Source organism: Pseudorasbora parva, chromosome 20, assembly GCF_024679245.1.
Source record: "Pseudorasbora parva isolate DD20220531a chromosome 20, ASM2467924v1, whole genome shotgun sequence".
Taxonomy (NCBI): domain Eukaryota; kingdom Metazoa; phylum Chordata; class Actinopteri; order Cypriniformes; family Gobionidae; genus Pseudorasbora; species Pseudorasbora parva.
In genome coordinates, this window is record NC_090191.1 from 28,089,194 (window position 1) to 28,150,141 (window position 60,948).

The window sequence follows — 60,948 nt, forward strand, 5'->3', positions numbered from 1 at the left end:
AAACCATTATGGGTTCCCTAAAGAACCTTTTAGCAAATTCGGCTTTAAAAGAACTTATGGCTCGGTTCAATCTAGTGTTGAGGAACGGTTTAGTACAGTACGATTCAGGACCATAAACCTTGATCCGGCTTGCATTACGCTTATGATAGCTGTCTGGTGTAGTGATAGTGTAACGCTGGTGCAGCGTTAAATCTCGCTTGAAGAAGAAAGCGACAGTAAACAACAATGGACGACATATCCCAGATCTTGTTCTTGCTATGTGGCTGAAGTCACAAGACGACGACACGCTTTGTTTGAGCCAAGGCTGAAGGCTGCAAGGAAAAACACAGCTGAAAAAGCAAGTGACGATTCTCTGTCAACCAATCAACGTTCTGCAGTGAGTCTAGCTCCACCCTTTAGTACCAGACTACTGTGCTAGGTATCCCAAAAAAGTGGTACAGTACAGTTCGGAAATAGGATACCATTCATAAATTCTGCAATGGAAACATCAAAAATTGCATACCGTACTGAACTGCACTGAACCATACTGCTCGGTGGCGAAGAAACTTTTTCCACTACAGTGAACCTTTTGTGGAATGGAAAGCTTTCATTGATGCTAAAGGTTATTGATGAAACTATACACTGTAGAATGTTAAACTGTTGAAGTTACCTAACAATCTATTTATGGTAAAAAACTGTTAAGCATCACATTATATGAAATGTTACTGTAAAATACTGTCAAATGTATGGTTTTTGGCAAGTAAAAACTATGAAATACCATATAATGCACAGTAAAAACAGTAAAAGGACATTCACAGTCCCTGCATTACACTATTTACAAATAATTTTGTTTCTTCTCATTTTAACTATTAGTAATGTATATTAGTGTGTTACCTAATAATGTTTATTGCATTATTTTAGTGTCATGTATTACCCTGATGGTGTTTTTTCTTTGTGTGTATGACCTTGTACACCATCTATGAGCATTGGCCATGTTTTAGGCCACTGAGTTTAACTCATTCATCATGTGGCTTTCTATTGGGCCACATGTATTATTGTTAGTGGTGCATTTTAAGGTAAGGCGGCAGATTTTGGTAGTTAAAGTGGATAAACTAACATTATATCACCTAATGAAATATATGGTTATAAGTTGTAAGATACACAGGCATCCTGTAAAACTGTTAACATTATCATAGTATTTTTTACGGTGAATTTCTGGCAAACACAACTGCCAGTTTTTTACTGTAAATTTGAAGTTTTTTTTTTTAAAGTGCAGATTCCAAAACAGAACTAGATTAAAGATACTTGGACAAATTTTTCAACTGTTTCTGTCCATACAATGAAAGTCAAGTCAATGGGATCCTAAACTATACACCGCTTATTGTTTTCCTCATTTGTAAGCCGCTTAAGGATAAGGATGTCTGCTAAATTAATAAATATAAATTGATTTTCATTGTACGGAAAAAAAAACCCAGACAGTTTCCAAAATATCTTCTTGTCTGTTCCATTGAAAAATAAATAAATACAACAAAACAGTCAAACAAGATTGGAATGACTTGATGGTGAGAAAATTATGACAATTTTTTATTTTTGGGTGAACTATAATTTTAAGTAAAAAAGCATCTGTGGTAAACAGAACAATTTCCTACATCTGTTTTCACAGCTTCATACTATTTTCCAAAATGAGATTTTGACTATATGTATAAAACAAATGAGGCTGGACGCATCTGAGCTATTCCACCATATTTATCAATTATATTTTAAAGAAATGGACGTAACTTGATAGCTCCCTGGTTCAAGTCACAAACACTCACCACCTGCTGAGGCTGGGGAGAGGGGCGGCTGGAACCTCGGTGCAAATCAATCAGCAGGCAAGTTCAGACGAGGACACTGGCAAACGCTCCTCAGGAGCTTGCGTGTCGAGAGGCCTGGCGTGAACTGTGGAACCAAAGCTCCCTGCCAGCTCTCTCCATAACTAAAGCTGATTTAGACTGAGGGCCTAGAACGGGATTAGGTTTCATCCTCTGTCATGCATTTTCATAGTGATGTTTTGAGTCCTGTGGCCCTCTTTGATTCGGCCAAAAAAAGCCTGTTTTTTTTTGTCTGAATCTATGTAACGTAAGATGAAGAGCACAGCAGGATGAAATGCAGTCCTCTCGATTTCAGTCTTTCCCTCCAAACACTAAGAAAAACAAACCTAATGTTCACTAAGCTGACCTTGGTGTTATTTAGTACGTTAAATGCTCTCCTTCGCGTTTTCAATTTGTTATTCCTTTGCAAGCCACTCTGGATTATATAAATGAACAGTCGAGAGAGGCATGGAGATATAGATAATATCCGGATTCCAAGTATGAAACTTTGTCCCAAAGAGCCTTTAACATTTTTAACGGTGAGTGCAAAATATTATGAAGCATGTTAAATAAAAGAAATGCAGTAAAAAGGAAACTTTGTGCTAGTAAACATCTAATGCCAACTTGCAATGTTCTGACAGAATAGGCAACCTAAATATACATCCCTAGTCTAGTTTAATTTAAAGGGGTATTTAAAACATGGGTCAATGACAAACAAGGGAGTCCAAGATTAAGAATGCATTTAAAATTTTAGTTTAAAATACATGTTTTTCATAGTTCATATGCAATTTGTATTTATGTTGGTTTTCATGTGGTTCTGAAAAAAAAATCTAATGACTCTAAACATGTCATGTGATGCAACAGAAAAAAAGAGATGATATTACAATGATATTACATATTAAAGTTTATAAATATCTTCATGCTAATTTTTTTAAAATTATTATTATGAATATTACATTTTTGGGGAGGGTTCTACCATTTGACATTTTATAACCAGAACTAAACTTGTTTTGGTTAAACTAAAGCCTGCCCTTCACACATGAAGAAATCTCAGAACACCAATAAATTACAATTATTTGAAATGTCATATGTTTGACTTAACAGTCAAAGTGTCCTTCAAAGTTCCACAAAAACACCTTATCAGTAAAAGCCTTCCACTCTCACTCTCGGGAGCGGATCCATAGTAAACAAAGAAAAATGGACCATTGCCAGAGTCGGTCATTATGATCATGTCTTACTGACCTAGACTTTACAAGGCTTGGGCCTATGGGCTGGATTTCCAATTAAAAACTGGAATTCTCATTGTAGAAATATGTGATTTTGATGGATGTACTTGGTCTGTTTTCCTTGAGGGAATGAAAAAGAAAGGACAATAACACTGACTGACTATGAGGTGTCGATTTGCAGTTCATCTTGGTGTCACGTCACTTCCCATTTAACAACAGCTTATCATGACTGATCCAGTTAGCAGACAACATCTGTGGTCTTAATTCCAAATATCAGCAAACCATAACGGCAACTTTTTTCAATCATACAATACAGTCGGCATCAGTTACAAAAGCAGATAAAGAAATCAAAGATGATCTGAGATTACAAAAATGTTTAAATTCAAAACTATGAAGAAAAACAGCTGCCTCCAAAAGGCAATATTGAAAGTCTGGGATTCAACATTTTATTTAAACCTGGAAATAAATAGAATGTTTCTCCATTTTGAAATTACATTAAATACCACATTAAAACCACATTAAAAGTGTCATATGGACAACAAAATATAAGTCGCATGGGTATATTTGTGGCAATAGCCAACGATACATTGTGTGGCTCAAATTATCGATTTTTCTTTTATGCCAAAAATCATTAGGATATTAAGTAAAGATTGTGTCCGATTATTTTATTATTTTTCATTATTTTACCGTAAATGTATATTAAAAAAAACATATTATTAGTAATATGCACTGCTAAGGACTTAATTTGGACAACTTTAAAGGCGATTTTATCAATATTTAGTATTTTTCACCCTCAGATTCTAGATTTTAAAATAGTTGTATCTTGGCATTTCAAATTGTGCTGGAGAACATGATCATTATCATCAGGACTTTTCAAAAACTTGTGGAGTTCATGCAGCTTGAGTCATTAATGTAAAAGTAGGACAAAAAAAATACTAAGCGATTGAATTCATAAGGACCGAATGCAAAACTATAGCCTGAGTGTGACATCCAACTAAACCATTTACCATCTTTAATGTTCAACGTCTTTGTTTCACAACCTAGTATTTCGTCTAATCAAAGTAAAGAGGTAGGCAGGGGTTAAATGAAAAAGCAGCTTGTTCAAGCTCCCCCCATTATCAACCCTCCATCCACCTCGGTTGCACTTGAATCTTTTTGCCACGCGCTCGCGGTTCTTCCCTGCCAACTTTTTTTTAGTGCGTTCCTCCTCCTCCTCTCTTTCTCCTCGCCTCAAACCTGTCAAATCCTATAAGCGAAAACATATTGAACACACACTATTTTCTTTCTTACTTTTCCCTCCCCGTTTTTCATGGGACTGATGGATTTTCAATCTCCGAAACATTTGTCTGCATGACATCACCCCTGGGTTTTAACTGCATTATTTCACCAGATACTGTACTGAGGAGAGAAACACTTTCATTACTTCCATAATTCACTTTGGAAAATGTACCTCAGACGTCTCCCTTCTCTTTAGTTTAGCTGGTTATTACTACAGGAGCAAAACCCCCATCCTTACTTGTCACAATGGCATGCATTTAATTAACTGCCTCATAACAAACTGTGATTACAAACTGTGGAGGATGAGATTCTTGGATGCTGACCTTGATAGAACTGCAGTGCATGCTCATCAAATTGTACAGTACAGTTCTATCAGTACATTTCCTTCTTGAATGGTTAAACACATGAAACACCAAGTAAAATGCATTACCTACAGTATTTGAGATATTATTTGAGCCATTAACACTGCACATAGATTACTGTTCAAAACTAAGGGGTCAGTCAGATTTTCTTTTTAATTCCAATAAATTTTAAATAAATGCTTAAAATATTGTTTTCATCAAAGAATCCTGAAAAGTCTAATCATGGTATCCACAAACATATTAACTGATAATGCTCAGAAACGTTTATCAGCATGTTAGATTTCTGTAGGATCATGTGACACTAAAGAATGGCTGCTGAAAATTAAGTTGCGTCATCACAAGAACAAATTACATTTTAAAACAAAGTAAAAATGGTAATAATATTATAGTAAATTGTAATAATATTTCCCAATATAACTTTTTTACTGTAGTTTTAATAAAAATAAATGCATTCTTGGTGAGCATAATAGACGATTAAAAACATTAAAACTGTGTGTGTGTGTGTGTGTGTGTGTGGGTGGGTGGTGGTGGTGGTGGGGGGTAATCCCTACATTATGGGGACAAAATGTACCCACAAAGATAGCAATAACAATGACATTTTTTGGTCCCCATGAGGAAAACATCTTATAAATCACACATGAGGAGTTTTTTTGAGAAAGTAAAAATGCAAAATGTTTCCTGTATAGAAAATACGGTTTGTACAGTATAAAATCCATTACGCCTATGGAAAGTCCCCATAACATATGGAAACACTACATCTGTGTGTGTGTGTGTGTGTGTGTGTGTGTGTGTGTGTGTGTGTGTGTGTGTGTGTGTGTGTGTGTGTGTGAGAGAGAGAGAGATCAGCCACAACATTAAAGCCACTGACAGGTGAAGTGAATATTATTTAGAAGTGAATATTATATATAATAATATTATGTAGTTACAATGGCAGTTCATGCAGAGTTTATAGAGCTCGAAATTGCTGCAAAACTTAATACTGCTCATGATAGAAGGGTGTCAGAACACTCAGCGCAGCAGGTGGGATAAATTAGGTAGAAAGTTAATTTTATGTGTGAGAAGCAGGAAAAATGGGCAAGCGAAAAGTTCTGAGTGACTTTGACAAGGACCAAATAGTGATGGATAGATGACTCGGTCAGAGCATCTCCAAATGCTCTGATATGTATTGGGAACATATTAGTTGTTCCCATTATGCTGTGGTTAGTACATATACAAAAGTGGTGCAAGAAAGAACGGTGGTGAACCGTCACTGGGGTAACCAAAGTGCACTGATGCATGTGCAGATAGAAGGCTACTCATCTGGTCAGATCACACAGAAGAGCTATTGTATCTCAAATTGCTGAAAAACTTCATAGAAGTCAGATACTCATGATAGAAAGGTGTCAGAGCACACAGTGCATCCCAGTTTGCTGCGTATGGGGCTACGTAGTCACAGATAGGTCAAAGTCCCCATGATGACCCCTGTCCAGTGGAGAAAGCACCTACTATAGGCACATGAGCAAAATAAATTAACCATGGAGCAATGAAAAAAGGCTGCCTGGTCTGATGAATAACATTCCTTTTTGAACATATACATCAGTCAGAAGTTTTAACAGTGAAATGTTTTAGTTTTTGATGAATCGCATATTCTGTTAGGTTAGGTGGATGGCAGGGTGTGTTTGAGCCTCTTACGTGGGGAATAAATGGCAGCATTATGGAAGGAAGGCATGCCGGCAGAGGCAGAGTGATGCTCTTGGAAATGTTCTGCTGTGAAACCATTCTTATGGATGTTACTTTGACATGTACCACTGGCACCAACCTAAAGATTGTTGCAGACCATGTACTGTACAATCCTTCATAGTAATGGCCTCTTTCAGTAGAATAATGCACCCTTTTACTCTGTAAAAATGGTTCAGGAAGGGTTTGAGAAACAGCTAATAGTTCAAGGTGTTGCCTTGGCCTCCTATTTCCCTGATTTCAATCTTATTGAGAACATCCAAGGGATGTGCTGGACCAACAAATCCGATCCATGGAGTAAACCTGCAGGACTCATAAGATCTGCTGCTAATGTCTCAGTGCCAGATACAACAGTACACATTCAGAGGTCTTGTGGAGTCCATGCCTCGATGCAACAGTGCAACTTTAGCAGAACGAGGGGAAACAACACAATATTAGGCAGGTGCTTTTAATGTTGTGGATGATAAGAATATATTATTTAGAAATATCTTATAGCTATAATATTTTAAATGTATAATTTTAAACTATTTTCCACTGCCACAACTATTTTTAAAGTTAAAACAACCTGTTGATATTTGTTTTAAAACTAGGGCTTCAAATGATTTTCATTTTTATTAGAATTATTAGATGACAATCCAGAGGTAGCTTTAGAAGATGCACGGCGTTGTGTTGTGTCTCACCAGTTGACATCCATAAATAAATATACAGTGGGTACGGAAAGTATTCAGACCCCCTTAAATTTTGCAAGCTTTGTTATATTGCAGCCATTTGCATTTAAAAGTCATTTAGGTCTCATTAATGTACACACCACCATATATTGACAGAAAAAAAACTGATTTATTGACATTTTTGCTGATTTATAAAAAAAGAAAATCTGAAATATCACATGGTCACCAGTATATCACAAGTATTCAGACCCTTTGCTGAGTATTTAGTTGAAGCACCCTTTTGATCTGATACAGCCATGAGTCTTTTTGGGAAAGATGCAACAAGTTCTTCACACCTGGATTTGGGGATCCTCTGCCATTCCTCCTTGCAGATCTTCTTCAGTTCTTTCGTGTTGGATGGTAAACGTTGGTGGACAGCCATTTTCAGGTCTCTCCAGAGATGCTCAATTGTGTTTAAGTCAGGACTCTGGCTGGGCCATTCAAAAACAGTCACAGAGTTGTTGTTAAGCCACCCCTGTTATTTTAGCTGTGTGCTTTGGGTCATTGTCTTGTTGGAAGGTGAAACTTCGGCCCAGTCTGAGGTCTTGAGCACTCTGGAGAAGGTTTTCGTCCAATATATCCCTGTACTTGGCCGCATTCATCTTTCCCTCGATTACAACCAGTCGTCCTGTCCCTGCTGCTGAAAAACACCTCCACAGCAAGATGCTGCCACCACCATGCTTCACTATTGGGGCTGTATTGGACAGGTGATATTTTTCTCCACACATACCGCTTAGAATTAACGCCAAAAAGTTCTAAATTGGTCTCATCAGACCAGAGAATCCTATTTCTCACCATCTTGGAGTCCTTCAGGTGTTTTTTTTTAGCAAACTTTCATGTGTCTTGCACTGAGGAGAGGCTTCTGTCGGGCCACTCTGCTATAAAGCCCCGACTGGTGGAAGGCTGCAGTGATGGTTGACTTTCTAAAACTTTCTCCCATATCCCGACTGCATCTCTGGAGCTCAGCCACAGTGATCTTTGGGTTCTTCTTTCTCTCTCTCACCAAGGCTCTTCTCCCCCGATAGCTCAGTTTGCCTGGACGGCCAGCTCTAAGCAGGGTTCTGGTCATCCCAAACATCTTCCATTTAAGAATTATGGAGGCCATTGTGCTCTTAGGAACCTTAAGTGCAGCAGAATTTATTTTTGTAACCTTGCCCAGATCTGTGCCTTGCAGCAAATCTCTCTTTAAGCTCTTCGGGCAATTCCTTTGACCTCATGATTCTCATTTGCTCTGACATGCACTATGAGCTGTAAGGTCTTATATAGACAGGTGTGGCTTTCCTAATCAAGTCTAATCAGTATAATCAAACACAGCTGGACTAAAATGAAGGTGTAGAAACATCTCAAGGATGATCAGAAGAAATGGACAGCACCTGAGTTAAATATGTCACACATATGTCACACCACAGGGTCTGAATACTTAAGCTTGGAACATACTCTGCAAGAACAAAGAAATATGTTCGTTTTCTCGAGGTGGCAAGAACAAGAACAAAGTTCGTTTTGGCCAGTACATTCCGTACTTCACGAGAAAAGCAGGTGCCGATCATCTGTGTTTCTCCGCATTAACCACGCCTAATTTAAATGTCTGACCAATCACACGATAGTTCTGCTCAGGCGATGTTTTGAGAACAAGCTGCGAGAACTCCCGAACCAGGGCTGCGAGAACAAAATGACATCATTGCGGAGTATGTTGAAGCTTTTAGGACCATGTGATATTTCAGGTTTTCTTTTGTTAATAAATCTGCAAAAATGTCAACAATTCTGTGTTTTTCTGTCAATATGGGGTGCTGTGTGTACATTAATGAGAAAAAAATTAACAAATGATTTTAGCAAATGGCTGCAATATAACAGTTAAAAATTTAAGGAGGTCTGAATACTTTCTGTACCCACTGTAAATAAAACCCCAATATGCATGAGGGTAAAGCATGCTTACAAAGAGATTCATCAAGGCAAAGACTTTGCCTACCAGACTCTTCCAGCTTGCATGGGAGTGTAAGTGACTTGACCATCTTTCATCAGCCCCAGAATTCACTGACGACGGCAATCAGAGATGTTGTTGTGGCCTCATTTGCAGTTCTGGAAACCAAATGTAAAAGAAATGAGCTGTTGTACCTTTATACATCACAGAACTATGTTTGGCACAAGCAGATTATTCCTGCAAAAGGGATTAGTTTAACTTTAAATGATGCAAGGGTTAGATTTTAAGGTTTGTTATGTGCGCCAAAGGTCCCTCGGCTATAGAAAACACTGTAAACAGTTCTTGTGAATAATTACTGTTTTATCAGTTTTGAAAAACACATCTGATTGGCTCGTGTATGCGGGATACCAGCAGACACAACACACAGCAGATTCAAGGTAAGCACGTCTTACCCCGGCATGTGTGGCGGGTTATTAGAGGGAAGACACAAAGCATGCTGAGAGACGTGGCAGGCCAGATAAAGCCAAGCGACGCCCGCTGATGACAGACAGCCTCATGCTCTTTACAGTACCAGACTGTGTCCCAGGACGTCTACAGCAGCATGGGCAGATAAGGCCACTAGTGAAGTAAAAAGCAAATATAAACACAAAAGTTAAAAAGCCTGGATAAGGTTTGCTAATCTTACATTTAAAAGGTAACGAGGGACTACTGGAGCTGATGAAGTGCTGCTTTAAATGGAACTTGGTCATAGTTACATTACTGGCATGATTGAATGATGATGAAGACTGGTGTCTTTTTTGGCTTAGAGGGTAAAAGTCATGCCAGTAACCACCACACACAGCTAGGACAAACAAATGTTGGAAAACTATGCATTGACAACAGTTAACATCAACTTGAAATGGCTTATCATTCATCATCAGGTGCCATGTAGTCTAGTGGTATGTCACAAATATTTACAACCCCCTCTGATAATTTGTTCACCTTTTTGTTGAATCTAGCGCGCTATTGAAATAAGTCAATGGGACCAATCTCCTAGGTGCCAGACATCACCGCAGTCAACCTGTCTGATGGTAAAAGCACTGCGGGTCACAAACCATTTTGGTCATTTTTTTTTATAACTGAGAAGATGAGAGAAGCATATGGCCATTATAAGAGACTGCAATTGTCACTCATGAAGCTTTATAATGTTTCAGGCATTGTAAAGCAATCAGAGAGGCTGGGAGTGATTTAGCAGGTCTGTCTTATTCTCTTATTCACTTGTCTATAAATAAACCTAGAAGACTCCCATGAAGTACAATAAATGAGTGTTGTGAAACAGATGAGCCTAAAGCTTTGCAACTACAAATTAAAGCTAGTGTGTAAACCATACAACAAAAATGTTTCAAAAATATTTCCTATCATTGTTGGATAAGTAGGAAGCCCTATACTAAATTTACACCACTGCTTAAACCTGAAGTTGACATGAAGAAGGTACGCTCAGAATATTTGGCAGTACTTTAATTAATTAATAATTAATAAAAATTAATATTAAATAATAATTAATAATACTTAAAGTATTTATTTTATAATGTTTTTCTTGCAATGCATAATGCGGTCGTATGAATAATTGTAGCCACAGTTATAATACATTATAATACTTGTTACACCTTTAGAAAGTAGTATGCATTAAAACACATGACTAACAACTGATTCCAGGAGTCAGCAAATATCAACTTTGGTTAAAATTATTTCTGAGACCATATAATACATTATGCATTTAAAAAAATAAAATAATATAGATGATAAATAATGAAAGACTATGCCTACCAGAGTCTATTCTAGCTTGCATCTTTCAACTTTCTACCCCATTTTCAACTTGACCATCTTTCATCAGCCCCAGAATTCACTGATGACAGCAATTAGAGATGTTGTTGTGGCCTCATTTGCAGTTCTGTAAACCAAATGTAAAAGCAATTAGCTGTTATACCTTTATACATCACAGAAATACATTTGGCACGAGCAAATTATTCCTGCAAAAGGGACTTGTTTCAATTTAAAGGAAGCGGTTAGATTTTAAGGTTATGTTGCCAAAGGTAATTAATTTATATGCCTATATAAATGTATAAGTACACATTTATTCATTATACATAAAGGCTTTAAGTAAAGTATTTTTACTCTCATTAAAACGTTTGTTCAAAGAAATTATAACGATATCATATAACAGCAGGAGTTTCAATCGCCGACAGGTGGGTGACATCAAGCGACTTCAACGCTTCAGCACAGCATTCCGGGAAGGCAGCGCTGCATTTGACCCGATTTGAACGCAGAAATGATGGGAAGCTTCACAACATTGCTTCAGTCACATCGCAAAGTGGATTTCCACGGTCACTACTGTCACAGGACTTCACCAGCGATAAATGTTCGGTCCTGCTTTGGAAGCAGCTGGTGAGTAAAACTGCTTCAAATGTCTATGCTGTTGGCTCGTCATGTGAGTAAACATCAGTAAACGACACGATCGCGTGCTTCGTCATTCAAATGCGCTAATGGTTAACGTTACACCATTGTTGTTCTATGTATAACGTTACACTAATCTGATGTGCAAAACCGTTTTGCTTGCTACTGCTAAGGTTTAGTCGCATACAATAGTCCATAAACCGAATCATGTCCTCATAAACGAGTAAAGACACACAAATGTTGACAGGCCACTAAATACAGTACATACCACAGAGACAGACATCCTGCTGTTGCTGTTTCTCCTGTTCAATTTATTTCAGCCTCCGAATTAGATTCTGGATCATATATCTATTAGCTGACATCGATAGCCATGGGTTTCTCCACGCTTGAGGACGTCACCGCTTTGTCCGCATTCGTCATTCTTTAGCTCTGCTCACACGATACGCCTCCAGGCGCTCGTTTTTTTCCGGAAAGACTCGGTACAGCCTATATTTCTTTTATAAATATAATAAAACTAAAGACTTTTCGGAGATATGAAGGATGCAATACTACTCTTATAGGTACTCAAGATTGACATGAGATGAGTGTTTCACCCCCCCTTTAATTTTCCTATTTTAGTCTATTTCCAAAAATATATTTTTGCTTTATTCTCGCATCTTGGGAAGAGTATTTTTTCAGGACATATTTTTTAATTTCAACTTAAAATGTCAGAAGATACATTGTTGACGTTACTGTTAAAAATAAAGTGAGTGTTAGCTAAAACGGTTGTAATTTCTATGTTGAGGCGGCAGGGGTGTTGTCGGCAACTGCTGAATGTAATTAATAGAGTACATGTAATCTTAGTTACTTTTAAAATCTAGAAATCTGTAATCAGATTACTTTTTCAAAGTATATATCACTATATTCAAAGTGATATATTGTACTACTCTAGTAGTCTAGTTAAAAATGACGTACACAGTATTATCAGTGGCTGAAAATAGCCATTTTATTTTACATGGAGCTGGGGACCACATATGTTTAAGATCACATGACTAGGAGAATCATTTAAAAAAATACTGAGTGCACTTTCACTGTGCACAAAAATCCGCATTGCTAACGTGTTGTGAGTGTTACTCACAAAAGAGGTGGTGGACGCATCTCATCTGACATCTTCAGACCACACCGACCTCACATTTACGAGCATGCTTTCAGCTGCAGACCACACTAACTCAGAGGGACTTACTGGACCTCTTCACCTATACCCAGGTGGGCTGGGTAAGGCGAGACATTTCATCACTTTAAAAGAGGAGAGGGGGCAAATTTTATCAGCAGATCTGAGATCCAATGACAAGCAGTGGAGCGAGACGGCTTGGGTCCTGGCAAAGCACTCCACACAGGCCTGATACTCCCTGGGGCTTCACTCTCCATGTGTGGTCCCCCTCTCTGTTTCTCGCAGGGCTGTGTGCCTCCATGCACATGGACAATATGACAACACTGACAGACCGAGATGAGCCAAGACAAGAAAAACAATCAAGCAAGGGCTGTGAACTCGACTGTGAGAGCTGGATTTTCACTGCCCTCCACTCCCCATCTTAAAGCGTCCCACAAACATGAACATACACACAGGATCTTCTCTTTTTCTTCCACACTCGGTTCCGTAACGTAGCTTAATGGAACGATGGTAAAGATCCAGATAAAACATGCCCCCCTTCTTTTACGTCCTCCATATGCTTTGATTTCACTGCTCTGAAAGGAGGGAAAATGATTCATGCCGTTGGCGTGTGCATTGGAGCTGCAGCTGGACGCTGCACCTGCAACTCCCAAATCTGGGAAAACAAGCTCCCGGGCGCAGGCGAAGAGAAACGGCCCAGGATTCACACACACACACATATATATACACACATATACAGTGAGGAAAATAAGTATTTGAACATCCTGCTCTTTTTAAAGTTCTCCCACTTAAAAATCATAGAGGGTTCTGAAATTGTCATCGTAGGTGCATGTCCACTGTGAGAGACATAATCTAAAAATAAAAAAAAAATCCAGAAATCACAATTTCTTAACTATTTATTTGTATGATACAGCTGCAAATAAGTATTTGAGCACCTGAAAATCATTGTTAATATTTGATACAGTAGCCTTTGTTTGCAATTACAGAGGTCAAACATTTCCTGTAGTTTTTCTCCAGGTTTGCACACACTGCGGCATGAGGGATTTTGGCCCACTCCTCCACACCAATCTTCTCTAGATCAGTCAGGTTTCTGGCCTGTCGCTGAAAAACACAGAGTTTGAGCTCCCTCCAAAGATTCTCTATTGGGTTTAGGTCTGGAGACTGGCTAGAGACACGGCAGAACCTTGATATGCTTCTTACAGTGCCAATGCTTGGTTATCCTGGCTGTGTGCTTCGGGTCATTGTCATGTTGGAAGACCCAGCCTTGACCCATCTTCAATGCTCTAACTAAGGGAAGGACGTTGTTCCCTAAAATCTTGCAATACATGACCCTGGTCATCCTCTCCTTAATACAGTGCAGTCACCCTGTCCCATGTGTAGAAAAACACCCCCAAAGCATGCATGATGCTACCACCCCCATGCTTCACAGTAGGGATGGTACTCATCATTCATCTTTCTCCAAACACGTTTAGTGGAATTAAGACCAAAAAATTATATTTTGGTCTCATCTGACCACATGACTTTCTCCCATGACTCATCTGGATCATCCAAATGGTCATTGGTAAACATAAGACGGGTCTGGACATGTGCTGGTTTAAGCAGGGGAACCTTCCGTGCCATGCATGATTTCAAACCATGACGTCTTAGTGTATTACCACCAGTAACTTTGGAAACAATGGTCCCAGCTCTTTTCAGGTCATTGACCAGCTCCTCTCGTATTAGTTCTGGGCTGATTTCTCACCTTTCTTAGGATCATTGAGACCCAGGTGTGAGGTGAGATCTTGCATGGAGCCCCAGTCCGAGGGAGATTGACAGTCATGTTTAGCTTCTTCCTTTTTTCTAATGATTGCTCCAACAGTGGACCTTTTTCACCAAGCTGCTGGGCAATTTCCCCGTAGCCCTTTCCAGCCTTGTGGAGGTGTACAATTTTGTCTCTAGTGTCTTTGGACACTCTTTAGTCTTGGCCATGTTAGAAGTTGGATTCTTACTGATTGTAAGGGGTGGACAAGTGTCTTTATGCAGCTAACAACCTCAAACAGGTGCATCTAATTTAGGATAGTAAATGGAATGGAGGTGGACATTTTAAAGGCAGACTAACAGGTCTTTGAGGATCAGAATTCTAGCTGATAGACAGGTGTTCAAATACTTATTTGCAGCTGTAGCATACAAATAAAGTGTGATTTCTGGACTTTTTTTTATTTTTTATTATGTCTCTCACAGTGGACATGCACCTACGATGACAATTTCAGACCCCTTGATGATTTCCAAACTTGCAAAATAGCAGGGTGTTCAGGTACTTATTTTCCTCACTGTGTGTGTATGTATGTATATACACACACACACACACACACACACACACACACACACACACACACACACAAACTCCCTCCTCACAACCTAAGGACAATTTTTTTTTGTATACAGAAGAGCAGCCTATTTTATAGAAATTCCATTGATACATTCATTAAAACAGCCATCGTAACAAACACAGGAGGCATCATCACCTTAGTGATTCAAGCTAGTAAAAAGCTACTTTCCCAACAATAAAGACTTTGTTTATCAAGAACTGGTTTACTGTTGACTTTAATGATGATTAGGCTTTCATGATGACTTGTTAGACTGTTTATTGACCAAACTGGAATGTCAAAACAGTACTAGATCAAAAAGCCACACTTTTAAAGATCTTTACCGTCTTCTTTTGTCCTGTCCACAGGAGAGCCTCTAACTCATAACACCGTCCTGTGTGACCGTGCCCCCAAAAGCAAATTTTCCACACAGTCCACAGTCTCTCTCACACACACGTACAAATTCCACAAGATACCCCTGCACATACACAAACATACCAAGAATAATGACCCCATCATTTCTTAATCCTCAGAGACCCGCGCGTTGAGATTTACAGTGTTTTTAGGAATCAGTATTATAGCATATTTTGTTGCATTGAATTTAAGAAAAAAATTCCTTAACGTTAAAAATTATCAGCAGTTATAATGAAGTGTTTGAAGTGAAGTTTGTTTTCTTGGAATTTAATGAGAAGCCTCACGACATCTACAGCTCACATACCCCTGTAAATTGACCTGAAATAGCATATCTTTATAGCACGTTTTATTTATATGAAAAAAAAAAAATGTTTTATATATATATATATATATATATATATATATATATATATATATATATATATATATATATATATATATATATATATATAAAGCTTGATTTGATGTATTTTAACCCAAATAAATAATAAATTAATATTGTATATTCTTTAAATAAAAATATATATAATTATTGCTTTATTACAATTGCAAATTAAATAATATGGATATTATTTAATTGCAAAGTGCACATAATAATAATAATAAAATGTAGTATTACTTTTAAAAAAACATTCATAAATGTGAGACAAAGAATTCCAGAAATTAAGAATTCTATACTTATTTTTTTAATATAAGAGTGAGCTGTTGTAATAGCACTAAACATGGGTTAAAATTATGTATTAGTATTATTAAATTAACAATTGATAATTAATTAAATGGGCATTATTTAATTGCAAAGAGCAAATCTAATAATAAATTATGAAATGTATTATTTACTGCAATACCCCCCCCCCCCCACAATAAATAAATAAATAAGTTGCATAAATGACAATTTTACTATATTTAAGGATGTTTTTTAACAAACTTCAGAAGCATGAATTCTAGGACCTATTTATTGTAAATAGCCATTATTTATTTGCAAAGTGATGTAACAGTGTGTCTCTGGGGGTTAAACATTGATTCATATTCAAAAAGTTTTTTTTAAAGAACTTGCTTAAATCAGCTAAATTTGCATGCCATGCTATGACACTAGAAAACAGACACACAAGGACAATGACACACACACACACACACACACACACACACACACACACACTCTCTCTCTCTCGCTCTCTCTCACGCAAACTTGTACAGTCTCTCTATTCACACGCAAACAGCTGGGTGAGGAATGTGGGAAAAACATGCTCCCAGATCTGTTTTGAATAGCGTTAACTTCGCTGGTCACCCACTGCCGCTTTGAAGCATTCAGAGGCACTCTTGATACTTCACAGACAGACTATAACGCGGGATTATGGAGTGCTGCTGAATGTTTGTATTGCTATGACCTTTGTCCTATAGCGAAATAGATGACTGAACGTTAAAATGGTGCATTTGGTTCCATAACATGCATGGTTCTAGTTTAAAAAACAAACAAAAAACACAAGATTTGTATCCATGTGTATACATGACAATAAAAGACTGCTTGATCTGTTTCAACGACAAGGAAGGGGACAAACATAGTGACATGTCCTGAATCATGACCACCCACATTCTTTACTGAATACACCTAATAACATCTGATAGTATCTTGAGATTTTTTGGAGATGAGCTACTAAATATGCACTTTTATTAAGTCTTCGGTATGAACTGTACAACATGGGCTGATTTGGTTTGGAATGGATGGTTCAAAAGCTTCCCTATAATAAACAGTCACTTTTCCCTGGTCGATTCATATTTTCCTGGGCTGAGAGCACTGCTCAGCTTTATTCCCTGACTCAGACTGGGAGGGGCACACTGTAAGACCAAGTGTGTCACTAAAATGCTCAGAGCCTGGGATCAACATTTTATGGGTGAGCTGCCTTTCATGGGCTAAATGAGCAGGCTATGCTCATAAACAGTCCCAGGACAATGTTCTCGATCATGCATGGTTGTAGTACACTTGACTGACTTATTTTTTATTTCCTTCATAGTTTGAAAATGCTAATATCCTAAAATGACATCCTTAAATATAGAAAAAAAAATCTTTACGTACCTTTTTTGGGATTGCAATAAATAATAATTTATATAATTTATCATCAGATTTGCACTTTGCAATTAAATACTACCCATTATTAAATTATTAATTGTTGTAATCATTTTAAGCCATGTTCAGTGTTATTATACAGCATAGAAAGCAACAAGCATACATATAAAAATATTATCATCTGTGCACTTTGTAATTAGACAATACCCATATTTTAGTTAGTAATTGTAATAAATAATTTCAGCAATATTTATTACAATGACTGATTTTAAATATTTCAATTAAACAAAACAATTTGATCTTTTTGATCTAAACAATGCATGATAAATATTTTTTAAATACATACACGTTTACAAAATTAATAAGAATATAATTTATGTTTTAAAACATAGGCCTTTATTTCTTTAATATGTATCAATATAGGGTGAATTCAGGGAGATTGGGACACTTTTTCCAAGTCATCTCAATAGCTAAGTGTCCCAATCTCCCTGAATTCCCCCTTATATTATTAATAATAAATTTGTGTATGTATTTTTATTTCAATATCCCAAAAACACACAACAGACTTACCAGTATTCATTTGGACAGTTGCAGAAGAAGGGGTCCAGGTTTTTTACGTTGCTATACACAAACTTGAAGGCAGTGTGTGATGTGACTGCCATGCTAAGCTGGACTGGTATAACGTCCCGGTTAAAGAAACTACATACAGCTGCTGCTCAGGCTCGAATTGACTTTGGCAAACACTCTGAAACCTCAAGATCCTTAACAACTTATGTCCTTTCTGCCATCCAAGGCAAGCAGAGCCCTGTCAGAGTCATGTCAGGAAACCTCAAACCAGCACAGTGTATCAAAGAGGCCTGCAGGCACTTATGCCAGCCAGCGCCTCCTGCCACTAAATGAGCCAAGAAATAACATTTTGGGCGATTTATGTCTTTTGCACGACCACAATACTAGGAAATGACATGAAATACTGTATAAATGCTTTTACAGCACTAAACGTGGTGACAGTAGTGTCTCCGTTGCTTGCACATAAGCTAAATATAAAGTTATCAACGTAGTAACGCACGAAGCATATTCGGCAAATATTTGTACATAATAAAATGCATATACAGAGGCACTTTTGCAGCATTTTTTTTAATGCGAGTTTAATAAAAAAATACACGTAAAGTTAACGTTGTCAATCCCAGAGCCCACGGTTCGCGCCGTTGTTTAACGCCAACATAGCTGTCGTCTCGAAGTTGTTTTAGACTTTTATTTAAACTATATGATGATAATTTAGCATATACAGGTTTCTAAGCACATAAATGTCGATTTGTTGTGAAATAGACGTATTTATCAGCAGCTAATGCCAGGTAAAAAGATTAGAAACGCCACAAACAAGGTCAAAGGTTGAGCTCATGAATGCTTACGTCGTCAACAGTTTTGATTTACGTTTCTGGAGTGTTAATTTACGTCATTACGTATATTAATATTCATAAGCCAGGACATGGATCGAATTTCACAATTAAATTTTTTTTACAATGTTTTGAAATTACTTTCAAATAACTACGAGAAATTTGAATAATTGAACAAATATTATATGTTTGCTAAAATAAAGGCATATATCTCAAAGTCAACTTCTGCCAAAATTTTCTTTATCCAAAAACCATATGATTATTATTTTAATGTAATTAAATGTATGTGTATTGACATCCCTGGATGTAAATTAATGCAAGCGTTTTATTTTACCATTTTAGCTGCAGTAATAGAGAAAAACAACCTGTGCTCAGGTGTTAAAATCATAACACCGATAATAAGGGACCTCGGAAGGTACACAAATAGAGCTAATAATTTCAGTAGCATTTTTCTGCCAATAGAGGGAGCCGCTGAGACAAAATCCACTGATGACGTGTCGAGAAACATGGCAGCGCCTATGATGGAGCATAACAACCACAGCAGCAATGCAATTTCTCATCTAGAACGCACAGATAGCAGTAAATCTGAATCGCCATCAGATGACGGAAACCTTACACATAATGTAGCCGAACTTGTACATAAAGAGATAGGTGGCGATCTTAAGTCGCTAAAGAAGGTGTCAGGGCTTTTGGAGAAATTGACATTAGAGAACAAGCAACTGGAGGAGCAGGTAAATACAGCTATGGAGACTCTGTGCACATCAGTAAATTGTTAAAAATTTCTTTGTCATACATTGACCTGTTGATTTTAAAACGGTTTTGTCTTTAGAACTTAGATTTTTTTTAGACAACTCTTAACTATGCTTTGAGTGTCTCAAGCATGGTTTAATAAATTACAACTTTTATAAATTGAAAAGAAAATCATACAAATGTTACATAATTTTACAAGTGTTTTAAACGAATGTCAATGTTTTAGTAAATACAAATTTTTTTCAGCCATAAATTTCTAAAAGCTTAGGAACTTGATACATTTTGTCACTGAAACCGTGTCCTCTGCTGTGACACCATATCCTAATTTTAAATCGGGCAATTCCACTGACAAGTTGAAGGACCCCAAGGTCATGTTACTGTTACATGTTACTCTAAGCCCATGACGTGCGCATGGTAAGATTTTTGAATTTTTTTTTTTTGGAACCACTATAAAAGTGTTAAATTTTGTTTGGTACGACACCCCTATATTCTTAATTTTTTCTATGTCACACCATAGGACACATTTCAGTAACATTTTTCAAAAAAAAAGAAAAGGATTTGACAATTTTAGGAGCCCCTTATATTTTACATCAGACTTCTAAAACATCAGACTTCACACTACATAATAATATGCATTTTTTTTTTAAGTGGTGGGTTTTTTGCACCTTGTGCAAATCCAAGAGAACTCTGACAGCATTTGTCTATTCATGCAGGTGCTGACTGTGTCCTCCTCAGTGCCGTTGCGTGTGTCCGCTGCCCTGTCAGCAGCAGAGGAATCTCGAGTGAAGCTGGAGTCTTTGCTGGAGAAGGAGAGACTTTTGTCAAACACTTTGCAGCAGCATCTGCAGGGATCCCAAGTCTGGGCTGACAGCATTGTTCAGGTCCTGGGTCAGCTCGACACATTAGAGAGGCATATGAAATACCTGCAGTGTCTGGCTCGTATCGAGGAGCTCAGGTAAGGGTCAAACCCTAAATTGTGTCCAAATGTTTTGGAGGGCCATGAAGATTTATGTTGGTAACCAACACATTTGCACTTTCCTTCTTTTGTGTTGCATCAGTGACAGTATCCAGCAGTGTCTGATGACCAATAGCGTGTGGGATGCGGTGGGCGCAATAGACAGTATGGCCTCTCTGGATATGGGTTTGCGCGAGTCAGGCTGTAGCCACCTGCAGGCTTTCCTCAGAGAAACACTTCGCTTTTGGCACAAGATCCTTAAAGACAAACTGGCCAGGTATTACACATGCAGAGTATTTCTAGTTGTATTTAGGGCTGGACAATAATTCAATATCAATATATATCGCGATATAATTTTTTTCAATAACGGTGATATGATTTTTAAACACATTTCCGATATTTCGATATGACTGACGTTCAGGGCGCATGCCATCAGAAAGAGCAGAACACGATTGGCTTCTTGCGTGATGACGTAGGCCTACACCACGGACACGCAGCCAGTGCTCAGCAGTAGTAGGCTGATAGATCCCACGTGGCACTGAACGAGCTTCCACAAGTAAGGAGAAATAAATAGTTGATAAGAGAAGAAAGACTAACTTTCTTTAGTGGCGTGGAAGTGGTTCGTCTATCTAAAGCACTATTCGCACGGGATTAGTATTATCTAGGGACCTCTGTGATTTAGAAATGACTGAGTTTTGCGTGGCGCATTCGCACGGGATAAGCAAAGCCTGTGATTTTACTCGAATTTACTGACTTCTCCCGGATGTTCGTTATAGATAGCTGTATGAAATCATAAACAGGCATCTATCGTTTTGATTATTTTACAGTAGCCTAATAAATAAATATAATTTCGTTCAGTAAGCGAACAGACGCCATAAACTGAGCTCAGACCAGCGGCAGGAATCAGATTTCATTTATCACGAGTAGGAAGCTGACAATATCTACGGCGGAAGATTCAGTTTCAAAACTAAATGTAAAAGCGCCTATTTTACAAGATTGTCATTGTACTATACTGTTCTGTTATGTTTTTCATTCAGAACAGTATTGATGTTAATATTAAACACACCATTCAATCAGATTACTCCCAAATTGATACTCATTCTAAAGTGAAAGTATAATCCGTGTGGGCGCGGCTGCACGGGAATTAACTTAACGGTGCGCATTATGAATGCAGACTTTATTCTTCGTGAAAGATAAAGATAGAAATGCTCACAGGGAGAAAAAAAGCTTGCAAAAAGTATATACAATCCGCCTAATCCTAGCCAAATCACAGAGATGTCGATTCGCACGGGACTAATGTTATCACAGGATCGGTGTTCGGTGAAATATGGTAGGTAGGCTAATTTGCGGGGGAATTTTTACTTTACAAATTACAGACATGGCCGATTCGCACGGGATTAAGATCACAGACATTCTCTGCAATTATTACAAATCACCAGAGGTCCCCAGATAATACGAATCCCGTGCGAATGGGGCTGATATTAAACTTGTGCCGGAGAGGTGCCGACTAGGGGTGTAACAATTACATCGACATAGATGCATCAATCTAATGTCTAACAATACGATGCCAAGCGTTACAAATAATCCATGTAGACTATTTATGTAAGAGGCAAGTGGCACATTTGTTTTAATACTTTCCACATTTGCACACAATGTCATGTATTAACACCAATGCGTTCATTCTCGTTTAAATTACCTTTCAAAGCTTGTGAAAGACGGTCAGACATGGCTTCACAAAAATGTATAATTTTCTCCTGTTTAAAGCCTTGCCAAAGCAGCGTGCACTCATCTCAAACAGAGCACAACTAGGCCACTGAATTGAGTCTTCTTTTATTTATTTTTTGTGCATCAGTAGATAAAGGTATAGTTTTGCATAAAAGGAGAATATAGCGCTATGAATCGTTCTTCACTGAAATTTAAAACTTAAAAGAAAATGCTCAATAAACTGCGTCTGCGAAGTGAGAGTCTTGTTTATTTAATGGTGATTTCACATTTCTTGTTCGTATAAAGGCTAAATACAAATAAAAGGTGAACATTAATTTATTTGTACCGTTTTTATTTCTAAAATATTATATAGTTTTATAGGAGGAGGTTTCATAGACTTGGCAAATTAATTTGTCAGAAGTTTGTAGGTACAGAAATCCTTTGTGGCAGTTCTTGGTAGTTTTTCTAAAGCTTTTATATAGTTCATATCGATATCGAAATTATATCGTATCGACCAAAATTAAGAAATATATCGTGATATAAATTTTGGCCATATCGTCCAGCCCTAGTTGTATTATTTAAATATTTAAAAGTTCACGCTAAACGTTTGGTTCTGTTTCAGTGATTTTGAGGAAGTTCTGACGCAGTTCCACTGGCCGTTCATCTCGCCCCCAACACAGACCCTTTCCCCCCCAGCCAACGCACAGGAGATCAACAGCCAGTTGGAGCTACTGGTCTCCCAACTTCTCTCTCTCCAGACCTCGTATCCATAATGTTCTGGCATCAAATTCACCTAAATGCAGATTAATTTTCTAAGTATGAATTTAGAATTAGATTGCTTAGTGTGCGTAACCTGTACCAAAGTGCGAGACGAACTACGCAAGATGCTCTTAGGACAAAGTATAAATAGATCATAAATTATAAAATATAAAGACAAATAATAAATATAAATAATGAATGCATAAATCAATTTAATAAAAAAAATAATTAACACATCATATTAATTAACACATATGTTAAAGCATATTTAGTGTTATTGAGGGTAATGTGGATAAAATTGTTTATTTCTCTGGATTTAAACATTCTTGGAAATATTTGGGATAATGTAAGTACACAGGACAACAAAATATATAATATTGTTCTGGTGGTGGTTTGGATATTTAAATCATGCAATTATGCCTTTAACAGGGTTTTAAGTGATGATTTTTTGTTTTGTTTTAAGTTTTTTTTTAAGTAATTTTTTTATTTAAGTTTTTTAAAGACACAAAGCTGGCCATTTCCTTAATTGGTGTTTAAGCGATGATCTTATATCAGAGAGGAAGGAAATATCTTCTCATCCTGGACAGTCCCAGACTCCTCCACTATCATTGCCCATTCAGATCATGCTGCTTCCCCTCAGTAAACGGTTCAGGTATCATTTCACTGGGAACCGGCAGACCAACAGCTTAAGCAAGGTAAGAAATTACATATTTACTACTCTTTTTCCCTTCATTTCATGTTGTTGAGGCTAAAACAAGTCTCATTTATTCTGAAAAAAAAAAAGAAGAGTTGTGTGAATATGCAAGCTACTAATAAGCAAACATATGTACAACAATAAAATCTAATATTCATTTAAATCTTTCACCTTTACAGCCAGAGTGGTATTTGACCCAAGTCCTCATTTGGATGGGAAACAGCTCCACCTTTATGGATGAGAAGATTCAGCCTATACTGGATCGAGCTGGGGGCAAAATTAATGCTAGGGTATGTTCACCATTGCATTGGTTAACGTCAGCATGAAATAAAATGTTACCTATTTTCCAAAAGCATGTTATTGATATTAATGTTTTATTCTAAAAAAAAAATTAAATATTAAATATTTTTTTAATCAAAATGTTATAACTCTTATATGACTTATCTAGTGATGTTTGTCAGATTTCTCCAATGATTTAGTCTACTTAAACCCCGCCCCTTTCCTACAATCAACTGCAAGCTCACATTCAGATTGGTCTCCATCCAATCAGAAAGTGATGGATAGAACCAAATCACATTTTTTCTTTCAATCATATCATTGGATGTACGTCGCAATATAGAACAAAATATCTGTCGCTTCTTCCGATTTATCACGACTTTAAAAAAGCCAACAAAGCCATTTCTAGGCTTTTAAGTCTTATCAATTTGTCTTCCAGGTGGAGTTGTGCAGAGGACTTCTGACTCTAGCGCAGGAGAAGTTAGCCCAAGACGCTCCTCGATTGCTCTACGATGATGCTCTCTTCTGCCACCTAGTGGATGAGGTGCTGCAGTTCGAAAAAGAGCTCCGCAGCACCCACAGTTACCCGCGCGCCTCCCCCGGCATCTTGCACATCCTACTGGAGGAGACTGTGTTCCAGAAGTGGCTCAGTGTGGAGAAGAAAAGTGAGTATAAATGCTGCGTACTTGGGTCACGACTCACGACTCGATTTCAGTTTTGATGATAAATTAAATTGTGCATGTTGCCCTCTAGTGGCTGTGGAAAAAGTGGACGCCATGCTGTCGGCAGAGGGAGCCTGGAGCTCTCAGTACAAGGACATCACCGATGTGGATGAGCTCAAAGCACCAGATTGTGCAGAGACCTTCATGACCCTTCTGCTGGTCATCACGGGTATCGATGATAATTCATCCTCAGATTTGTTTCTTCAAGTTAAAACTTCTTTCTGATCCTCTCCGCCATCCTTTTCTCAGAACGGTACCGCTCTCTGCCGTGTCCGCGGGCTCAGCTCAGTTTCCTGGCTTTGCAGAAGGAGCTGGTGGATGATTTCCGTATCCGGCTCACACAGGTCATGAAGGAAGAGTCCCGACAGCCGCTGAGCCCCCGCTACTGCGCCATCCTCAACGCTGCCAACTACATCTCCACTGTTCTCAGTGACTGGGGGGACAATATTGTAAGTGTTTTTGAGTCACACTGAGGCTAACAGGATGTTCATTAATGATGCTTAAAAATAAAAACATGAAACCAATATGAATACAAAAATAATTTTTTCCCCTTATTTTTGTTGTATACACTTATTTATCTTTGACCCTTGAATGAATAATATTAGTAATATTATCAAAAATTCTTGGTCTTGAGAACAGAAATATGTATGCGTGTTCATATTCACTTTCATTGTGTTTTCTCTCAGTTCTTCTTGCAGTTGCAGCAGGCAGCGGTGTCAGTGGGCGAGGAGATCCTAGGCCCTCTAGGGGCCACAGAGACGGGGCGACTGGCCTCTCTGGAGGGATCTTTGTTTGAGGCTCTTTTGGCCCTGCTGGAGAGGCTACGAGGAGACATGCTGGGACGATTACTGGATGCAGTCATGAGAGACGTCAAGGAGAAGGCACAGCCATATTGTAAAGACAGGTATTTTTTGTCAATGTATTTTAATTTTAAAGGTGCCCTAGAATGATTTTAAACAATATTTTAAATTGTTCTCTGATATCTAAATAGAGGGTATGGGGCTTATTTTAAGTCAAAAGTTGTCCAGATGCGGTTTTACAGGTCCATTTACAACGCTAGAAATTGTCCCTAGGATGTAATGCTGTTTTTGCCTTATTTGGAAGGGTCATGAATATTAATGCAGAGTTCTGCTCTGATTGGCTGTTTCACTGCACTGCTGCTCAATGACAGCTAACACATCTATACCATCCGTCATGGCAATGATTTTACAATGATAGCTTATTAACTTTGAATCACAAACTGAACTGGGTAGCGCGTAAATATGTTGTTTACAGTAACGTTACAGTTTGACAATAGAATACTGATTTAAAAGTCGATTTATTTAACCAAATAAAGTAATGTAGAATCCACAAAAAATAGTCAGTGTCATGTTTACTACTCACCCGCAGGGGCGTAGCACCAAATTTTGGGCCCTGGGTACAAACCATCTTGCTGGGCCCCCGTACCATGTATGTGTATGTATAGAAAACGGACTTCCCTGCCTTGGGCCCTGGTTACTCAGTACCCTTTATCCCCCCAGTCCCACGCCCCGCTGCAATATAATCATACTTCAGTTCTCAAAAATGTATATTTATTTAACAAATTGACTAGATGCCTTGTCAAATGACTATCTATCAACTTAGATGGTGAAGGAGACGTTAGCAACAAGGCTCGAGTGAGAGATCTGTAAGCAGCTAAACAGTAGTAGTAAACGTAGATAGCTTCTGAGTAATGTGTTAATGATGAAATATAAGCCAATTTAGATTTTAGTCCGTCAAAAGGGATCGACATACGTATACTGTTGTATTTTATGACAACACTGGCAGGAAATAATATTAACCTTTGTCATTTGACAAACTGTTGTGTGTGCTACTTGGAGTTTCCAATACTAGCATCTTGCGTTAGATCTAGACAACACAGGATATTATCGTAATGCTGTCTTACTAAGAAACTTTTAATTTAATCTGAAATGGGTTCGACAGTCAAGAAGTGGATAAAATCACTACTTACTGCTTGCAGGAATACGGTTGGAATCGGCCCTTTCTTCAGTATCAGACGCTGAGCGAATCCTGCTTTATTGCCCCAGGTTAGAAAAACTCTCTGTGGTGAAATGGGCTGAGCAAACGGACAACTTTGAATTACATTGTTGCGGTATCCGATTGTAAATAAACATCAACCATGACTGTTGACATTGTTTATCTGTGGGAAGATATGAAGTCCTCATAGCCCCTGCACAGCCTGGAACATGACATGTGTGTCCATGAGAGCTGCCGTTTTTGCTATCGTTGCGTGACGCTTGTTTATCTGCCGAACTGATGATTTAGATGCGCAGTTCCGTCTGAAAATGAACATTGGCTGACATGCAAATGTTGGGGGCGTACATATTAAGGATCCCAGCGATTGCGTCACAGTTGGCGTTATGTTGAAAATAGCCTGTTTTCCGTGGTGTTTTTCACAAACAAGATTTACATGAAGGAGGCGGCAATGGTGTTTGAGACTTACTGCATGTGATGTCCATGTACTGAACTCTTGTTATTTAACTGTGGCAAGGTTAATTACATTTTTCATTTTAGGGCACCTTTAAGACTCAAGCCTTTACATTGTTTTTGACTATAATTAAAGATGGCTTCAATCTGAGCATGGTGGCATTATTTCTGGGATCTTTTTGTATCAGGTTTTGAAATGAATCTGGTCTGTTTCAGGTGGATCTCCTTGCCATCACAGAGCGACCAAGCCACTATGTCATTATCCAGCTCTGCATGTCCCATGATGCTTTGCCTGCGGGATCACCTGCTCCAGCTGCAGCAGATGTTGTGTCTTCCTCTTTTTCAGATGTTCTGGCAGGGCCTCACAGAGAGGCTCGACTGCTTCATCTACGAAGATGTCAGTCTCTTGCTTCAACGTTTTCACTGTTAAATCCCAATTTACCACAAGCTAATGTTGACACTACCATTCAAAATTTGGGATCTGTAAGCTCTTTTTAATGTTTGTAAAAAGTCTCTTATACTCAAAAAGGCTGTGTTATTTATTTGATCAAAATACAGCAAAAAATTAATATTGTGAAATTTTATTACAATTCAAAGTAACTTATATTTGAATATATTTTAAAATACAATTTCATCCTGCGTTGCCAAGCTGAGATTTCAGCATCATTGCTCCATATTTTTAAGAAAATTGTGATGTGTTTTTCAGGACTTTTTGATGAATAGCAAGTTCAAAAGAAAAATACTTGAAATAGAAATCTAGAACATTATAAATAATGACTTTGATCAATTTAATGCATCCTTGCCAAATAAAAGTATTAATTTCTTTCCAAAAAATTAAAAAATCTTACTGACCCCAAACGTTTAAACAGTAGTGTATCTTTAAAAGCTTTAAACATAAAATTTAGGATGCGTAAAGAAAGACATTAATTTCATATAATAACTTTACTATTGGCAGGATTAACTGTACATAAAGTGTTTGTTTTTTGCTCTCGCACAGTTGATCCTGTATAACCATTTCAATGAAGGCGGAGCTGCACAGCTTCAATATGATATGACAAGAAACCTCTTCCCTCTGTTTGCACACTACTGCAAGAGACCTGAAAACTTTTTTAAACAGTAAGTCTGTTTATTCAGAGCTAATATTATATATAGAAACTCCCCCATTTTCATTTTTATCTTTCCTTGTCTCAGGGTAAAGGAGGCCTGCATCATCCTGACTCTTAAGGTTGGCCCAGCGTTGTTGTTGTGTGATGTGCTGAAGCAGTCAGAGGAAGATGATGTCCCTCCGAACCATCAGCAGCCCAGTCCAGAGTCAGCGCTCAATGAGATGGGAGTCTATAAGCTGGCTCCCAGTGACGTGCAGATCCTTCTCAACCTCCGCTCAGCCTGGCTCAACCAATGAGAATGATCACACCAATCCCTTATTCACCCAAAGCAGCATTAAGGATGCTTTACCAAGCACTAATACATCACTCATACTACAGATATGAATAAATGAAATATCCTAAATCGGATGAGCTACAGTATTTAAAGTGAACTGAACCACAAGGGAAATATGAAGTGTATACAGTTGCTGATATAAAAGTTAAAAAACTACATAAATAAGGAAAAATAGAAGCTTTTACTGACATTTCGAATAAATGTTTTAGTGCTTTCCTCTTTATTTGGTGTTAAAACATTAAAATATTTTTAAAGCACATAAAATGTGTAGTTTTTTTTTTATCTCATCAATCCAGGGCAGATTAAGGCTGGAGGTTTTAACTTAAAAGAGAGAGGAGCCACGTGATGAAGACTGTATCTTGCAGCATGCCTCCTGTTTCAGGATTAAAGCAGCGTCCCAGGTTCTGAAGAGTCTGCATGCTTGGGTCACAGGGCATCTGCATTGGTAGAATCAAACATTAGAGACAGAAACAAACACACACATCAGACAATCGATTGATTGCGATTACTCTCATCCAAAATAAAAGTTTGTGTTTACATAAAATACTGTATGTGTATGTACTGTGTATGATTATTATGTATTAATAATACACACTCCTTCATGTTTATTTTTTAAATATACATTAAAGAAACTTTCTTTTACAGAGCCAAAAAAGAGATTTAACTCTTTAAAATTCTTAAATGCTCATGAGAAGGATACAATACTAATGCAATACTAGAAATTGCAGTTAAGGCAAGTGAAATGCTCATGGGGTGAGTAGGGCTGAAGAAAATACACATTAAACTGCAAAGAAATTAAGAATTAAGGATATATTAAAAAAATGTCCTGCCTAATCCAAGCATTATAATGGCAGCCCAAAATTTGAAGCCCAAAAAAGGGCATTCATCCATTATAAAAGTAATCCACACAGCTCCGGGGGGTTAATAAATGTCTTCTGAAGCGGATTGATGGGTTTGTGTAAGAAATAGGTCCATATTTAAAATGTTATAAAATAAAATATCTAGCTTACGCTACATCTGGCGTCGCCCCAGTTAGGCTTTTTTCGTAAGTTGAATATGGAGGGCGATGTAGTGGAAGCTAAATATTTGGATATTTTAATAATAATATGAATATTTTCCTTATACAAACACATCGATTGTCTTCAGAAGGCCTTTATTAACCTACCTGGAGACCTAATGGAATTACCCCCCTGGAATTACCTTTAAAACTATAAAGAAAATAAAGCTAAATATAAAAAGGCAAAAACTAATTAAAATGACAAAAGAACCACAAAACTAATCAAATTAAATACATTATAAAGATAAAATATAAAAATCTAATCAAATTTAAAATATTAACAAATACTACAATAGTATATATATAATTCTAATATGACAGTAAAAAAAAATGTCTGTGTGACACTTTACCTCTGTGGCGGATGCTGAATTGAAATCAGGCTTCAATAAATATCTGATCTCAGTGCAGACATGTTTGGCCTTCTCCAAAAGTATGTCCTATAAGAAACCATTGCAAGAAAATGAAAAAAAAAGAGGTTAATACGGTGTATTCAACATTTAGGGGTTCGACTGAAGGTAATTCATGGCAATTAAGGGCTCAGATTGACCTGTTGTTTTGGGGTGGAGGTTGCTGTTCTGTTCTGATCTTTATCTTGTCTAATGGAGGAGGAGGCGGCGGCTGAGTTGGTGGAGGGTGATACATGCCCATCAACCTCTACACATGTTGAGGTCAGTAGGGCATGAACAGCCTTCAACCTGCCAGTGCGTTAAGCCAAAAGAATGGTAACCAGAAACAGAAAGGTCAGACAATAATGCACTCCAGATTACACCTAATGTGAAAAAGACTTTCCTTGTTACGTTTGTCTTTGGATAGATGAACATAAACCCTACCTGTCCAAACAGATTGTTCTCTGCCCAGCCTGTAGTGCAGCCATTGTGTCTGCAGTAGAGTTTATTCCTGATATAGGAGCTGTATTCACAGTGAACAGAAGCAGAATCTGAAGAAATCAAGCACAAATCTACTGCTTAGGAACTAGTAATACATCATATAAACTGTACAGCACTTTTGGTCCAAATAATGAAACCGAACCTTTCCAAAAAAAAAAAAATTAACTGTTAATTGACAGAGAGAACCAAATATTCCATACAGTATACAAAGGATAGCTACTGTAGATCACAAGCATATACTAAATGACTAAATGAAAAAACTGTTTAAATGACAATTTGTGAAAACAATGACAAACAGAAATAAACGGGGTCTGACTACCATGTTGTCCTCTGAGGAGGGTCTGTACCACTGGATGATCAGTTCCTGGATATCTGTGTTGGCCCAGGGAAACAGATCTGACCAGGGCTGATCAAGCTGGCACAGTCATAGAGAAATGATGTTTTTGTTTTGTTTATTTCACATAATTTTAAGATAGTAATACATGTGTGAATATGAACCTTTAATGGCTGAGGCTTCTGTATTAAAGCTGCAGGGGGATCAGGAATGGCCCACTGCTCTCTGTAAGATGGCTGGTGACAGCTGAAGAAGGTGTGCAAATGTGAGAGTCTGAGAGCAAGCTTGGGGTCACCGGACGTGGACAGCAGTCCATCAACACCTTGCATTGCACCTGAATAACAGCCATTTACACCATCATATAAGACTGGATTACATAAAATTCATATACAGTACAAATGCATTCACAGGGTAGATTTACTGATTGATTAATGAATTGAATAACCTAGTTTAATAGAATTACTTGTGTTGTACCTGGTTGTGAGGAGACCTGTAGAAGGTTGATTAAGTGCATGTAGTAGCGGGACATATGAACCCAGGTCAGCTGAGGGCAATTCCTGGTGTGTATCTCACGCTCTACATCCATAAATGCTTCAGGACTAGGTATACAATTCTCAAGGTTTCCTAGCCCCCCTGCCAATGAGATCAGCAAGAAATTAATACTTATATTCAGCAAAGATGCATTAAATTGATTAAAAGTGTCAGTTTATAATATTACAAATGATGTATCATTTAAATAAATGCTGTTATTTTCAATGTTCTATTCATCAAAAGAAATGTATCAAGGTTCCACAAAAATATTAAGCATTGTTTTTTGACATTGATAATAATAAGAAATGTTTTCTGAACAGCAAATCATCATATTATAATGATTTCGGAAAGATCATGTGACACTAAAGACTGGAGTAATGATGGGGAAAATACAGTTTGGCCATCAAAGGAATAATGTACATTTTACAATATATTAAAATAGAAAACAGTTATTTAAAATAGTAATATTTCATAAAAAAATTCTGTATTTTTAATCAAATAAATGAAACCTTGGTGTATATTATGAGACTTAAAAAAACATCTTACCAACCCCAAACTTTTGGGGTAAATCATAAAAGAATCCAATATAGTACTCAAAAAAAATCCTATGTCTAATGAAAAACTGTTATTTGGGGTTAAAGGTTACCACAGGGGTGAAAAAGATCATTCAATGCAAAGTCAGGCAGGGCTTTTATTGAAGAAAGGGTGACAGGGCCTTCAGTTACTCCGGTGAATCCATGCGATTTGCCAAATTTGCCAACAACTTCTGAGGTCTATAAAGCAAAAGGATATGTTAACTAATGAAAACGTATTGTAAAGTGTTACTGAATAATTTATATTGAACACACTCCATACAGATACATGGATGATGTAAATACAGACCTTTAAAGCTATTTTCAAACAAATCCAGCAGAGCAATAGGCAGGTTTCTCTGACTGTTTCCTGAGAAAAATCACACACACGTGTACATAGATTATTACAATATTAATAAATAACTCTGCTGTTATACCCAAACACATTTCACAGCACCTTGCCGGTCACATCAGGTGTTGGTGATGGGGGAGGAGTCAGATGTCCAGGGGGAGGGGTAATCTGCGCAAACTCTTGCAAGTATATCGATGCCATTTCCAGGTAACACCTATGTGCCAACCTGAAACGCACACATACAAAACAATGTCTTGTTTTAAGAGTCCTGTCTGCATACTGTCCAATCATAACAAAAGGCAAAAACTACAAAAAAATATCTTTAAACTTGTTGTGCTCCATTTAAGTCACTATATCAACATTCTTACGGTTGATTCTGACGGTTGGACTGTTTGCTGTTGAATTTTGTTCTCCTCATGTTTCTTACACAATGAGGTTCTAATATTCTAATAGGTATTTAATATCTGGTTCAAATCCTGGCTCAAGTCACTCACACATGACCTGTTGTATGCGCACCATCTGCGCGAACACAGAAATTGGGCTCCACACGGACAGTGCGCAAAACATTGCGGAATGGGGATAACCAAAGGACACTTTGGGCTTTAGTTAAGAAACTTACCGCAAGCTTTGGCCATGAGTGTGCTTAAATGTGGTTAAACACCCAAAAAAGGCCTCTAGGACTTCCTGGGGACCAGATTTTTGCATGGAAATGAGATTTCTACCCACCACTCCTGCAGACACAAATGATCAACCATCCACAACTGGTTCACAAGATTAGAGGCCATTTTAAAGAATACTCCCTATTGATCACCTGTGCAGTAGAGGATATCAGCCTCCAGCTGGCGGTCTCTGTTGGCAGAGGCCTGAGAGATGCTAAGTGCAGACTTCAGAACTTCTTGAGCAAATATTAACGGCCTCCAGGGCTCCTCACCTCCCTCAGAAGAACTTGACAAGGCCTGGAATGCTAAACAGTGACCTGGAACAGAAAGAATCAATTCACAGCATAACAAATACAATGTAAGCCTTCAAAATTGTAGTACAAACTAACTTTGCTCATTGACAAACTTTTTAACTTTTAGAAGGAAATACCCATGCTTAGAAAAATAATTGTTTTAAAGTTTTAACGAAGAAAAGACCAATAACAGCTTAGTATGCAAAATTATTTAAGAAAGAAGAACAAACAAAATGTAGTACTCAAATTTGACATATTTGGGATTCTGAACATTCTTTCAATATAAGTCAATAGGATAATTATGTGTATTCATCCAAAACAAAAACAAAACAAAATAAAGCAAGAAACAAAAACAAAGCAAAAAACAAAAAAACATACAAGTTAATATACATTAAGCAGTTCTGGCTGAATTAACTGCAGCATGAGTTTAATACTTAAGGTTTAAGCAATGTTGCTGGGTAATGTTGCTGTCAACAGGCAACCAGGTGAGACACAGGGCCCACGACCAATCTAAAGTATACAGATAGAAATTTGTTGCACAGTCTCAATGGGAAAGTGCCCAAGCAACATCGCTCAGCAACATTGCCCAGCAATATTACTCAAAAAAGTTGCCCCGTGTATTATCACCTTTAGGTTTATTGGTTTAGAACAAACACCTAACCAGAATGTTACAGTAATATTCATACTGAGCTGCCTTATTGTTGTTGTCATACCAATCCGCATGGTTGTCCTGGCAAGCAGGGGAAGCTGTGGAAGATAAATATTCTTTAGGCCCCCTCGTAGTTCCACCTTGCCTCCTTTTTTGACATCTATAGACTCTCCTGTGGCACATAGCTGAAAACAAAGAATAATATTACCACTTCAAAATATGTAAAACGCATGCATGTGATATTTTTGTTCTTGTATGTTCAGTATGACCATGTGATCTGGGAGCTGTATTATCTTTACCATATCTTTGCTGTCCAAACACATTTTAGATAACAACAAATGGTAATTTCACATAAATATATTCTCTTGCATCTAGTTTCAAAAAACACTCAAATGCATAAAAGTGTACAAAACCTGTTGCTGCAGTAGTTTCTGTGTGAGCAAGTGGAGAGTCTGGCTTCCTGTTCCTCTCAGTTCACTAAGTAATAACGCAGCCTCAGCTAGAGTCATTTGAGAGCGCAGAGATAAAGCGCTACGCCCAGACAGCAAGCTCACAATTTCCTAAACAGATACACATGTGATGCCAACAGAAACAGTAAAGTTAAGGTCAAATAGCACTAAATCACGATCAACTGTCATAACTAACTACTGACCTGTAGCATGGCCGTACTGTCTTCTCTGTGTCTGCCGCGGTGTGTGTTGAGTTGGACGCCTTGTAGGAGCAGGAGGGCTTTAGTGTCAGGGTCTCCCCAGGTCTCTGCCTCCGCCAGACCCTCTTTCAGCAGCCGGAGCGCCTCTGCACTACTGTCTGTACCTGCACAAACATGTGTAAGAAACATCAACAAACACCATCCAACAATATTTCCACCACATTAAGCTTTGCAGAGAAGCTAACCAGAGTAGATTGCAGTTCCAGGGATATGGCCTACGAGGGAGCGAACCACTGCGAGCCTACAACGCAGCCAGAAAAGGGGATCCATGCGTTCTCTCGCTTCCACTTCTTCTGGAAGATCTCCGGTATGGAGATCAAGAGCAGACTTTGCATCCCGGGAGCTTGTCTGTTGAGAAAAAAATGATAGAACTTCTGTGAAAGATTTGTCTTTGTCTTTTTTTAATAAAACTGAATCTGTCCTTAGAACATGAGAGACATAAGATCTGAGTTAAGTACTGAATTTATGTAAGTAAATCAGAGATTGATCATTACCTGATATGCTTTGGCTCTGGGTCGTCTGAGAGCAGAGGAAGGTGGTTTAGGAGGAGGCAGTGGGCGGAAATCATTTTGAAACACAAGAGAACTCTGAAGGAGCCTCAAAGTAGACACTGACATATCTGCACTACAATAGAAATGAAAAATGTTTAGATTTTTAGTAGATTCAATCGTCCAGACATACATGCATCCCCAGGCACATATACTACTGTTCAAAAGTTTGGGGTTGGTTAGGTTTTTTAATGCTGAATTAATGTTGGCCTGCTAAATGTTTTAGTAAAAACCTTGATACATTTATGTCAGGTTTCTTTGGGGAAGAGAACAGCATTTATTTGAGATATACATTTGTGCTGTGGTCTCTGGCACCAATATATTAGCAGCAGATCCTTTAAGTCCTGTACGTTGCAAGGAGGGGCCTCCATTGATCGAACTTGTTTGTTCTGCACATCCCACAGATGCTCGATTGGATGGAGATCTGGGGAATTTGGAGGCCAAGTCAACACCTCAAACTCGTGCTCCTCAAACCATTTCTGAACCAGTGGCAGGGGCAGGACACATTATATTGTTGAAAGAGGCTACAGCCACCAGGGAATACCGTTTCTATGAAAGGGTGTACATAGTTTGCAACAATGCTTAGTTAGGTGGTACATGTCAAAGTAACATCCACATGGATGGCAGGACCCAAGGTTTCCCAGCAGAACATTGCCCCAAGCATCACACTGCCTCCACCGGCTTTCCCTTTTCCTATAGTGCATCCTAGTGCGCTCAAATCCTTACGCTTGCCTATTTTTCCTGCTTCGAAGTCCTAACACATCAACTTTGAGGACAAAATGTTCAATTGTTGCCTAATATAACCCACCCACAAACAGGTGCCCTGAATCAGTACCAAAATCAGTGTTATTCACTTTACCAGTCATAATGTAATGCTTGATCGGTGTATGCCTTTACTGTAATTTTTTATCAATATAATGCCTCCTTGCTTAATACATTTATGTAGAAAATTGTAATGACTCTAAATTTTGTAACAGTATTGTGTACACCCACACGACTATAAACGTGCACTCTTCCTCATGATTTATAATTCTGCACTACCTGGCAGCCATTCTGCCCTGCTGCATGTTGATATTGGACATTAACAGTCTGATCTCCACTGCCAGCTCCATTTCTTCAGGATCGATGTTCAGCGGATATGGGGTGAAGAGTTCAGGACTAACCAGAGCATGTGCTTCTTTTAGGAGTATGGCCTGGACAGGGCAATAGAGAGACATCATGTTAACTTTGTCCGTAATTTTCTTGGCATTTGGTAGAATTTTTTACTGCATATTTGAGTTTATGATGTCATACTTCATAGTCATTTTTGCAACAGGATCAAATTATGTTGAAACATTCTTCTAAGCCTAGATCTGGAAGAACAATTTAACAGAAGGGATAGCTGGATAGCTTTAACGTCATACAATGAAGTTAAATTGCACCTTGACTTCCCCTAATGTGAGTGCCCTGGCACTGAGCTGGAGACCCTTTGCTTCGTCATTGCTGGAGGCATCAGGCAAACAGGGAGTACTAGAGCTTTTCTCCTGAGATTCCGACTCTGTGGGTTAAATTAAATAATTCAGTATGGTGTTATGTAGATTGATAATCTGGATAACCTATAACAAACAAGTAATGGAATGATACCTGGTGGCGGTGGCGGTGGCTCAGGCAGGTCTTGTATAGTACTACATATAGCCAAGATGAGATTAACTCTGGCCATCAGGAGCCTTCTGGTGAATCTTGAGCCATAAAGAGCCATAATGTCTTTACTTGGCCTCCTATTCACCACTTCTTCCAGAACCTAAGAAAGGGATCACATAAAGCATTATATTCATATTCAACATTACAGTATGTTGTAAATGATGATAATCTTTGTGAACAATACAGCTGTGAACTTACTTGAAGATTGGAAGGATCCAACAGGGGTTTCCCTTCAGTAAATGTTTCCTTTGCCTGTAGGGTTTAATGTGCTTAAATGTTTTAAATGTCAAGACATAAAAAACGATAATGTAACAATTACTATACTTTATGCATAGCATTCAAAAGTTTGGGGTCAGTAAGGCCTTTAAAGGGATCCCATGGTGTTGAGACTTGTATGGTTTAATATAACATAAACAATGTCTCTTACTGAAATATGTAGTAGAAAACCCATGAAAGATCTACATTATTTAAAAAATCGATTTTATATTTGGACCATGGGCGGCGCCATTTTGTTTGCGTTCTAGGTTGATGACGTAGAGTGGTTGCACTCCTCAATCAGCTGGCATTACCCATAGCTATTTTTACCACAACGCAACTCGAAAATTGTTTCAGAGTTAAACAAAACCAATGAATTCCTTTGTAATTATACTTAAAACACACTCAAACATACATGTGCACACAAACTCACCTACACAAGTCACAAACAGATCGGCGGGCGGGCACACACACTTGAGAGACTGCGCTGTCTCAATCGAGATGTTGGGCTGCTCAGTCTCCACGACAGGGGCTGAATCTGAAATCGACCCCCTATACCCTGAAATAGGGCATTATTTGAAGCGACGGCCATTTGTAGTGTTGTCCGACACCATAGTGGACATGTTCGAGTGCAGTCATTCAGTCTCACGTTGCACCGCAATAACGAGTGTACAGCCGATTTACAAACAGCTGTCCGACTTCACGCACTCGTCTTCATTCACTCCTTCAAGTTGTATTAGTGAACAACAGTAGCGAATGTTGTGTCTTAAAAGTGAAAGTTTAAAGATTGAGGTTAATTCACTGAGCTTGTGCTCAAACTTTAATGCACACACCAATCCATCATCACCAAAACATCCTGCCTCTCTTCCTCGTCACGTTAACTTATCCCATCGTCCTACCTAGATATTTCCCTCTGCTGGATACATTAGGCATTACAGTTAATCTACTGCATATCAAGTCTATCTATGATATCAACGGATTGAGGGTTATGTATGCGCGCACGCAGTGCGTGTGCGTGTGTGTGTGTAATTCGAGCCGATCTGTTGGGGTGTGTGTGTGTTCGCGCCGATCTGTTGGGGTGTGTGTGTGTGTGTGTGTGTGTGTGTTCGCGACGATCTGTTGGGGTGTGTGTGAGTCTGTGTGAGAGAGAGAGTTTGTGTGCACGTATGTTTGGGTGCGTGAAGTCGGACAGCTGTTTGTAAATCGGCTGTACACTCGTTATTGCGGTGCAACGTGAGACTGAATGACTGCACTCCAACATGTCCACTATGATGTCGGACAACACTACAAATGGCCGTCCCTTCAAATAATGCCCTATTTCAGGGTATAGGGGGTCGATTTCAGATTCAGCCCCTGTCGTGTAGACTGAGCAGCCCAACATCTCGATTAAGACAGCGCAGTCTCTCAGGTGTGTATGCCCGCCCGCTGATCTGTTTGTGACTTGTGTAGGTGAGTTTGTGTGCACATGTATGTTTGAGTGTGTTTTAAGTACAATTACAAAGCAATTCATTGGTTTTGTTTAACTCTGAAACAATTTTCGAGTTGCATTGTGGTAAAAATAGCTACGGGTAACGCCAGCAGATTGAGGAGTGCAACCACTACGTCATCAACCTAGAACGCAAACAAAATGGCGCCGCCCATGGTCCAAATATAAAATCGATTTTTTAAATAATGTAGATCTTTCATGGGTTTTCTACTACATAATTCAGTAAGAGACATCATTTATGTTATATTAAGCCATACAAGTCTCAACACCATGGGATCCCTTTAAATGTTTTTGTAAGAAGTCTCTCAATCTCACCAAGGCTACATTAATTTGATCAAAAATGCAGTAAACAGCTTTTGATTTAATTTGTGAAACATTTTAATTTAAAATGTGTTTGTTTGAATATATTTAAAACATAATTTATTCCTGTGACTGCAAAGCTGAATTTTTGATTTGCTGCTCAAGAAATATTTCTTCTTATTATCAATGTTGCAAACAAAAAACATATTATGTTATACATAACGTATATAGATTTTGTAGGACTAGCATTTTAGAAACAGCATTTATTTAAAAAAAAAAAAAAATTTGTAATAATGTGAAAGTCTTCACTGTAATTTTTTACCAGCCTTGCTGAATAAAAATAATAATTTCTTAAAAAAATATTCTTACTAACCTCAAACTATTGAACAGACATTTAATGTTGTGTAAAGAGCAGAAAAAGTTGATTAAAAAAAAACATACAAAAAAAAACCTGAATATGTTTTAAAGATATTCAAGAAGCCTTTTCTCTTGATTATCTCTGAAAGTTTTTTTTCTCTGAAAGCTTCAAATCAGTTCCTTTATCAAGACAAGGCAGCTGAACACTTCACTATACAGAAGATGACTGCATGTCTAAATATATATTTAAGCTAAACATTCTCTATATTGTTTATGGTGTTTTACCCAAGACGGCTTCTCCACTCTGTGGTAGCATCCATGAGGCACAGGGATTTCCTCGCCAAATGTGAGACTACTGAGTTCTTTAACAGCTTGAGTGAAGGCCCCTAATTCTGTCAATACCTTTATCTGTATACATACAAAACATGTGATCAAAACTTACTGCAATGCAGATTTTCAATACATACAAGAATAACAGAAAGACAAAAAAAGTCTTTAAAACCTTCAGGATTCTGCATCTGACAGTAAGGTGTGGATTCCGACACACCGTTCGGGCAATATACAGGTACAGAGCCAGAACAGGAAGCGACTGAAATAAGCAGTATGAAAGGTGGTGAATATTAAGATGGATCAGACATTAAATGCACAAAAGCTGCTCTTAATGAAAGTATAGCTCTAGTACTTTGAGAAGGTGTCCTGAGATATATAGCCAGTGGCAGAGAAAAGACAAACTGGCAACTGTGGTGCCAAGATTCCCCCGATCCGGCTCAGAGAAGAGGTCGATGCCTGGGATCAGCTCCGTCTCCACAGAGTATGTGGAGTATGACAGGTCTGTCATCGGATGGGGCATAGAGGCCATCAGTAGGCACTGCAAAGCACATGATCTTAGTAAAGTTTTTGTGTTGGCTTAGTTACAAAAACAGAGGTCCTTTAACAACTGTAAGAACATTTCAGTAACTCAATTCTGACCTTGAAGAGTTTGGCAGAGAGAAGGCAGCATTTTGTGCGCTGGTTGATGTTGGAAGTCAGGATGTGCCTGTCAATAGAAGAGAAATCTTACTGCTGTAAAGGAGCACTGTCACAAAAACACTTTATGGTTTCTCACTCACTGTGCAATCTTGGCAGAAAGCAACGCTCCCTGGAGACAACCCCATATCCCAGCATGCCGCAGGGTTTCCTGAGAGGAGCTGGAACCCCATGAGTCACCATCCCAAGATTCCAGAACTCCAGAGCTTTGCAGAGCACAGTCCAGAGCCTTACTCCAGAAAAAGTGTGCAGATCTATACACAAACATACAAACACACTAATAAAAGATGCACTTACAGTGTATATGCAAAACATTCGATTACCTCATTAATGTTCAAAAGTTTTTTGTTTTTTTTAAGAAGTTAATACTTTTATTTAGTAATTAAAAAATATCATTAAATTCTATTAATCCTTTTGAACTTTTTATTCATTAAAGCTACACTGTGTGATATTTCCCCCATCTAGCGGTGTAAAGGTATATGAAAATCCAGTGAATATTAGTTTCTGTTCCTCTCAATTCCGATTTCGTTTTAACTCCTACGGTGGCCGATTTAGTCCAAGATTAACATGGCTTCCAGTTCGACCTCGTCAGTGAGTGCCACCGAGTGTTAAAACGCGAAAAGCGAATCTTGAATGTACGAGTATGTCCCTCTTTGGCTAATGTACTTTCAAAATGGAGGGGCAACATGGCGACCGTCATTCGAACCCCTCACCCGTATGGATTTTCAATGGCATATTATAAACTTAAGAGAATACTTTATTACTTGAAATAAGTAAATATACATTAATGTGCACATATATTTTTGAAAGAACTAAGTGTTTTTAGCTAAGAATAAACTAAAAAAGTTACACAGTGTAGTTTTAAAGAATATTAAAGAAAAGTATCAAAGTATCAAGGTTTAACAAAAATATTAGCTCAAAGCTCAAAGGGTTTCAAGGTTGATAATAAGAAATTTTTCAGCATCTTTTCTAAATCAGCATATTAGAATGAATTCTAAAGGATCATGTGACACTGGAGAGTGGAGTAATGATGCAGAAAATGCAGATTTGACATCACAAAAATAAATACAATTTTACAGAAAACAGTTATTTCGAATTGTAATAATATTTCATAATAATGTTTTTTATTGAATAAATGCAGCCGTGGTGAAGAAAATAGACGTCTTTCAAAAACATATTAAAATCTTGCCAACCCCAACCTTTTGAATGGTTGGTGTAAACATAAACAGTATGCAACGGCTCAAACTAATAAACAAAGCAGAAAAACAATGCAAAGGACACATCATACTTTCGATTTCCATTGTGGAAATGCAGGTTTCCAAGGTCATGGAGTGCTTGCACCTGGAGGGAGTTGTTCTTATTTGCTTGAAGATATTCTGCATGAAACATAACAACAACACAACATATCTGTACTGGAAAAGCTTGTTCATGAACAAATTCAGCTTGTAATATGTTAAGAGTTCAAATCGGTTCTCACTGATTGCATTGTTGTAGGAGGAGAAGACAGTCTGGAGCTGCGATGGAGGCAGGGTGGTGCTGTAGATGGAGCCCAAAGAGCTGAAGTCTTCTGTGGACAGATCTGGAGGGCTGACACCTGTCTGGTTGCTTGCTGCTATGCTGAATTCCACTTTCCCCTGCAGAATCCCGCTGGTCTCTTTAGAGAATGGCACTTCAACATACGCTGAGGCCACAAATAAAGGGTGTGATTTAAAGTGCAAACAAAATAGAAGAGTTTTTTAGTTTGAAGTCCTAAAACACATATACGAATTAGAATGCCATGGTTACCAAAAATATTTTTAAAATAGCGTTTTTTTACTTATTTAGAAGTAAAATAAGTTATGCAGTACATGCAGTTACAACTTTTTCTAATTTATGTATCATTTAATGTGAAACTCTGATTAAAGGTTTAGTTTCCCCCAAAAATTATAATTCTGTCAGTAATTACTCACCCTCATGTCGTTCCAAACCCATAAGACTTTAGTTCATCTTCGGAACACAAATTAAGATATTTATTCTCCAAGAGCTCTCTGACCTCTTCATAGAAACAACCTAATTAACACTTTCAAGGCCCAGAAAGGTAGGAAAGACATTGATACAATCGTCCATGTGACTTCAGTGGTTCAACCTTAATTTTATGAAGCAACAAGAATACTTTTTGTGTGCAAAAAACAAACAAAAATAATGACTTTATTCAAAAATGTCTTCACATCTATCTCCTTTCGCTGTTGACGTAGTAAATACAGTCCAGTGCTTTTGTGTAATGCCAGAGCTACGCCAGAACACTGGCTTACCACTGGCCGACCCATGCGTGTGATGCTAATGCAGGAGCTGGCCAACATACGTGAACGAACATTTTTGTTCGTTCTCGTCACTTCATAAAATTAAGGTTGAACCACTGGGGTCACATGGACAATTTGAATGATGTCTTTACTGCCTTTCTGAATAGAACACTTGAAAGTGTTAATTAAATTGCTGTCTATGGAGGGGTAAGAGAGCTCTTAGATTTAACCCTAAAGTAATGTTCACTGCAGACCTTATTTTACTAAAAAATTTAAATCACTATTCTAAAAAACAACTTTTTTTCCATGGCCTAAATATTGAATGGTTCTGATGTTCAAGTTTTAGGGTCAGTAAGATTTTTTAAAATGTTTTTGAAAGAAATCTCATATGCTCACCCACTAAGGCTGGTTTATTTGATATAAAATACAGTAAAAAATTTATATTGTAAAATATTGTTACAATTTAAAATAACTGTTTTCTTGTTTTAATATATTTTAATATTATTTATTCCTGTGATGGTAAAGCTGTCATTAATCCAGTCTTCAGTGTCACATTATCCTTCAGAAATCCTTCTAATATATGCTAATTTGTTGCTCATAAACACTTCTTATTACTATCAATGTTGAAAACAATATTTTTGCGGAAACCATGAAACATTTTAATCATGATTTTTTGAGGAATATAAATTATAAATGTATTTGCTGTAACTTTTGATCCATAGAATGCATCCATGCTGAATAAACGTTAGGTCAGACTTACAGTGCTGTGTGTCAGCCAGCAGCAGCATGAGTAGAGTTCGGCTGTGCTGAAAGGCCAGCAGTGTGTGATGTTTCCTCTCCAGAGTCTCTCTGAAACACTGCAGTGTGTCCTCCACATCCAACGGTACACACACCAGAAACATGGCTCTCTTCAAATCTGCAATAAATATGAAAATAATTATAAAACACACAAGACTTAAATATGGTCTTTTTAAAAAAGAAATACAAACCATTATACATGGCCCAAATGTGACACGCAAAACACACACAATTAATCAGAAAATCTGGCAACCCTTTTCTATAGTCTGTACCTGCAAGTTCCTTAGGCTCTGCGTCAGTATTATTCGCAGTAATCATAATCTGACCTTCTTCACAAGGAATCAGCAACTGTCTGCTTGCATAATTCCTGCAGGTCACCTATGGACATCAGTCACAAAACTTAGACATTTTACCCATTTTAATGGATGCACATCTGGAATATTCATTTCAAAGGTTTGGATTAAAACATTTCTGCCCAAGTTAATCAGAATAATGTGTATGTGATCATTTCTGCCTACCTTCTCTCCAGAGATCATCTCAGTGTAGGTGAAGTGAGGTTGAGGGGCTGGAGGGCCATTGAAAAAGCTTATCCTGTCCAATAGCCTCCTCTGTGCATGCACCAGAACAGGTGTTACCATGTGAGAGTAGCGCTCCCTGAAACCCATGACGCATTGTATTTCAATAGCTACTCTTTTGTGAGAGGAATATATTTCATAACATTTTTAGTTACTTGTATACTTTCAGCAAGTACACAAACTAATGCTGCCAGCATCGGTGAGTTATATGTGTATGTACCTAGTGTATGTGTTGAAAAGTAGTGCAAGGTGGGCAAGTTTCTCCCACTTGGCCTGGTAGTAGAGAAGCTCTAATGTGTGCAGAACAACAGTCCTAAGCCAGCGCAGATCTATCACTGACCCATCATCCATTGGAGCAGAGAAGTACAAGCTGGCCTCAAGCTCCCCATCTTCATCATCATAAACATTCCACAGCTAGAGAATAAAAAAAACAATAAAAAAAACAGCTATGTCAGATAACTTTAAATTGTCAATCAGAATCAGGTAATCCAGAGAGCTGTAATAATTGTGCATAACGGCATGTGTTTTTTTCATGCAAGCCATTTGTAAAAGGATTCATCTTAAATCAACACATGCATGTGCATTTGAATTATAATTAATATAATAATTAATTATTGTTTAGATAATATAATATATAATTAATTATTATATAATATAATATTAAATATATATATATATATATATATATATATATATATATATATATATATATATAATATTAATTCATATGAATTTTAATTCTTACTAAACTAAAAATAAAATGCATTGTGGTTAATTAATGTACCTGTATTGACACTCTTTTTTTAATGTATATAGTAAAGTGAATATTATATTGTGTCGGGGACCTTGGATAGTGGGCCTTCAAATCAAAAAGGTTAAGAACCGCTGTTCTGGAGGTGATGACAATTAACCTTAAGCTTCTCCATCATGTCCATGAGAAGATCTGATGCCAGCACCAGTAGAGGAGTGATCACTGTATACAGCTTCTCCATCGTCAGCTGTCGGGCATGGGCATCAGGGCCTTGGGCTCGCTCTATCATCAGAGCCAGTGTGCTGGTTTGGTCCCACAGAGTTCGACACGACCACTGTAAAGTTGTCCAGTGACTCCAGCGATGTGCTAACACCTGATATTAAAAAAATAAGAGATGCCGTTGATAGAATCACAAGATAAAGAGTAAATCAAATTAAGCCTATTAAAATGAAACTGCATTTACCATAGCCCTGCGCAAGTATATAGAGGCTTTGTCAAGTGTGTCCAGTAAATGATAGGTGGTTTGATCAGCAGGAGCATCTTCATCTTCAGGCTTGTGGCTGTGTGAGTCCACTTCACCTTCCACTTCACTGTCTGCAGAATTCAACTCCTCATCACTGGTGTTTGGTGCTCCTGAGGAAGTAGAGGAAAGCATGACAATCCTTTACTGCATCTACGTGTAATGTAAGTTTGGGGTCAGTAAGATTTTTTAAAGAAATTAATACAAAAGTTAATTATTAATCAAAAACTGACTGTAAAGACATTTATAATGTTACAAAAAATCTATCACGGATACCACAAAAACATTAAGCAGCACAACTATTTACAAATGTTCCCTTGACCACCAAATCAGCATATTAGAATGATTCCTGAAGGAACATGCAACACTGAACCTGTCAAGCTAAAAAGACTTTAACCCACCTTGACTAGTACGTTTAACTTTGCGTTTCCCTTTTTTTTTGTTAGCACGGCGTCCAAGATGGTGTACATTTTTGGGACGTGGAAGAGTCAATTCAGGCGGCCTGATTTGCTGTGGAACGTTCTTCCACATAATCAGCATTCCACAATGAGCGAGAGAAAAGACAGACTGCGATAGATGACTAAAACTGGAACGGATAGAAAAAAGCTCAAGTTTGAATCGAGCAAAAATCTAAGGGTTATTAACAGGACATATAAAAATAGTAGTGCTGAGCAACCGATTATATACATTGAGAGTGTTTATTCAAATATACATAATAATTATACACAGTAGACACACATATATTATGTAAACACAAACTTTGGATGCAATTAATCACGATTAATCGATTGCCCAGCACTAAAAATAGACTTGATATTCAGACAAGACGAAGACCCAGACATTATTCAGTTTTGCTGTTGGATCTGAGTACCAGAGCTGGGGAGATGGTCCCAGGTTCCTTCTCAGTATGCCTAGGTGGGCACGAGCCAGGCTCAGATTGACATGGCAACGCCACAGCGAATCTTCAGAGCGCATCTGCCTCAGCTTCCAGAGACGCTGATGTCTTCTGATAAGAGTAGTCAGTTGATTTAGCAAGATGTCCACAGCTTTGAGCTCTCTGACAGACACAAAAGCAAATACAGACAAAGATTGAAAGATGTAATCATGTACACTACCTTTCAAAAGTTTGGAGTCAGTAAAATAAATAAAAATTCAGCAAGGATGTATTACTTTTATCAAAAGTGACAGGAAAGACATTTACGTTGTTACCAAAGATTTCAATTTAAAAAAAATCTTTCTATTCATCAAAGAATCAAAAAAAAAAATTATCACAGATTTTTTTTACTGTATTTTTAATCAGATAAATGCAGCCTTGGTGAGCATAAGAGACTTCATTCAAAAATATTAAACAAATTATACCGACCTAAAACTTTTAAACACTCGTGTACACTTTAAAAATACATTTTAAACATGGAATATTTAAATATTGTGCAAGCTAGGCTGAATATTGCTTTACCTTTGAGAGTTCTGGCTCTTGAATGTAACCAGTAGTTTTTTTTGTAGCAACTTCCTATCACCCCAAAAGGTGCCACCTTTTTTTTCCTAAAAAAAAAGTAGTTTAATGGCAGTTACAAACTGAAAGAGATAAGTAGTCTGTGCAAACGCAGGCATTTAATGGGATAGTTCAGGGACACTTTCTTCATAAGTTGAATACAGAAGGCTGTCTGGCGGAAGCTAGATATTTTACTTTATAAAGTTTTAAATATGGATATTTTTCTTACACAAACCAATCGATTCATTCCAGAAGGCCTTTATTAACCCCCGGAGCCATGTGGATTACTTTTATAGTGGATTGATTTACTATAACTCTGACTGTATTCGTCTGAAAGAAAAAAGTCAATTTTTTTTGGGAGGGGGGGTAATTTTCATTTTTGGGTGAACTATCCCTTTAAATTATGTTAACACATTTTAAGTGACAAAAGCTTACCTCTGTGTTGTACGCTATCACAGAGGTTGTGAACTCTTTAGACTCCTTGCCTGGCAGACCCAAGAGTTTCTTTAGCCCGAACAGAGCATCGTCACGTCTACCAATATTACAGACAGCAAAGAAATGTAGCACAAAACACCAACACACATTGCAAATATGGACCCAAACTTACACACACTCACCTGCTGAGCCAGTTCAAGATGTCCTGCTCCCACCGCAACACCAGATCCAGCTCATCCTCTAGCAGGGCTTTCTGGAGCATGTGTACAACAAACTCCAGAAAACAAGACTTCTGCTTGAACTTCATCACTTTATCAAACATACACACAAATACAAAAAATGAGTGTATGATAGTTCAATGAATCAGATTTTCTTTAATGTGTTATTTGCGTTATACCCTCTTGAAAGGCATGCTTGAGGGGGCTGTTTTCAATCACCATGTAGAGTATGACAGGGTCTTCCTGTCCAGTGAGCCCACATCCAAGAGATCCTGCAACAAATGGTACAACAAATTACAAAACAATTTCTTCACATTTTCAAAGTATGCACTATCATTTAAAAAATTGGGGTCAGTAAAACATTTTTTAAGAAAGTATTTTTATTCAGCAAGGATGTATTAAATTGAACAAACGTATAAGTAAAAAGATTTCTATTTCTATTTGCTGTTATTATGAACTTTTTATTAATTAACAAACACTGAAAAAATTACAATAATGATAATAATAAGAAATGTTTCTTGTGCACGAAATCAGCACATTAGAATTATTTCTGAAGGATCATGAGACACTGAAAACTAAAATAATGATGCTAAAAAATTTAGCTTTGCCATGAATAAATTATGTTGTAAAATATATTACAATAGAAAACTTTAAATTGTAATAATATTTCATAACATTACTGTTTTTACTCTATTTTTGATCAAACAGTCGTACTCTACGAGGTCACGAGGGCTGGACCTCGGCAAATTTTTCAAATTCAAAAGCAAAATGTAAAGTTCTCCGAATTACTAATTGGACTTTTAAAACTCATCCTAATGTCTGCATGTATAATTCAAGTTTAAACAGTTTTAACTGATTGTTTAGTGTATGTGTAAAAAATGATGGAGAGTGATTCATATCTCTTCGAGATGCTGCTGGAGTGAACAGTGCTTGGGAGAGAGTTTTGAGTGAGGGCATGGGTGCAGCCTCTGTCGTGTTCCAGGATCCAGGATATTAGGGTTTGGGTTTACTTTTGCAGGAACCAATCACAGACTATCTTATCCACCTGGCGTGCTATTGGTGGGTTTAACATGATGCCAGATAGAGAAGAAATGGGTCGCTGCCTGTTGATCACGCCTCTTGTGCAGTAGAAAATAAAGAGCAGACTCCCCAGACCAATGTTTTATATAAATGTAAAGTATTAACTAATTGTGATGCAATAAATAACGTCTTATTTAAAAATGTCCAGATAGAAAAGAGAGAGTGAACCCAAAGTTTAGAATGGTAAAACTGTATATATGGCAAAATGAGATTTATAAGAAAATATGTACCTGTTTTGTTACAGGAAGTGACATCATAGTTTCCTAATGTTTCTGCATGCATGTTTTTCATGATAATGGCCTCTAAAATCTGTAGCTGTTCACTTGGCTCCTCGTCGTATATGGAAGCTGTCTTCTTCTGGAAATCAAACACACACACACACACACACACACACACACACACACACACACACACACACACACACACACACACACACATTATTAGTGTTAGTGTCTCCACTGAATTTGCCTCACCAGCACATCATCCTCAATAAACCCATCTCCGGTGCGACGACTCCGATCTTTCAAATATTCATACTCTTTGGCACGTCGATTACACTTCTCAATAAACCTGTCTCTTGCGTGATACCCAGAAATGTTTAATATTCCGATCTAATATAATTTCTGACCTGTAAGGTTGTCAGAATAATAATCATACACTATTTGATAATAGGCTAGAGGAGAACTAGTACCCCGGTTTATTTTTCTTCATCATGCCCTGATGGAGTTTTGGTTCCTTGCCACTGTCGCCTTTGGCTTGGCTTGGCTTGCTCAGTTGGGGACACTAAAATTATAATTTAAGTTATTCAACTAAATATACAAATAAAATTAATTAATTAGGTCTTATTTAATTCTATAAACGATAATACTGATCTGCCAACATTGTCGCTATATGATAAATTAAAATAAGCTGATAACATCACTGTTTTCTCCAGAACGACTGTCCAGCCAAATCAAATTTTGTTGCAATATTGTCCTGTTTAACACTGTGAAGCTGCTTTGAAACAATCATTGTAAGTTATTGTAAAAGCGCTATCATAAAGTTGATTGATTGATTGATTGATTGATTGATTGATTGATTGATTGATTGATTGATTGATTGATTGATTGATTGATTGATTGATTGTCATATGCAGCGCAGATAGAAGATTTGGCATATAATCCCAAAGGGTCTATGATAAACAAGAAACATCACATACCCTATCCTGCTCTATTGATGACGTTTGTTTGGCAGGTTGCAGAGATGGCTCAGTGATCTCCTGAAGCAGCTTCTTTCCTGACTCAAACACAGATGATGCCATGCCACTCTCCTGAGTGGAGCGCAAGCTCTAAAAACACAGAAAGGCATCATATACATATATGCATACATGCATCATATACATCATTCACGAGTTCACACTTACATCAATTAAATTGTAAAGATTATGCGTATTTGGCGTGCTGTCCGGGGAGGGCTCCAGGCTCTGAAATTTTGCCCGAACCCAGAGTATCCCCCCCGCAACAAAGATAGTTTAGAACTAGATTGCAGTTTGTGATTGTTTTGATATTTATAGCAGTTGATTTAAAGGGGGGGTGAAACACTCAGTTTCAGTCAGTGTCATGTCACTCTTGAGTACCTATAGAGTAGCATTGCATCCTGCATATCTCCGAAAAGTCTTTATTTTTTTTATAATTATATAAGAAAGATGCGCTGTTCCGAGTCTTTCCGAAAAAAGCCGAGCGGGTGGGGGCGTGTCGTGTGAGCGGAGCTAAATAATGACGTGTGCTCGCTGCTGCTATTGTGTTGAGTCGAGTGCGTCGTAAAGCTGTGTCATCCCTAACAGCGGGAAAAAAACTTTATTCAAAATAAAAATATGGCTTTTAATCAGATACAGCCATACATCTATGATCCGGAATCAGACCCAGAGGCTGCAGTTGAACAGGAGCAGCAGCAAAAACGACTAGAGCAGGACGTCTCTATGTGGTACAAGTTATACACTAACTATATAATATGCTTAGCGGCTTGTGTTATTTACATATTTATACTTGAATTATATCGTCGTATTTTTGTCTTTGAAGGTGTACATGTGGGAAGTGCAGTTGTGCACGTGTGTTTGTGTGTTTACGCGTGGTTTGTGTAGACAGTAAGCGGACTGGTTTTGCACGGCAGGTTAAGTTAGTGTTTACATAGAAAGACACGGAATAGTAGCGCATTTGAATGAAGAAGCGTGCTTATTTAGTTCAACATATTTCCCCACTCTTTGTGTATTGTTGTTTGGAGTGCTTTTACAATACACAAACATAAAGTTACACATATAGTGGCCAGCTAAACAAATGTACACGCACTACACATCGCATGCTCCATTGATCAATTAACTATACGTGATCATGTTTGGGCTACTTGATGAACATAGTCAAAAACACAGACATTTGAAGCAGTCTCACTCACCGCCTGCGGTTCTAACGTTGGGACTGCTCCATCATTCAGCATTAGGCGATCGGGAAAATCCGGTGTCGAGCTGGGCCTTGTTTATGAAACAGTCGGCACCAAAATGCAGCGAACAGATATAAACATTCGCGCAACTCAGTTGCTGATCCGGAAAAGCAAATTACATCCACTGTTGCCTTAACGCAGGGTTTTTGGGGAATCTGTGCAGGACTGTCTTGGTCTGGCAACCAAAAACGCACTTTTTTGGTGACATTGTTATGTGCACATCACCTGTCCAGCATCCTACAAGCCAGCGCTTTGATGGGCGTAGCCTGTTACTTTCGCTCTCTCCCTCTCTCTCTCTCACGCGCTTCCGGTAGAATTGTCCGTAAGGCCCATACAAGGAAATTCCGCCCCCATTAACGTCAAAGGGGACGCATGATCTCAAAAAACTTGCCGAAACTTATGACTAACCGGAAGTAGTATTTTTGACAAAGAAATACTCCCATCAAACGTCCACCTTAACTTTTGAAACTTTGTCTATGTTTAGTATGGGATTCCAAGTCTTTAACAGTGTAAAAAGATCAGTATGCATGAAACAGCATTTCACCCCCCCTTTAAGTAAGTGCGGCGAAGGGGTGGTGGTGGGATACTGAGAAACTGTCAATGACAGGAAGGTAAATCGGCTGTCTAAATACACCTCCTATCATTGATTAACTGAGTAGTTTAATGTGCTCCTCGTGTTCCAATTAGGTTTAATTATCTGAGCCTGCTCCACCTGTGTTTAGTAAGATTTAATTGTCTGCATGTGCTTCTCCCGAAATTAGTTTATGAACCTTCAAAAAGTGACATCTACAGGATACTGCTACTGGATCAATAGTTTCTCATTATCTTAAAAACAATCTAAAGACTGAAGTTTAAGCTTCTTCCTTATATATTCTTTCAGCAGTTTTGTTATATGTAATTCCTACCTTGGCTAAATAATATGTCATACAAGCAACCATGTGCTGCAAGGACTCTGTGGTGGCAGCAGGGCGCTTCTGCTTGAGGACTTCTGGAATCTCCAGCAGTACTGAAAAGCACTTGAGCAGCATCTGAAACACGCAGAAGCACCTAAATTCACCTTTGCTCTGGCAAAACCATCATATAAACAGACGATTTAATAATGGAATTAAGGATTGCTGGATAAAATGTTACCCCTTAAGCAGATCCAAATGAAATAAACAGAAAAGCTAGCACTGACATATAAGTATTATCAAGCACATTTCTAGTAAGTAGTGACCTCTATGACGGGCTCTGAAGGGATCTGACTGAAGATTAATGGAGCGAGAAGGCCATAACAGTTTACTACAGCCTGCAGGGTGCCAGCGCTGTCATTGAGGTGCAGAGCAAGATCAATGGCCACCAGCATCCGTTCACACTCAGCAAGCCTGGCCTCCTGTGATGGATGTGCCGACAGAGCAGATTTATCAGAACAAGGGTGAATTACTCAGGAAAAACAAGGCTACATTATCAGTTACGATGATTTATATAACCCATTTTAAGGCAAATTTCCCTTTGTTGGCACTAACCTGGCCCCAGATCAACGGCCCCTCGTCACAGAGACTGTCACAGAATAGTGGCCCCTCTTGGATGTGAATATCAGTCTGGATGAAAATAGTGGAGAAAAACAGCTGCTGTAGGAGAGGAGAAGAAAGCTGTAGGGTCTCTGGGCGGAGTCTAGAGCACAAATGGAACAGATATATAATAAGACACATGATCTAATATTATTATATTATATAATATTATATCTTATTATATTAAATGAAATTATTTTTCAGGGTGTCTGCAGTTTTAAAATCAAATTTAAGACTTTTTGAGACCTGCAAAATGAATAATTGATACCAATTTATACTCTAAATAACATGTGTATTTATTTCACATAATTACCATACATAAATTATGTATTTTGATTTTGCAAACTGAATTTTGTACAAATGTATCTTAATATTTACAAAATACAAACCTGAATGTAAGACTTATTATTAGGAATTAAACTTTGACAAACTTTTTTAAAAAAGTAAGAGAAACCTTTTTTTTTTTTACCTTATTTGTGCCAGCCTTTCAAAACTGGCTTCTTGTTCCGGCTCTGAAACCTCAGGATTTGAGCTTGAAGGAAGGGTAAAGTGGCTCCATAGCTCATTGCAAGCTCTTTTGGCAAGGCTGTGGAGTCCTGTCTGATAAGCCACCTAAAAAACATAACATCTGGCATTAAGGCATGTGGAGGGATATTTTGGAAGACACACCATTTTTTTTCAATCCATGTACCTGAGCTATGTGGGCCCAGGTTGTTAGCAGTGGTAGAGGCAGGGAGGCCAGTAGAGGCCTGGTGGTCTCGCCAATGGCTCCGCCCACCATTTTGCCCTGAGCATTGAAAGCAGCCACTGCAAAAATGTACTTCTTATCTGGTTTCAATCCACTTACGTGAAGTAAACATTCACCTTTGGCAGGTATCTGATTGAAACACAAATTTAATTTTCGTTACTGAGAATAAATGAACAATACAGACATTAAAATGGTACAGTGAGTAAGATGAATTTATGATCTGATATGTCAAAGTGGCATTATCCCTACCATTTCTCCTGTTCCACATAGGTAGCAGTCTTTAAATCGCACTTTTAGATTGACACCCTCTGCATCTCTTCCATAAATACAATACCAGCTAATCTAGATCAAGATAAAAGTGAATTGATGTTTTTCAGCATATACTGTACAGCTACATATCACAATGAATACACCTACAAAGCCATTGAGTGATTTCAAAATTCTGTTCATAGAGAAGATGTGACAACCTCTTCCTCCAGTGCATATGGTGCAGGTGTGAAGGTCATGGAGTGGTTGGATCGTGTCAGGAGTATTGGGGTTGGTGGTGGCTGTTTCTTCTCTGCCAGTCCTAAACTGTTCTCTGAAGGACATGTAAAACTAACCAGCCTCCTCTCTTCTATCTCGGCTTTCTCCATCAACGTTATGGCCTCCTGGAGAAGAGAGAGTTTAGCTAATGTTATCTGAAAATCAAATCCAGCAGCATGATGTGATGTGGCACCAAATATTTGGAATTGACATCAAATACTGACCTCAAGTATTTTCTTGGTCTCCCGGCTTGTCTGGTCCTTCCTGAATGCCAATAAGGCCTTCTGTACCAGGAAAACACTCTTAGAAATCTTGTTCTTCTTGATTTTTTCAAGTACCGCAGAGTCTGTTAAGGAGTAAATCTGAGTAAAACTGACATACTGTTTTGTTTGTGTTACACTGTTTTGAAACTTACCGTCTATAGGTCTTTTTGTTTCTGAGGTCTGTTTTCGATTAGTATGTGACTTCTTACTATCTGTCAAACTCATCTCTTCTGAGGAGAACAAATATGATGCATTCAGTGCTTAAAAATGTCATTGACCCGAATAATGAAAGGTTGCACATCTCTCTGACCTGGCCAAGAGTCAGCTAGTTTGACAGTGAGTCTGTGCTGAAAGACCATTAGCTCTAGGTGTAAATCCATGGAAAGGGCAGTAAGGTCAGTGGTAGTGCTGCTCTCTGGGACTTTGCTGCTCGTTGAACTCTTGTAATTACCAAACTTCTGTGGTAAGAGAGTCAACACATCTTATTAAGCATGTTTACTGTATCTATATTAACAGGAAGTAACAGAACTTGTGTTGTAGGACGTAAAACCTATTATGTTCTTGCCTGCATGAACACCTTGTCAAAACCCCCATTAAGTGACCTGGCCCTGCCTCTGGACACACAATCCACACCTCGTTCCACCAAATCCAATGCAGTCTGCAGCTGTTCAGTTCGGGACATCTGCAGACATGTTAAAAATAGTTTTATTTTGGTTAAATCCTGACAAAACTGCATAAAACTGCATAAGATTTTGTTGGTTTAAATGGCATTCTCAGATTCTAAAGTCATTTTACTTGTTTAAATTGTTCTAAATGTTGAATCTGATGATGCTGAACCACTTATAAACTTTCAGTAGAGTTTTATCTTCAGTGTCTACTTTGTAGGACAACATACCATGAACAGGGAGCTTGCAGATTTTTTAACAGGGATGGACTCTTCACTATCTACAGTGGTGGCTACAGAAAAAAAACACAAAAGAAAAATACTTAAATATATAACAAAGTGCAAAATACAAAATGAAAGTTGTTCAAAGTCTTTCATGCTCACAAACACTGCATTTATTTGATTCAAACAAGACAGTTAAAAACAATAATATTGAAAAATATTATGACAATTTAAAATGACCATTTTCAGCATCATTACTCCAGTCTTCAGTTTCACATGATTATTCAGAAATCATTTTAATATGCTGTTTTGGTGTTCAAGAAACATTTCTAATCATTATCAAAGTTAAAAAGCAGTTGTGCTCCTTAATATTGATCAATTTAATGCATCCTTGCTGAAAATGATTATTTTCTTGAACGATAATATATGTAGTACTATAAACGGCAGTGTCATGTTTACAATAGTTGCGTCTCATTTCGAAGGCTGCGTCCTTTGGAGGTCGCATTTGAAGGCTGCATACGTCATCGAGGTGGTTTCAAGAAAATTAAATGTTAGGTTGTAAAGAAAGAAAGACATTACAGTATTGTACACCTCACAAGGAATAAAAGTACATTTTATTACACTTACTTTTCTTAAATAAGACATCATTAATGACATGCAGATTTCAAATGCGACCTCTGGAAGACTCAGCCTTCAAAATGAGACACAGCTAATATCTGCTGTAATAGACCAAACATTTGGGTTTAGACCGGGTTTGTGTGAAACCTCATTGTGGTACATATGGTGTGTTCCATTTGCACTCGGAAGTGGAAAATCCCTAGTCCCCAGTAGGAAGATTTAACTGTAAAACCTCCTCAAGTCAGAGTTGTGACAGGGGAACTGCAACAACCCGACTTCAGAATCCAATATGGCTGCTCTGCACATCAACTGTAGTGAAACAGTAATAATATGTTCTGTTTGGATGTCTTACTTCTGTTTGTCTGTGTTTCATTAAACTCAGTGGTACACACAGTACTATCCAACCTCTATTTGTGGACATGTTTCTTCGGCACTATCTGTGCAAAATACCTTTTTTATGTATTCCGAAAGAGCAAAGACACATCTATATTAGGTTTCCGACCTGTGTACTAAAATGCGGTGAACTCGGTGTGGTTTAGGTGTGATGTAAATGGAATGCAGCAATGGTACCTGTTTTTCTCCCAGACTGCGGGGCATCCATGCTGCTTTCCAACACCATGGCAATTCTGAGAGTCATTTCAGCCACTAAGAAGAAGTCTACTTCAGCCAGTTGGTGCTCATGGACCACTTCACACAGCAGGAGCAGGGTCTCCACCCACTACAGAACAAAACAATACACAAAAACACACACTTACATGTTTTGGATTCAGAAATGTATGTTACAAAGCAGCTCTGTGAATGCTTTTTAAAATGTATAAAGCAATCATGTCAAAGCGACTAAGTCACTCATAATAAGCATTTTAGAATCACAGTTTATTGGAATAATAACCTGGTCTTGGTTTGCCATCCTTCCCCGGTAGTGCACAGGGTCATTGTGCCTCATCTGCACTCTTTGAAAAACTGTTTTGCATTTAGCCCAAAAGAAACGCACAATGTCCAACACCAAGTCTGCATCTGGCTGGATATCCTGTTTGCACATACATATACAACATCAAGTTACGGTCGACAGCTTCATATTTAGACAGTGAGAGAGAAAGATCTGACCTTGTCTGTCCTGCAGACACAAGCATGGAGTGTCTGAATAAGATTGAAAAATTCTTCTGTCATGATTGCTGGACCAATATTCTTATCTGTAATGGAATAAAACAAAAAAAGAGGAATTATATTTATTTTTGGTTTAAATTAAAATAAGGATTTTAATATAACCCCCCAAAAAAACTATTATTAAATTGTTTAAATGTAAATTAAAATACAAAATAATTGAAAATATTAAATAAATTAATCAATTAATTAATACAAATCTTAAGTCAACTTTCTTTAAATACTTTTGCTACGAGTGTATTTATCAAATTGTATGTAAAGAATGATTAGTACCAGCTTGACCATCAAAAGCAGTATCTTTCATGGTGAATTTAACTCGTTGAGTGGACAGCAAACGCTCCACAGCCTCCAAAAGTCTCAGTTCCTGCTCATACTTCCTAAACTTTTGGCCCTCCATGTTCTGTAATGAGGCCAAGAAAGAGAACTAAGATAGCAGTCTGGCTGACTTTTTAAGCCGCATCACAGATGTACTCACAGCTAGCGCTGACATAAGTGCAGAAGAGAGCGAGCTGAACGTGCTCCACTGTTCATATCTGAAGACCTGCTTAACAAACTTCACCGCAGCATCTACTGCGATCTTACTATTTCCTGAGAGACACAAAATAGAGACCCTGAGCAAACACAAATAAGTGTAAAGGAAAATAAATGGCAAGTTCAATGCAAGGACTCACCATTTACAGCTGTGTCAAAGAGACAGGAAGTAGGAGTGACTGCACTCACAGAGGGAGGCATGCTCTCATCAAAAGTGTGTTCAGAATCACCAAATGCTGCAAAAAAGAGCTATTTACACTCCACTATTGATATTTAGTTGCACACGGGCAGAGAGGATGAAAAAGTTTACCGGACAACAAGCTAGCACCAGCCCAAATGAGCTCCAGTACCACGTCCTGGACCTCGAATTCTTCAGGCATGCCGGTCTGCAGAGGCCTGATAGAGCTGTCCTGTAAAGCTTCCAGCACAGCCAGAAATCGAGCAGCATTTCCCTCAAACATCTCCATCAGTATACGCTCGGTTGCCGTGCGAGGCCATGGAGTCTACAGAGAGAAGTAAAGGAACATATATAATAGATATTAGAGAAGATGTAGGGAAAAGAGGCATTGTACTATTTTAAAGTAAATACGGCACAACTCACTTGCTGGGGCTCTTTCAAATTGGTCTTCTGTTTGGGTTTGAAGAGGCCTTTCGGTTTCCTTCGGGGTTCGTACACTGAACGCTTGAACACCATTACTGCAAGCTTCTCTCCGTTAATGGAGCGATAATATTCAAGACAGGCATGAAAATATAGTAGTTATAATACAAGAACTATAAAAGCAACAGCATGTTCCAGGCTACAGTACTCACTTTTACTGTGGCCTCCTTGTAAGCTTGATGGGTCTCAAATGACACTTGGGAGCCAGTAATCTCCTCCAGCTTGGCCAGTTCACTGATCTTGCCAAGGGCTCTGCGCGCAAACACCTATCGCCAGGTAACGGCACAACAAGAGGCAAGAAGGAAAGAATGCCTGTATGGTCTCTGATCAGTCATTAAGCTATAAGATGATTTGTCGAGCAACTTTAGACACTGTGAAACCCACCTCTGCCTGGACTGAAGCAGAGTCATAAAAGTAACATTCACACACAGCACAGTAAAGTGTGGCCCTCCATGGCAGGAAGTTGGCAGTCAGCAGAGGAACAGAGGTCTCTAAACATGTGCAAGCCCAAAGTAAGTACTCTAAAACCTGAATGAAGACAGAAAAGACCGTCAAAAAAAAACTACATGTACAAAAAGTACATGTTTTACATGAGTAGTGTATATCCTTAAAAGTTTTACAAAACATGTCAATAATGTCAATGTCAACTCGTCAATAAAGACCTGTGAAGCATGGCCTGCTGACATCAGGAACCTGCATATGTTATACATGAGTAACGAGCCTGAGGAAATATAGAAAACAAGTCACATCACCACGCATTGTCAGTGTGATATGTACAGCACCAGACGTATTTCTGCTGAAGGTACCATTGTACATAATCCAGCATAAACTTTCATCAGACAGAACAGCCTGCATTAGAATGCGCACAAATCCCAGGATGCTCAGCAACTTTTGAACCACATTCTGATCTGGCAGTGCACTTTTCTCCTTCTCCAAATAGAAGATGCACTGGCATTCTCCCTGAAGAGCACGGAACTAACAGACACACAGATTAAAGGTCATTAAATCATAATGAGTCAAACCATACAGTTTATTAAATAAATTATATTGAGAAATTATATTGAAAACAGCCAAATGTACTTCAGGAAGGATATCTAACCGTAAGTTGGGCTCTCTTTGAATTGAAGCCATCTGAGAAGAAGGACTGCTTAAAGTGCTCCACATCTTGTATGCTTTCCAGGCTTTGTGCGCAAAACTGCTGCAGATAGAGTCTGTACCCTTGCCACAGAGCAAGCCTGTATAGCTTAATAATTGATAAAAAATATTTAACTTATAAAGAAATTTGACAAATTCATGAAAACTGAATGCATTACCATAGTGATTTTTGAAGTAACTGTGACAAAAATGGTATTCAACACAGCTATCCTTCCTTCCTTACCTTAGTGTCAAGGAGGAAATCTGCAGTTTGTAGCAGGTGCTCTTCGAAATAAGAGGGAGGAAGGCGAGATTTATACTTGTTCCATGTTTCAAACAGTTTTATGGACCTGTCGGTTAACAAAGTACATAAATTATAACCTTACATACGTAAACATAAATAACTGTCTGAGGGTTCTAAACTCGAGTTGAAGCTGCTTCGAGCCCTCATCAGCAGCAATTCAAATAAGCTTAGCCTAAAAATCTTAAGATTATATTGGCAAACGAACTCGTTAAAATAATATAACGTTAAACCATACAAAACTCCATGACATTAGAGTCTGTTAAAATTTTTTAGTTCTGTTTTACCCTCTGGAGTAGGAGCGATTGTCGTAGTTCGGCGAGCCTGAAAGTTTCTTTATATGCGCTTTAAACAATTTTAGGTCACTTTGGAAAGCTGACAGGACAGGGTTGCTTTTATCCAGGGGTCCGTAGTAGGATGCCGGTGAAGGGTCCATGTTTCCAACAGCGCGTGCATGTTACTGTGTTTGAATTCGTTGTTATGGAAAGGACGCGCGCTCCACTATGCTCCGACCCGACCATGACCGTGCGCGTGCGTGTGTATACCACTGTCACCGTGTGGCAAGGAATCTGTTAAAATGCATTTGATACAAAATCGACGTTAACACGCATCTTCTATGATGAGCAGGAACACAATTTCTGGATTAACTGTGTGTGTTTGCTGTGTGTTTGATGTAAAACTATGTATAGCCTATGCAAGGCGATAGTCTAAATTTCTAAACCTTAGAAGCACTCTAGCCTACAGACATCATATGATGTCTGCTCAACGACCAACATTTAAGGAATCTTCTATTTAGAATCAAGATACCTCTTGAATGCTGTAATAGTTTTATGAATCATAATCATCATGCTAGGGCCTACAGGATAGCCTATACAAAAGGTATAGTGAAATATTTAGCTAATTTATTTCCTAATTAGCATTAGTGCTAAGTTAAACAAAAGACAACAGATAGCAGTAATGCAACATTTTATAAGTCAAATAAATAATACATGTTTTGGATGGACTGTACAAAAAGAGGATGAGACAAGAAACAAGAATATATGTACAAGTGGCAATTCCTACAATAGCCTATACCTCTGTGGTTATTTCCAATGCATACAGTATATAGACCTTCAAATTTAGGAAGAAATGATAAACAAAAAGGGATAGTTCCTGAGAATAAGCAAAATTATAGTCAGGATATTAAAATATTTATGGGTCAAAAGATCCCGATTCGGGAAATACAGCAGCTTCAGTGTGTAGCTATTCCACATTTTAAAATTAGAATTGCTTAAAAAAGGACAATTAGTTTACTCAGCAGAAATGATAGCCATTCTGATGACTTGGGCGGAGGAAATTCAGCCAGTAAGAATTTGCTCTTTTGCTCAGACTTATATTCTGTTTACACTCTAAAGAATGCTAGGTTAAAAACAAGTCAAGTTGGGTTGAAAATGGACAAACCCAGAAATTGGGTTGTTTCAATCGGTCCATTCACTGTTGGTTTAAACAACCCAATTTCTGGGTTAGTCCATTTTCAACCCAACTTGAGTTGTTTTCCAGTATTTTTTAGAGTGTAAGTTTATTAAATGGCAAGTCTATCTGCAAAAAAAGAAGAAAGAAAAATAAGCTTTTCTTACTTAGTATTTTTGTCTTGTTCCAATATATCTAAAAATTCTTAC

General features: G+C 38.0%; 2 protein-coding genes and 1 long non-coding RNA gene across 3 annotated transcripts; 1 reads left to right on the forward strand and 2 right to left on the reverse strand.

Annotated features, from left to right (window-relative positions):
- Positions 1-9,082: 9,082 nt before the first annotated feature.
- LOC137048703 (uncharacterized) lies at positions 9,083-10,967 on the reverse strand. The gene is made up of 3 exons (XR_010899501.1): positions 10,843-10,967; positions 9,489-9,654; positions 9,083-9,194 (listed from the first exon to the last, which is right to left on the reverse strand). It is a non-coding gene; the product is annotated as an uncharacterized lncRNA (long non-coding RNA).
- An 8,336-nt stretch (positions 10,968-19,303) lies between these two features.
- On the forward strand, positions 19,304-28,891 carry rint1 (RAD50 interactor 1). Its single transcript, XM_067427397.1, has 13 exons — positions 19,304-19,565; positions 20,298-20,539; positions 20,643-20,816; positions 22,866-23,006; positions 23,541-23,697; positions 23,876-23,986; positions 24,412-24,637; positions 24,726-24,863; positions 24,944-25,143; positions 25,381-25,598; positions 27,377-27,557; positions 28,158-28,276; positions 28,352-28,891. Exons 1-13 carry the CDS (start codon positions 19,341-19,343, stop codon positions 28,560-28,562), a joined length of 2,343 nt encoding a protein of 780 aa, XP_067283498.1. The 5' UTR covers positions 19,304-19,340; the 3' UTR covers positions 28,563-28,891.
- A 26-nt stretch (positions 28,892-28,917) lies between these two features.
- cfap54 (cilia and flagella associated protein 54) lies at positions 28,918-59,745 on the reverse strand. The gene is made up of 69 exons (XM_067427396.1): positions 59,578-59,745; positions 59,234-59,339; positions 58,955-59,098; positions 58,662-58,830; positions 58,518-58,576; positions 58,240-58,383; positions 58,008-58,121; positions 57,799-57,900; positions 57,508-57,700; positions 57,338-57,433; positions 57,142-57,254; positions 56,940-57,066; positions 56,610-56,695; positions 56,395-56,532; positions 56,076-56,223; positions 54,897-54,958; positions 54,567-54,683; positions 54,312-54,459; positions 54,154-54,231; positions 53,963-54,084; positions 53,681-53,863; positions 53,463-53,555; positions 53,157-53,342; positions 52,935-53,077; positions 52,421-52,568; positions 52,132-52,287; positions 51,821-51,943; positions 49,642-49,770; positions 48,674-48,800; positions 47,543-47,635; positions 47,328-47,454; positions 47,146-47,242; positions 46,675-46,760; positions 46,090-46,275; positions 45,620-45,804; positions 45,162-45,331; positions 44,859-45,071; positions 44,168-44,361; positions 43,891-44,026; positions 43,645-43,750; positions 43,335-43,490; positions 41,773-41,976; positions 41,584-41,671; positions 40,379-40,549; positions 40,239-40,305; positions 39,952-40,137; positions 39,772-39,858; positions 39,555-39,677; positions 37,070-37,123; positions 36,815-36,971; positions 36,613-36,728; positions 36,233-36,384; positions 35,138-35,267; positions 34,829-34,991; positions 34,587-34,747; positions 34,348-34,494; positions 33,999-34,119; positions 33,145-33,309; positions 32,953-33,064; positions 32,439-32,559; positions 32,292-32,351; positions 32,056-32,182; positions 31,353-31,511; positions 31,043-31,212; positions 30,864-30,959; positions 30,488-30,594; positions 30,205-30,352; positions 30,008-30,094; positions 28,918-29,037 (listed from the first exon to the last, which is right to left on the reverse strand). The coding sequence occupies exons 1-69, from the start codon at positions 59,724-59,726 to the stop codon at positions 28,918-28,920; spliced, it is 9,051 nt and encodes a 3,016-aa protein (XP_067283497.1). The 5' UTR covers positions 59,727-59,745.
- Between the last annotated feature and the right edge of the window lie 1,203 nt (positions 59,746-60,948).

Excerpts from the sequence above, each read along its gene's own strand:
- cfap54 (XM_067427396.1), bottom strand. The coding sequence starts at position 59,726 with ATGGACCCTTCACCGGCATCCTACTACGGACCCCTGGATAAAAGCAAC. Across the intron at positions 58,384-58,517 it reads CAGCAGGCCATGCTTCACAG|GTTTTAGAGTACTTACTTTG; the intron begins GTCTTTATTGAC and ends GTCTTCATTCAG. Across the intron at positions 36,729-36,814 it reads GCCACCGCCACCGCCACCAG|AGTCGGAATCTCAGGAGAAA; the intron begins GTATCATTCCAT and ends TTTAACCCACAG.
- rint1 (XM_067427397.1), top strand. The coding sequence starts at position 19,341 with ATGGCAGCGCCTATGATGGAGCATAACAACCACAGCAGCAATGCAATT. Across the intron at positions 24,864-24,943 it reads CCTTCTGCTGGTCATCACGG|AACGGTACCGCTCTCTGCCG; the intron begins GTATCGATGATA and ends TCCTTTTCTCAG. Across the intron at positions 25,599-27,376 it reads CAGCCATATTGTAAAGACAG|GTGGATCTCCTTGCCATCAC; the intron begins GTATTTTTTGTC and ends GGTCTGTTTCAG.